Raw genomic sequence first — 72,089 nt, 5'->3', positions numbered from 1 at the left:
CAAATTAATAAGAATTCTCTCTCTACTTTTCTCTGCAATACTCTTCTTCTTCTTTTATTATTTTATAACACTTTATCAGCATGAGACCCTAACCAAATGAGTAGAGGGTGATTGTTTTAATTTGTAAATATATTATTAATTAGTTGTCTAATGTTTGAGAAATTAAACTACCCGTGGAGAGAAGATATAAGAATTTACGTGAGGCTCTTGCGTAAATGCATTGGTATTCTATAGTAGGCATCTGCTTTGGTCACCGGGCTTTGGGATATGTGCATGGTGCTCAACTTGTACATAATATTGAGTATAATGACTATCAATTGTTCTGTGAACTTTCTTCAAGAATAAATTCTAGATTTAAGGTAAGTATTTTACCTTATTTTTCTCTTTTAAATTCTTGAAATTCTATGATTTGATTTTAAATACAACCAAAGACAATAAATTTTGATTATAACTCTGATAGAGTTTGTATGAAATTATAACCACATGAAGTGGTAAACTTTTATGTCTTGCCATGATCAAATTCATGTATGATTGTGAGCACAAGAAGCGAAAACTCGTCCCATTGAATTTTCTTCATTCTCGTTCCCTTAAGAGAATGTGCAGTATATGATAAGTCTGAAAGAAGACAAAATTATTATCGTGAATGTATCCGTGGATGTGGACGTTGTAATAGACGCAGAGACGGACCTAGAATTTAGAAGTGGTGGGGGCACTACTATGTTTAATATTGAAGATTTAACCTAAATAGCAGCCACTGAATTACTTAAACTAAAAATAGCCGATAGATATATAATATTTGAGTAATCTATTTATAATATGTGTATAACCATATATAATCAGTGTATACTCTATGTATACCGGTCAAAAAATGTAAATACTGAAACAAGTCGGCTACATGCGTAAATATCCCTTTAATATTATGATGACTCATGCCGATTACTAGCTACAAAGTTTGGCGTATCACTCTCTTAAAACTTGATGGTTATAATAAGTCCTAAATTTCAATTGTTAAAGGTTGTTGGTAGGGGTGGCAAAATGGTTAAAAGAAAACAGTTAACTACCCATATTATCCACTAAACAATGGGTTGGATAATGAACTTTTAAAAAATGGGTCAAATATGGATAAGAACCATATTATCCATTTAGAAAATGGATAACTAATTGGTCTAACTTTTACATTTGTAAATCCTCAAATTGGGGGTTCCTCAAGTTAAGCAGACTAAGAATTCTCCCAAAAGTGATCATATGCAAGAAGTCATAGATAATATGGTCACCCATATTATCCGCCGGTTAATCCGTTTTATATCCGTATTAAATATGGGTCGGGTCGGATAATTTATCTATTTTTTTACCCGAACCATATCCTACCCGACCTGCCCATTTCACACTCCTAGTTGTTGGGAAAAAAAGTTTTATACAAATGTTACACTTAGTCGAACAGACGACATGGGATTTTGAGGATAAGAAATTAAATATAGGTAATAATATAAATCAAAGAAGCGATTTATTTTTTGCATAGTGCAAATTAAGTCACGCGCAAAAAGTAAATCATGTGGAGTATGATTATACAAATAGTGAAATGGGAAAATCAAATTCAGAAAAGAACAATTAACAGTGTATCATATGTCAAAACTCATATAACCGGGAGAGATAAGTAAGGGGCTTTTTGAGGGAGGGGTCTAAACAGAAGAAAATGAGTTTTGGAGGCGGAAACTAAAGAAAAGAGCCAAAAAAGAAAAAATGAGAAGAAACTAGGGGGAAAAAGCCAAAAGAAAAGATATATAATCATTAAACTAAAAGCAAATATAATATTTATATCATTGGTGGAGCTGGGAATCAAACCCAAGTCAAAAAGGACAAAAGTAACACTAAGCTACAAACGCGACAAGTGCATCCAAGTGGCGTTTAAGTACGAGGGTGCCTAGTTAAATATATATATTCATTTTTTCAGCGTATACAACCTATACATACATATATATACACAATCTTTTCCGAGCTTAGCGGATGCTGGTGACCACCCCTACCTTTCATGTAGGTCCGCCTCTGAATAGACAAAATTATAATCGTCATCATTGTAGTAACGAGATAAAAAAGGATTCTCAAAATAATCCTTCTTGTCAACGATTTGACATGAGATTTTGTAAAGCACATATAGATGATTATGGTCCATTCATGATGTGAATGTGATAACATGTGATTTATGAATACATATTCATTCTTGAAAGAATATGAACGTGGTAGTGGTTTGAGATGAAATAAAAAAATAATTTTATTATTATGGCATGAATGGTCATTGATCACGTGCCTATTGTGATTATGCCAAAATATTATGGCAATGTGAGTATTACATGGCCAAAGTAACAGAAGCAACATATCTTGCCTATAATGATTTTGACCATGACCATAATGGTATAACTTTCTCATTGAAAAAGCTATTCACCATATGGAAGTTGATGAATATATGGTAGTACACAATTAATTGAGAGCTCTAGAAGAGCCAATTATACTATTTTAGAGAAATAAAATTGATTATCTGTCACGACCCAATTCTCCCTATAGGTCGTGATGGCGTCCAACGTCGCCGTTAGGCAAGCTAACGGTGAACTATCATCTGAATTATTCATTTTATTACTTTTAAAATCATTAGATTTTATTAAATAAAGAAATTTATTCATTAAAAATCATGGGTACATACATTATTAATAAGATATAAAAATAAAAGGTGATAATATTATACAAATCCATAAGCATCTACCAGAATATTCCAAAATCCGGTGTCACAAGTACATGAGCATCTACTAGAAAGTACAACACTAATACAACATCTGCCTGGAATGTAAAATAGACATAATAATATAAATGAATATGATGGAGACTCCATGTGCTGCCGGGCGTAACAAGGGATGCAGTTCACCATAAAATCGCCTCAATAGATGTGCCCTTGCGCCCAAATGACCACCAGAAATATACATGTACAATAAGTGCAGGAGTGTAGCATGAGTACGTAAATTAACGCGTACCCAGTAAGTTTATAGCCTAACCCTGGAGAAATAATGATGAGAGGTCGACATCGACACTTACTAGTGGTCCAATAAATCAATATATTAAATTATAAATTATAAATGAATAAGAAACACAACAGCAATAATGAGGTAGGAACTGTAACTAGCAAAACTCCTCCAGAAATTTGACAATAGAAATTTCTCAAGTCTACTATGTCATCTCAACGGATGCGAAATATCAAGTGCTATCTCAGATAGATAAGGAATGCCATATAAATTCTAGGTCTTAATCAAAGGGAAATCTCGTGAATATTCGGACTCCTAACAATATTGTGCACGAGTCATCCCGAGGTCATAGGCCTGATTTGGAATAGTGTGTACACTGCCGAGGGTCGACCGACGCATACCATAGATGCATCTCAATATACTGTCGAGGCGTTTAGCTTGATCCATATGAAGAGAAGAAACTTATCGAATTACGGGCCACCTGTTTGCAACATAAGAACAAGAGCATAAAGTAAACATGACTTTTACCAACAATCAAATATCTCGCCAGACAACTCAAGGTAATGAAGTTCGACCTAACATAATCCCAAATTAATTTTCAACTATAAATTCAAGTAATTAATCTAACAAATTGAATTCAAATAATACAAATATTGCATGATAAAGTCCTAAGTCTACCCGGACATAAATATGTTGTTAGCTACGTACGGACTCTCGTCACCTCGTGCGTACCACCCACAACAAGTAGCACATAACAATTTAATACCTACGAGGTAGTTTCCGCCTCATAAAGTTAGACATGAGATTTACCTCTCTCCGAAATCCGATAACTGGCTCCAACGTCTTTCTAACACCTCAAACCGATGCAAACGATCCAAACTAATCAAACAACATGAAAAACAATCCAAATATACTCCAATACTCGTACTTTAATAATTAGAAACCATAAAATTGGAATTTTGCTGAATTCTAGATTTTCGTGTGCTAGTCCATTCCGTCTGCATAGCCCCGAGGCACAGGACCTGGACAGCCTAAAATTTTGCCGGGTCATAAAAAATGACCTAAAGAACAATAGTCACTGCCTCTCCATGACTTTTCCTCGTTTTTTCGCATTTTAGGGCCATAAAATTAAAATTTTGTTCGATTCCCAAATTTTCTTGTGCTTGGGCCACTGGATCCCGACCGCCTAAAATTTTACCGGACCATAAAAAATGACCTAAGGAACAATAGTCACTGCCTCTCCATGACCGTTCTCATTTTTTGGCGTTTTAAAGTCATAAAACTAGAATTCTGCTGGATTCCCAAATTCTCGTGTGTTATAGCCCATGCCTTCTGCATGAGCCCGGGCCATCGAAACGCCTTAAATTTTTTCGGACAATCAAAGACGACATAAAGAACAATAGTCACTGCCTTTTCATGATCGTTCCTTATTATTAGCGTTTTAGGACCGTAAACTAAAATTCTGCCCCATTCCCTAATTTTCATGTGCTATGGCCCACCCCTTTCTCCATGGGCCCGGGCCACCGGATCCTGACTGCCTAATATTTTTTTGGATCATCAAAAATTACCTAAGGAACAATAGTCACCACCTTGCCATGACCGTTCCCCCCTTTTTGGTGTTTTAGGGCCATAAAACTGTAATTTTGCCCGATTTCAAGATTTTCGTGTGCTATAGCCCACAACTTTTACATGGGCCCGGACCACCTAAAAAAAATTTGACCATCAAAAAGTACATAATGAATAATAGTCACCACCTCGCCATGACCGTTCCTCATCGTTTTGCGTTTGAGGGCAATAAAATTAGAATTTCGCCCAATTCCCAAATTTGCGTTTGCTATAACCCATGCCTTGTGCATGGGCCGAGACCACCAAACCCGGACAGCCAAAAGTTTTGCCGGGCCATCAAAAACAACCTAAGAAATAATATTCACCACATCGCCATCACCGTTCCTTATTTATTAGGGTTATAGAAAACATGAATTATGCCCGATTCCAAGACTTGTGTTTGTTATATCCCACGCCTTTCGTATGGGCCCGGACCACCTAAAATTTTTCCTTACCATCGGAAAAAACCTAAGGAATAATAGTCACCGCCTCACCCTGACCGTTCCTCATTTTTAGCATTTTGGGGCCATATATTTGGAATTTCGCCCGATTCCTGGATTTTCGGGTACTATAGCCCACGTCGTGTGCATAGGCTGGTCCACCGGACCCAGACCACCTAAAAGTTTTTCGGACAATCAAAAACGACCTAAGGATTAATAGTCACTATCTCGCCATGACCGTTTCTCATTTTTTGGCGTTTTAGGGCCATAAAACTAGAATTCTGTATAATTCCCAAATTTTCGTTTACTCTAACCCACACTTTCTGCATGGGCCCAGACACCGGACACGGACCGCCTAAAATTTTGCCGAACCATCAAGAATAACCTAAGGAATAATAGTCAATGCCTCTTCCATGACCGTTCCTTATTTTTTGGCGTTTTAGGCCATAAAACTGGATTTCTGCCAGTTTCCCAGATTTTTATGTCCTATAGCCCACAACTCCTACATGGGCCCAGTCCACTGGACCCGAACCACCTAAAATTTTGCCGGACCATCAAAAATGATCTAAAGAACAATAATCACCGCCTCGCTATGACCGTTACTCGTTTTTGGTATTTTAGGGCCATAAATTTGGAATGCTTATATTTTCATGTGCTATAGCCAACACCTTCTGATGGGCTTGGGCCACCGGAACAGATCGCCTAAAAATTTTTCAGACCATCAAAAACGACTTAAGAAACAGTTGTCATCACATCGCCATGACCATTCCTCATTGTTTGGTGTTTTAAGGACATAAAACTGGAATTTCGCCCGATTTTTAGATTTTCGTGTGCTATAACTCACGCCTTTTGCATGGGCCGGCGCCACCAGATTGGTTAAAAATTTTCCTGATCATCAAAAGTAACCTAAGGAAAAATTTACACCTCCTCGTCATGACCGTTCCTTGTTTTTTGGCGTTTTAGGGCGATACAACTAAAATTCCGCCTAATTCTCATATTTTCGTATCCTATAACCCACGCCTTATGCATGGGCCCGGGAGACCAAACCCAGACTGCCAAAACTTTTGTTGGACCATCAAAACAGACCTAAGGAACAATAGTTATTGCCTAGCCATGACCGTTCCTCATTGTTTGGCGTTTTAGGGCCATAAAACTGGAATTCTGCCCAATTTCAAATAGTCGTGTGCTAGCCCACTCCTTCTACATAAGCCCGGGCAACCGAACCTGGACCGCCTAAAAGTTTTTCCGCATCATCGAAAATGACGTAAGGAACGATAGTAACTGCCTCGCCATTACCGTTCCTCGTATTTTGGCATTTTAGGGCCATAAAACTAGAATTCCGTCTGATTGTTAAATTTTCATGTGCTATAGCACATGCCTTTTGCATGGGGCCGAGCCACTAGACCCTGGCCGCCTAAACTTTTTCCAGACCATCATAAATGACCTAAGGAACAATAATCACTGCCTCTCCATGACCGTTACTCGTTTATTGGCGTTTTAGGCCCATAAAACTCGAATTCCGTCAGATTTCCAAATTTTTGTGTGCATAGCCTACGCCTTATGCATGGGCCCGGGCAACCGAACCCGGACCGTCAAAACTTTTTCCGGATCATCAAAATAGACCTAAGGAACAATATCCATTTCCTCGCCATGACCGTTCCTCACTTTTTGGCATTTTAGGATCATAAAACTGGAATTCTGCCCAATTCCAGATATTCGTGTGCTAGCCCACTCCTTCTACATAGGCTCGGACCACCGGATCTGGACCGCATAATTTTTTTTTCGGATCATCAAAAATGACCTAAGGAACGATAGTAACTGCCTCGCCATTACCGTTCCTCGTATTTTGGAGTTTTAGGGTCATATAACTTGAATTCCGTCCAATTCCCAAATTTTCATGTGCTATAGCACGTGCCTTCTGCATGGGCCTATGCCACCGGATCCAGACCGCCTAAAAGTTTGCCAGACCATCATAAATGACCTAAGGAACAATAATCACTGCCTCGACATGACCTCTTCTCATTTTTTGGCATATTAGGGCCATAAATTTGGAATTCCGTTGTATTCCAAGTTTTCGTGTGCTATAACCCATGCCTTCTGCATGGGCTCGGGCCACTAGAACGCCTGAAATTTTTTCGGACCATCAAAGACGACCTAAAGAATAATAGTCACTGCCTCTCCATGATCGTTCCTCATTTTTGTCATTTTAGGGCTATAAAATGGAAATTCCGTCCCATTTCTCAGATTTTCGTGTGCTATAGCCCACGCCTTCTGCATGGGCCCGGACCACTGGACAACCTAAAATTATGTTGGACCAACGAAAACGAACTTGAAACCAATAGTCATCGCCTCGCCATGACCGTTGCTTGTTTTTGGCGTTTTAGGGCCATAAAACTGGAATTCCGCCCAATTCTCAAATTTTCGTGTGTTGTAGCCCACACCTTCTGCATGGGCCTGGAACGCCGAACCCAGACAAGTTTTTTCGGACCAAAAAATATTACCTAAGTAACAATAGTCACCGCCTCGCCATGACCCTTCCTTAGTTTTTAGGATTTTAGTGCCATAAAACTAAAATTCTGCCCGATTCTGAAATTTTCTTTTGCTATAGCCCACGCCTTCTACATAGGCCCGAACCACCGGACCTAGATCACCTAAAATATTACCGGCCCATAACAAATGACCAATGCAACAATAGTCACTGCCTCACCATGATCGTTCCTCATTATTTGGCGTTTTAGGGCCATAAAATTGGAATTCTGCCTGATTCCTAGATTTTCGTGTGGTATAGCCCACGCCATCTGCATGGGCCCGAACCACCAGACGTTAACCACCTAAAATTATGTCGAACCATCTAAAATGACCTAAGAATATTAGAAACCACTTCGCCATGATTGTTCCTCATTTATTGTCATATTAGGGCGATAAAATTGGAATTCCTCTCGATTCCCAAATTTTCATTTGCTATAGCCCACGCCTTCTGCATGGGCCCAGACCACTGGACCCGGATCACCTAAAATTTTTCCGGATCATCCAAAAAACCTAAGGAACAATATTCACCATCGCGCCATAACCGTTCCTCATTTTTTGGCGTTTTAGGGTTATAAAACTTGAATTCTGCCCGATTCTTAATTTTCATGTGCTATAGCCCACGCCTTCTGCATTGGCCCGTCCATCGGACCCAGACCGCCTAAACTATTTCCTGTCCATCAAAATGACCTAAGGAACTATAGTCACCACCTCGCCATGACCGTTCCTCATTTGTTGGCGTTTTTGGGCCATAAAACTTAAATTATGCCCGGTTAACTGATTTTCGTATGTTATAGGCCACGCCTTCTGCGTGGGCCCAGGCCACCGGACTTGGACCGCTTAAAATTTTTTGGGATTATTATAAACGGCCTAAGGAACAATAGTCATCGCCTCGTGATTGTTCCTTAGGTAGCTTTTGATGGTCAAAAGAACTGTTAGGCTGTTCGGGTCGGTGGCCTGGGCCCATGCAAAAGGCGTGGGCTATATAGCACATAAAAATCTGGAAATCAGGCCGAATTCCAGTTTTATGGAGAGGCGGTGACTATTGTTTCTTAGGTCATTTTTATGGCCCGGCAAAAGTTTAAGCGGTCCAGGTCCAGTGGCCCGAGCCCATGCGAATGGCGTGGGCTATAACATACAAAAATTAGGGAATCGGGCAGAAATCCAGTTTTAGGGCTGCCTTAAAATGCCAAAAAATGAGGAACAATTATGGCAAGGTGGTGACTATTGTTCCTTAGGTCATTTTTATGGTCCGAAAAAATTTTGGACGGTCCGTGTCTGGTGGCTTGGACCCATATAGAAGGTGTGGGCTATAACATACGAAAATATGGGAATCAGGTAGAATTCATTTTTTATGGTCTGACAAAATTTTAGGTGGTCCGAGTCCGGTGGTCCTTTCCCATGCAGAAGGCGTGGGCTTTAGAACACAAAAATTTGGGAATCGGGCAGAATTCTAGTTTTATGGCCCTAAAACACCAAAAGAACAAGGAATAATCATCGCATGGCGGTGACTATGATTACTTAGGTCATTTTTTATGGTCCGACAAAATTTTAGGCGGTCTGGATCCGATTCCCCGGGCCCATGCAGAAATGTGGGTTATAGCACACGAAACCCTGGGTATCGACCGGAATTCAAGTTTTATTGCCCTAAAATTCCAAACAATGATTAACCATCATGGAGAGGCGGTGACTATTGTTTCTTACGTTGTTTTCTCTAGTCGGGAAAAATTTTAGGCAATCCGGGTCCGGTGGCCGGGCTCATGCAGAAGGTGTGGGCTGTAGCACACGAAAATTTGGGAATCAGGCGGAATTCCAGTTCTATTACCCTAAAACGTCAAACACCGAGGAACGGTCATAGTGAGGTAGTGACTATTATTCCTTTGGTAATTTTTGATGTTCCGGCAAAATATTAGGCGGTCCGGGTCCAGTGGAACGGGACAATGCAAAAGGCATGAGCTATAGCACACAAAAAGCTCGAAATCGGGCAGAATTTCAATTTTATGGCCCTAAAATACCAAAAAATAAGGAATGGTCATGGAGAGGTGATAACTATGAGGAACGGACATTGTGAGATGGTAACTATTATTCCTTAGGTCATTTTTTATGGTTCGGGTCCGGTGGCCTGGGCACTTGCAGAAGGTGTGGGCTATAGCACACGAATATCTAGGAATCAAGCGTAATTCAAATTTTATGGCGCTAAAACACCAAAAAACAAGGAATGGTCATGGCGAGGTGGTGAATATTGTTCTTTAGGTTATTTTTTATCGTCCGACAAAATTTTATGTGGTACAGTTCCGGTGGCCCGGGCTCATGTAGAAGGCGTGGGCAATAGCACACAAAAATATAGGAAACGCGCAGAATTCCAATTTTATGGCTCTAAAACGCCAAAAATAAGGAAAGGTCACGGCGTGGAGGTAACTATTATTCCGTAGGTCATTTTTTATAGTCCTGAAAAATTTTATTCAGCGTTGGTTCTGTTGCCTGGGACCATGCAGAAGACGTGGGCTATAGCACACGAAGATATAGGAATCGAGCCGAATTCCAGTTTTATGGTCCTAAAATGCCAAAAAATGAGTAACCGTCATAGAGAGATGGATACTATTATTCCTTAGGTCATTTGTAATCATCCGAAAAAAATTTAGTCGGTCCGGATCCGGTGGCCCGGGCCCATGCAGAAGGCATGGGCTATGCACACGAAAATTTGGGAATTAGACGGAATTCCAGTTTTATGGCTGTAAAATGCCAAAAAATAAGAAACGCTCATGGTGAGGTGGTGACTATTGTTCCTTAGGTTATTTTTGTCATTCCGCTATAATTTTATGCAGTTCAGGTCCTATGGCACACGAAAATCTGGTAATCAGGCGAAATTCCAATTTTATGGCCCCAAAACGCAAAACAACGAAGAACGGGCATGGAGAGGAAGTGAATATTGTTCCTTAGGTAATTTTTGATGGTCCAGAAATATATTAGGCGGTCCGGGTCCAGTGGAACGGGCCAATGCAAAATACCAAAAAATGAGGAACGGTCATGGAGAGGTGATGACTATTGTTTCTTAGGTAATTTTTTATTGTTTAGAATAATTTTAGGAGGTTCAGGTCCGGTAACCCAGACCCATGCAAAAGGTGTGTGGTATAGCACACAAAAATCTGGTAATCAGACAAAATTTAAATTTTATGGCCCCAAAACGCCAAAAAATAAGGAACGGTCATGGAAAGTAAGTGAATATTATTCCTTACGTCGTTTCTGATTGTCTGGCAATATTTTAGGCGGTCCAGGTCCGGTGGTCCGGGCGCATGCGGAAGGCGTGGATTATAGCACACTAAAATCTGGGAATCGGGCGGAATTCCAGTTTTATAGCCCCAAACACCAAAAATGAGGAACGGTCATGGCGAGTTCGTGACTATTGTTCCTCAGGTCATTTTTAATGGTCCAGGAAAAATTTAGGCGGTCTGGGTCTGGTGGTCCAGGCCCATAGCACATGAAAATTTAGGAATCTGGGGAAATTATAGTTTATGGCCCTAAAACACCAAACATCGAGGAACGGTCATGTCGACATGGTGAAAATTGTTCCTTAGGCCATTTTGGATGGTCCTACAAATTTTTAGGAGGTCAGGGTCCGGTACCCCGAGCCCATGCAGAAGGCGTGGGATATACCACATGTATGGCCCTAATACGCCCAAAATTAATGAACGATCATGGAGAGGCGGTGACTATTGTTTCCTAGGTTGTTTTCCATGGTCTAGAAAAATTTTAGGCATTATGGATCAGAGCTCATGCACAAGGCGTGGGCTATACCCCACGAAAATCTGCGAATCAAGCAGAATTACATCTTGATAGCCCTAAAACACCCAAAAATGAGGAATGGTCATGGCGAAGCGGTGACTATTGTTTTTAGGGCATATTTTATCGTCCAGCAAAATTTTAGGTGGTCTGGGTCCTGTGGCCCAGGCCCATGTAGAATGTGTGGGCTATAGCACACTAATTCCAATTATGTGGCTTTAAATGGCCAGAAAACAAGCAATGGTCATGGCGTAGCGGTGACTATTGTTTCTTAGGTAATTTTTTATTGTCCGGAAAAATTTTAGGTGGTACGAATTTGGTTTCCCGGTCCCATGCAGAACATGTGGGCTATAGCACACGAAAATCTAGGAATTAAGCGGAATTCAAGTTTTATGGCCCTCAAACGCCAAAAAATGAGTAACTGTCATAGCGAGGTAGAGACTATTGTTCCTTAGGTTATTTTTGATGGTCCGACAAATTTTATTCGGTCCGGATCCGGTGGCCCAGGCCCATGCATAAGGCATGGGCTATAGCATACGAAAATTTGGGAATCGGGTGGAATTCCACTTTTTGGCCCTAACACACCGAGGAACGGTTATGGCAAGGAGGTGACTATTCTTACTTAGGTAGTTTTTGATGGTCCGGAAAAATGTTAGGTAGTCAGGGTTCAGTGGCACAGGCCCATGCAAAAGGCATGGGCTATAGCACACGAAAATCTAGGAATCGAGTAAAACTCTACTTTTATGGCCCTAAAATGCCAAAAAATGAAAAACGATCATGGCAAGGCAATGACTATTGTTCATTAGGTCATTTTTTATGGTTCGGTAAAATATTAGGTGGTTCAGGTCCGATGGCCCAAGCCCACACAGAAGGCGTGTGCTATAGCACACGAAAAGCTAGTAATCGGGCGAAATTCTAATTTTATGGCCCCAAAACGCCAAATAATGAAGGATGGTCATGGAGAGGAAGTGAATATTGTTCCTTATATTGTTTTTAATGGTCAGGAAATATTTTAGGCGGTCTGGATCCGATATTTTGCGCCCATGCAGAAGGCATGGGTAGCACAAGAAAATCTCGGAATCGGACGGAATTTAAGTTTTATTGCACTAAAATGCCAAAAATGAGGAACGGTCATGGATAGACAATGACTATTTTTCCTTGGGTAATTATTTTGGGTGCGATATAATTTTAAGTGGTTTAGGTCTGGTGTACAGGCCCACGCAGAAGGCGTGTGCTACAACAAACAAAAAAGGGTAATCAGACGAAATTCAAATTTTACGGCCCCAAAATGCCAAAAAATAAGGAATGGTCATTTAGAGGAAGTGACTATTGTTTGTTAGGTCATTTTTTATAGTTTGGCAAAATTTTAGGCGGTCCGGGCCCCATTGCTTGGGCCCATGCAGAAGGCGTGGGTTATAGCACACTAAAATCTGAGAATCGAGCGGAATTCCAGTTTTATAGCCCTAAAACGCCAAAAAATGAGGAACGGTTGTGAAGAGGCGGTGACTATTTTTCCTTAGATTATTTTTTATGGTCCAGCAAAATTTTAGGCGGTCCGTTCCCGGTTGTCCTGGCCCATGCAATAATCGTGGGCAATAACACATGAAAATCTAGGAATCGTGCGTAATTCCAGTTTTATGGCCCTAAAATACGAAAAAATGAGGAACAGTCATGTCGAGGCAGTCAAAATTGTTCCTTAGGTCATTTTCTATGGTCCTACAAAATTTTAGGAGGTTCGGGTCCGGTAGCCTGCGCTTATGCAGAAGGCGTGGACTATAGCATAATATGGAAATCGGGCAAAATTTCATTTTTATGGCCCTAATACGCCCAAAAATAAGGAACAGACATGGAGAGGCGGCGACTATTGTTTCCTAGGTTATTTTTGATGGTCCGGTAAAATTTTAGGCATTACGATTCTGGTGGCCTAGGCCCATGCAGAAAGCGTGGGCTATAGCACATGAAAATCTGGGATCATGCGGATTTCCAGTTTTATGGACCGAAAATACCAAAAAATGAGGAATGGTCATGGCGAGACAGTGACTATTGTTCTTTAGGGAATTTTTTATCATCCGGCAAAATTTTAGGTGGTCTGGGTCCGGTGGCCCGGGCCCATGTAGAATATGTGGCCTATAGCACAAGAAAATCTTAGAAACGGGAGAAATTCTAATTTTGTGGCTCTAAAACGCCAAAAAACAAACATTGGTCATGGCGTGGCGTCTACTATTATTCCTTAGGTCATTATTTATGGTCCGGCAAAATTTTAGGCGGTCCGGGTTCGTTTGCCCGGGCCCATGCAGAAGGCGTGAGCTATAGCACACGAAAATCTAGGAATCAAACGAAATTCGAGTTTTATGGCCCTAAAATGCCAAATAACGAGTAATCGTCATAGCGAGGTGGAGACTATTGTTCCCTAGGTCATTTTTTATGGTCCAGAAAAAGTTTACTCGGTCCGAATCCGGTGGCCCGGGCCCATGTAGAAGGCATGGGCTATACCACACGAAAATTTGGGAATCGGATGGAATTGCACTTTTATGGCCCTAAAACGCCAAACACCGAGGAACGGTCATGGCGAGGCAATGACTATTATTCCTTAGGTAGTTATTGATGGTCCACCAAACTTTTAGGCGGTGTGGATCCGGTGGCACGGGCCCATGCAAAAGGCGTGGGCTATAACACAAGAAAATCTGGGAATCGGATGGAATTCTAGTTTTATGGCCCTAAAATGCCAAAACATAAGAAAGAGTCATGATGAGGTGGCGACAATTGTTCCTTAAGTCATTTTTGATGGTTCGGTATAATTTTAGGTGGTTCAGGTCAGTGGCCCAGGCCCACGCAGAAGACGTGTGCTATATAGCGCACAAAAATCTGGTAATCGGGCGAAATTCTAACTTCATAGCCCCAAAACGCCAAGAAATAAAAAACGGTCATGGAGTAGAAGTGACTATTATTCCTTAGATCATTTTTGATGGCCAAAAAAATTTTTAGGCGGTCTGGGTCCGACATTCTGGGCCCATGCATAAGGAGTGCTATATCACACGAAAATCTGGAAATCGACCGAAATTCCAGTTTTATAACTTCTTTATCCAAAAACAAAAAGAGGAACGGTCATGGCGAGCTAGTGATTATTGTTCCTTAGGTCATTTTTTATGGTCCGCCATAATTTTAGGCGGTTCGGGTCTGGCGTCCTGATCTCGTCCAAGTCACACCTCTATTAAGGGTTGTGAAACGGTCGATTGTAATAATAATACCCAACAAAGAGTCAGGATCGAATCCACAGGGAGCTGAGATGGGATTAGTGGTATATATTTGGATAAAGCACATGAAGTATCTTGGTTGCACTTCCACAAATATGGTTTTGTTTTTACTTCTAAAACTACGTTAAGGATTATAATTCTAAAGATATAAAACTAGAGAATATTGTTTTTGGATGGTTTTCAAATATATAAAAAGTTCTAGGGGTATGACCTTCACCTAGGTGGTTGCCTAATGAGTTGTAAACTTTAAAGCTTATTTTGTTGGTCGGGGTGTATTATAGCAATCAACACTCAGATACCCACTCAATACCTCTCGGTGAGAGAGTGATTTTGCCCAATTTTTCTTTCTCAAGTCCAAATGGGTATTGAACAAAACAGTTGATAAAATGCTCAAGTCAGGTTTTACTATCTCTAGATTAAACCCTTTAATTGGGATTATCAATCTCTTGATTTTATCACAAATTCTAGTTAGCCAAGTTTTCCTAGACTAAGTCTCTATTTCTCAAGTAGAGACCAAGTTAAATAGGCATAAACTAATATTTGCAACCATTAATTCTACAATTAAAGGAAAGTACAAGGCTAAATAATAAGCACCCAACCATAAACAAGCCATAAATCAAACACCCATTAGGTTCACACATTAGGGTTGGGTCACAACCCTAGTTAGAAATCTAGCTACTCATAATGGGTATAGAAGAAAATAAAGAAGAAAAGATGATAAAACTCATATTGCAAGATTAAAAGATAAAAATCCAATGTTAAATCTCCAAAGTAAGCTAAAGTTTCCAAAAGAGGCCAGTAAAAACGGTTATAGGACTTTCAATATTCAAAACTTGACCAAATTTCGTGAAAGTAGTCTATTTATACAAAGGTGGAATTTTCAAACAAAATTGGCCTATCGGAGGTTTTGGTGCCGCACAATTATATGTGCAGTCCACACTTCTCTTTATATCTTGACAGGAGTTGACTCTGAGGCCACACCATTCTAGATTGCGGCCACATCTCTTTTGTTCTGCGGTCCGCACAATTTTGGGTGCGGCCGCACTGGGCTCTTCTACGCACCGCACATTTTCTGAGTGTGGTCGCATAGCTTTTTTTGCATGCGCACAATTATTGTGTTGTCCACATTTTTTCTTGAGCTTGAAATGAAACTCTTTGAACTTTGTCTCTTACGTAGCTTCTGCGGCCGCACTTTGCACTAGGGCTCTGTTGATTTTCCTTCACATTCTGTGGTCCGCACTTGAGCTTCTATGCCTGATTTTTGTCCTTGTTCAGATCACTATTCCTTGAGTTGGATTTCATCGTAGTGGCTCATTTTCCAATACTCTTGCAAGTAAGCATATTTCATCAGTTTTCGGGAATACAATTATACACTTTTGGACTAAAACGAAAGCTAAAAGGCGCTAATAAGTAGTCAAAAATCCCATTTATCAATATCCCCAAACATAAGCTTTTGCTTGTCATCAAGCAAATAAGGTAATTCCCACCTCCATAGGATAAGAGTTATTACAGCTAATCTTAGGTGAATCAAACACACATCAATTGGGACCAACAATTACCCACAACACTTATGAATTATCAACAAGGCAATGATTTGAAGTTTTAAGCACAAATAGTTCTAATGTAACACTAGAGAATCAAGAGTTGACTTTACTCATCAAGGAAGTTCGCTCTTTCATGTAGTCCATTTTGGATCCCAAACTCCTCCTATACTCTCATTTATCATATCTCACTTAAGAATGTAGCACTCACTTCAAGAATTTGTGAAAAGTTCGCTCATCTCTCCCAAAAGAATGTCACAAGTACGGCTCTAAGTACCATATGCTTGCCCCTCATGTAAATATCTACTGATGTAAGTTCACTCGGCTTGAATTCATGTAGGTCTTTTTCGGAATGTAATGAAGGCTTTTGGACTAAGGTAGGAAATGTTGGAATAGAACGGGTTTATCTTTCCTTAAGCACTCTATTTTCTCTTTTTGGCTCATGCTTTGCCGACTCTTTGAGTCATTTTCTTTTTCCTTAGGGGAACTAGAGAGAATTAATATCACTCTTTCTTGGTCATGATATTCGTTTTCTCCTTCTTTATTTTCTCCATGCTTTGCATTTTTGCTTTTCTTTGAATCTCTTCAACTCTTCAACTTATTCACTTTCTTTTTGCATTTTTTTTCTTTCTTTTGTTCTTTCTTTATTTTTCTTTGTGTTTCCTTTTCTTCATTTCTTTTCTATTTTTGTACCTTTATACCACTTTCAAATTTCTCGTCTCTCCCCCAAACTTATGTTTTAGCCAACTATTTCTCAAGAGTGTTAAGGAAAGTTCGGGTGCCAAGAGAGGATCACTACAAAACGGGTAAAGGCTTGTAACATGGTTATCAAATGAGAAAGGTTTTAGTCTCAAAAGGGTTGACTAGGGATAACAACATTGGTGGGTCATGAAAATTTTTAAAACGGGTCAAAGAGAGCCTACAATCACTTCTCAAGCCAAGCAAAACTTAGAATTTCGCCTAGAAACATATTCGGGGCAAGTTCTAGACCATTCACACGGGTACTTGCACTTGCAACAAAACATCTCACCTCTCACACAACTGGATTGTTCAAGAGGATAGAGTCGAGGGCCCACAACAACCATACTCGAGATTGAAAATCACTAATAGTTCAACTAAACCATTCGATGATTGCTTAAGTCAACACAAGAGTCAAAAGATCACTAACTAGAGCTATTTCTTTCCAAGAACTTATTTTTAATCATAAGCATGTAGTTAAGTGTGTTGGTACCAAACGAAGTATGCTTGAATCTTCTAGTTCGACTCAATTAGGTCCTCTTATTTATTATTACTATTGTTCTTACCTAAACATCAAAAAGAGACTCAATCCCTTAAGAAGGTTGTCACGCCATCCATCGTTCGGAAGAGTCACCCAGTTCACACAAAAACCACCTTTGGAAAGAACCGTGAAATTAAGAAAACCAAAGGCTTATTGATCACTTAAACATAAAAAGAAACTACTAAATTAAAAAAGAAGCCATTAGACTAAACATTGACTACTGAGAAAAGAAAATAAAAAGCTATGAAGTAAACTGCTGAAAGCATAACTGAATATACAAACTGAGAAAGGGAAAGAGAGTATGCACATCAATAGAGAGAGAACAATATGTACATAATGAAAGTACAAATAAAAAGAGAATGTTATTAGTTATTACGGGCCAATGTCAAATGTCAAATCAAAATAGACTCCACCCCCCTGAATAAAAATAAGCATTGTCCTCAATGCTTAACAAAATAAAAACAAGGAAGGGAAAGAGTAGAGAGGACTCCCTATGTGGTCTCCGTGTCCATAGCGGCATCACCTCTCCCAGGCTCCTCCAACTGGATCTCATCATCCTTTACTCGGAGAGTAGCTGGGTTGATGAACATCTGTAGCAGCGCCTCAGCAGTGTGGGCAGCGAGGTCTGGCTCCTTATACTGGCCAGTTGGTGCCACTGGTGCTGATGGTGTTGCTGGGTCTAGTGGTACTGCTGGAGCTGTCTCCATTAGTAAATCAAACAAAAGGTCTCCAGCGGCTGCTATCTTGGTCACCTCTCGTCTCAACCTGTCAACTGATTTCTTCGAAGCCTGAGATTTCCTCATCTTCTTCACTTGTTTCCCAAGCTCCTCAATTGCTCCCCCATGTGCCACCAAGGTGTCCATGATGGTCTTCTAATTCTCTAATATTTTATTTAAAGTTTCCTTCCACTGACGGAGGAATCTTGGGTGTTGGGGTAAAATTTTGAGCTACAATGCACTGGATAGGTCAGACAGCTTTACAGTAGCTGTCTGCATCCAGTTGTTGAGACTCGCTAGTGTCTGGGAGACTCGCAGCACAGATAGTGGATAAGTAGAGGAGGAAGGCACTAATATCGATGGACCTAAAGATGGAGGTGGAGGTATAGTAGTTGTATCGATGGAAGGTCCGACTACTGTGGAAGGCATGGCTATTGTAGCCATGGGCGAGCTGTATCGCTCATAGCCAGCTTTTCCAAGTATTGCACCGGCTCCACGTCCTCCAACCTTAGGTATGTGTTCGGGGTGGTTTGGTCAAACCTCACTTTCATCACTTTGGTACCCTTCTTGATGTGTGCCACATTGGCATAAAATTCCCAAACCAAGTGCTCTTTGGCATCTACTACATTTTGGGTGAACCGTGTCCACCTTTTTCTCTCTTGAAACCTTTTTGCCACATTTGGATTGTACCTATCCAAGTCTTTCAAAAGAAACTGACGCTCAAGTGTGAGTGATCTCTGAGGCCTCCACTCTCGGAACCTGTTGAATGCAATTAGGCTCACCCCCTCGACCTCTCGAAGCTGACAACTATGGTAACACCCCCTCGACCGTCATCCAACATATCAGCATCATCATCATCAACTGTGACTGGTGCGGAGAGGGCATGAGTAGATGAAGGCTCCGAAGCCTGACTGTTCCCTTCTGACCCCTCATAAGTACTCTCAGAAGAGGTAGTCTTATCTCTCAGTCGGTATTTGGCCTGGGGTAGCTGTGACTGTGATTGCACAGCAGGCTGCCTTTGCACTGAGTCGCCCTCCGATGCTTCCCTAGACAGGGCATATGAACTTGATTCGGAGGGCACCGGCTGTCTACCTCAGCCTATTGTTACCTTCTTACTGATCATGTTTTGGAGGGCGTGGGGTAAGGTGCTTTTGCCTCTGCCTCTGGAAGGTTCACCCCTCCCTTGGATGTATCACCCCGTCCCTGTGATCTAACCATTGTATACAATACATAGCAACATGAATCAGTTATAGTTCAAATACAAAGTATCATACAGTTATAGACAAACAGTATGCAGGTTGGGGGAAGTACGGCTCGCATATTGTTTGGGTGCGGTCGCAGATGGGCTTGTGCGGACCGCACAATTTTTGAAGTGCGACCACACTGATGGTTCTACGTACTGCACTATTTTAAGTGCGACCGCACAATTGAAGTGCGGTCAGCACAATTGAAGTGCAGTTGCACATTGAAACTTCAAAAATGACAACTCTTTGAAGACAGAGAATTGCTTGATCTGTGGCCGCATACACGTTTGTGCGACCGCAGTTGCATTTATGTGGACAGCACAATTTCAACTACGGTCCGCACAATCAATCTACACTAAATGCCTTAGCCTACTGATCTGCAGACCGCACAATTCCTTGTGCGGCAGCACAATTAAAAAATTCATCGGGCAAATTCTTAGGGTTTCTAATTCACGCGCAATTTAGACATGGTAGTAAAAATTTAGACATGGTAGTGATGCAAGGAAGAATCAAAGATGATGAAATGAGAGTGAGATGCTTGAATCAATTGAGTGCACTGTGCTTGCCCTAGTGTCAAATGTTCAGAGTTTGTAAACTTTGAATAGTGGTGAGGAGGAACTATTTATAGTTGGCCAGTTAGGGAAAGGACTCAAGAGCTGAGTGAGGTCGCACAATTTTGTGTGCGGTCCGAAATCCTTTACCTGTGAAAAATTACCGTTTTGATGATCTGCGGTCAGCACATTTTTGAGTGCGGACCGCACATTTCCTTGTGCGGCCGCACTTTGGCCATTTCTCTTACATGCACCACTTCAGAGAGTTTGCAATTTCTGATCTCTAGTTGTGTGGCCGCAGATCCCTTTCTGTTGTGGCCTTCAAAATTGTACGGTCCGCACTTTTTTCACACTTAGCCACTTTTCCTGAGCACAATTCCTGCAAAACACACTCATTCCTACAACACACTTCCAAACCAGTTAGCACAAAACAAGATCTATCTAAAGAAGAAGAAAAAGGAAAAGAAAAAGAAACATGGGTTTCCTCCCAAGAAACGCCTGATTTAACGTCGCAACACGACGCAGATTACCATCAATCACTTTAAATGAATCATTGCCACTACGTGGCCATCACCAACTTTTCCCAAATAGTGCTTCACCCGGTGACCATTGACTCTAAACACTTCATCATTTTTATTCTTCAAGTCCAATACACCAAAGGGTGTCACACTCACAACTTCAAACGGGCCACTCCATTTAGACTTCAACTTTCCCGGAAATATCCGTAACCGAGAATTGAACAATAACACACGATCATCTTCTTTAAACTCCTTGTTCTGAATGTACTTGTCATGGAGGTGCTTTATCTTCTCCTTGTATAAGGATGAACTTGTAGCTTTTTCAAAGCCCGCATGGCCTTGTGTTCAAGTTCCACTAGAAGGTAACAAGTTTTCCCAAACACTAACCGGTATGGAGACATCCCAATCAGTGTTTTGTAAGTCGTCCTATAAGCCCAGAAAGCATCATCAAGTTTCTTTGACCAATCCGTCCGGTTGGCATTCACTGTTTTTGACAAAATACTCTTGATCTCCTGGTTGAAGACTTCCACTTGTCTGCTTGCTTGAGGGTGATAGGGGGTCGTGACTTCGTGAGTGACACCATACTTTCTAAGCAAGGTATCAAAAGCTTTGTTGCAAAAATGTGACCCCCCATCGCTTATAATGGCCCGCGTAATACCAAACCTTGTGAAGATATTCTTTTACAAAAATGCCACCACACTTCTAGCTTCGTTGTTGGGTAGAGCAACGGCCTCAACCCATTTTGACACATAATCCACAATTACCAAAATGTAGGTGTTCCCACAAGATCTTACAAACGGTCCCATGAAATCAATACCCCACACATCAAAAATATTAATTTCCAAGATGGTGGTGAGGGGCATCTCATTTTTATTTGAAATCCTACCGGCCCTTTGACATTCATCACAATGCTTGACAAGATCACTTGCGTCCTTGTAGAGAGTAGGCCAATAGAATCCACAAATCAACACTTTGGATGTCATTCTTGCTCCACCAAGGTAACCACCATATGGTTTAGAATGACAAGCCCCAATAATTTCAACTTGTTCCTCCTCCGGCACACATCTTCTAATCATGCCATCGGTATACATACGGAAGAGGTACGGTTCATCCCAATAATAGTCTTGACAATCCCATTTGAGATTCTTTCTTTGATTTGAAGAGAACTCATCTGTGATGATACCACTCATAAGAAAATTTGCTAGATCCGCGAACCATGGCACCTCTTTCATTAAAATGGCTAAGAATTGCTCATCGGGGAAGGAGTCATTGATTTCAAGGCCATCATGCGGCCTCCCCTCCTCCTCCAAATGAGACAAGTGGTCCACCACTTGGTTTTCACTTCCTTTTCGGTCTTGGATGTCTATGTCAAACTCTTAAAACAAAATCACCCATCTCATCAATCGAGCCTTTGAATCTTTCTTGCTCATAAGATACCGAAGTGTCGCATGAGCCATGTGGACAATCACTATTGTACCCATCAAGTACGGGCAGAACTTCTCCATAGCAAAAACAATAGCAAAGAGCTCTTTTTCAGTCATAGTGTAATTGACTTGGGCATCATTCATGGTCTTACTAGCATAGAAGACCGGATGAAAGATCTTGTTGACATGTTACCCCAAAACTGCTTCGACCGCCACATCACTAGCGTCACACATGAGCTCAAAAGGCAAGCTCCAATTCGGGCGATGATAATAGGAGTAGTTGTCAATTTGAACTTAAGCAATTCAAATTCCTTCATGCAATCCTCATTGAAATAGAATTTGGCATATTTATCCAAAAGCTTACACAAGGGGTTCACCACTTTGGAAAATTCCTTGATGAAACGCTAGTAGAACCCCGCAGGACCCAAGGAAGTCCTCACTCCCTTCACGGATATTGGAGGTGGAAGTTTAGAAATCACCTCTATTTTCACCTTGTCGGCCTCAATGCCATTCTTTGAAATTTTGTGGCCAAGGACAATACCTTCCTCAACCATGAAATGACATTTCTCCCAATTAAACACCAAGTTCGTCTCTTCACATCTTGCCAAGACCTTATCCAAAATTTTCAAGCAATCATCCAAAGAATTCCTGACCACCAAAAAGTCATCCATGAAGACTTCAAGGAAATCCTCCACCATGTCCGTGAAGATAGCCATCATACACCTTTGAAAAGTCGTTGGTTCATTGCATAACCCAAATGGCATACGCGAGAATGCAAAAGTACCATAAGGACATGTGAAAGCAGTCTTCTCTTTATCCTCCGGAGCAATAAGAATTTGATTGTAGCCGGAATACCCATCAAGAAAATAATAGAAAGCACGGTCGGCCAACCTATCAAGCATTTAATCTAGGAAGGGAAGTGGGAAATGATCCTTACTTGTGACTTTGTTGAGCTTGAGATAGTCCATATACACTCTCCACCTGGTCACCGTTCTTATAGGAATCAACTCGTTCTTGTCATTGGTAACCATCGTTATGCCCCCTTTCTTTAGGACACATTTCACCGGATAGGTCCACGAACTATCAGAAATGGGGTAAACAACCCCTGCATCTAACCACTTGATGATCTCCTTTTTGACCACCTCTTGCATTGCTTCATTTAGCCTCATTTGATTTTCAATTGAGGGTTTGGAATCTTCCTCCAAATTAATCTTGTGCATGCAAAATACGGGACTTATTCCCGGAATATTCGCCAATGTCCATCCAATATCTTTCTTCCTCTGTTGTAGCATCGCAAATGTGGAGTCTACCTGCACATTAGTCAAACAAGAGGAAAGAATAACCAATAAAGTCGAACAAAGGCCAAGGAATTCATACCTGAGATGCGGAGGCAATGCCTTTAACTCCAAAGTGGGAGGCTCCTCGATTGAGGGCTTTGTTGGAGGAGTCTTCCGATTTTCAAGATCCAAGGATAATTTGCGGGGTCCATAAGTGTACGACCCCATTCCTTGCAATGAATTCACGTATTCTACATAGGCACCCATCTCCTTATCATCAAGGTTAAGCAAAACAGCCTCCAAAGTATCATCAACATTAACCGTGGCACTAGTATCATCAATAATCACATTGGTCACCAAGTCCACAAACGAACACATTTCATTGCTATTCGGTTGCCGCATAGCTTTGCACATATGGAAAACTACCTTTTCATCACCCACCCGGAAAGTGAGTTCACCGGCTTCCACATCAACAAGAGCCTTTCCCGTAGCAAGGAAGGGTCTACCAAGAATAATCGGCACCTTATAGTCCATTTCACAATCAAGAATCACAAAATCCACCGGGAAAATGAATTTATCAACACGAACCAACACATCATCAATTATACCCAATGGTCTCTTCATGGTACGATACTCCATTTGTAATCTCATAGATGTGGGTATTGGTTGCCCGATTCCCAAAGTATTGAAAACCAAATAGGACATCAAATTGATTGTGAAAGCGTCGGGATCTTCCAATTTATGAGCCATTGAATTCACAATTGCACTCATTTGATGAGTCATCTTTATAGTTTCATAATTTATCGACCGCTTCTTTGTCACCAAATCTTTCATGAACTTTGCATAACCGAGCATTTTCTCCAAAGCCTAAACCAATGGCACATTAATAGATAGACTCTTCATCATGTCAATGAACTTTTTGAATTGATTCTCGCCATTTTTCTTGGCAAGCCTTTGAGGATATGGAGGTGGAGGCCTTGGCATTGGTGCCTTAGCCTTCGGCACTACCAGTTCTGGTATGTCAACAATGTGCTCCATAGACGGGTTCACTTCCTCTTGAGTCTCCTCCACATTATCATCAATATCAATTCTTACTTCATCATTTGCTTGCACCACGTTGTTCGGGATCTCATCTTCTTGTACCACTTTCTCAACATCCACAATTTGCCTTTGACTTGTGGTGGGTGCATCCCCACCTTTTCCACTCCTTGTAGTCACGGCCATGGCATGTCCCGTGTTGTTCCCACCCTTTGGGTTCACCACCGTGTCACTTGGTAGTGCCCCCTTAGGACGAGTGTTTAAAGCTTGTGAGATTTGCCCTAGTTGAATTTCCAAATTGCGAATTGAAGTGTTGTGAGAGGCTAGTTTAACATTGGAGTCAGCATTCTTCTCTATCATTTGTTTGAACATGTTCTCAACTCGCCTTATCTCATTGTTGGAAGAGCTTGGACCCTGGGAAGGATAACAAGGCAGGTTGTTCAGTTGTTGATACATCGGGGGCCTTTGAAAGCCCGACCTCCGATTACCTTGGTTATTGTTCCATGCCCCTTGGTTTTTGCCTCCCCAATATCCTTGACTATTGCCACTCCAATTGCCTTGGTTATTTTGACCATTCCAATTTCCTTGATTATTTTGATTGTTCCAATTCCCTTGGTTGTTTTGATTGTTCCAATTCCTTTGATTACCATGAAGTCACCATTGTAGTTGATTCGGGCCTTGAGAGTTGATTCTTTTCCCTTGGAAGTTGCTCACATATTGTACTTCCTCCTCTTGGTCATTGTAAGATTCATCTTGATCAAACCCGACATCTTCTTGCACATAATGTTCCGCACGGTTTTGCACTTGAGGACCCTTTTGCCTTCTCTTGTTTACCATCATATTAACTCCCTCCATTGCATTGACTTGCTTAGGACCTTGCACTTGTTACAGTTGAATCTTGGCTAATTTATTCATTGTGGTGGTCAACTCGGCAATTGCTTGCCCATGATCATGAAATTCTTTATGTAGGTGAATCACATTTGGATCACCTTGAGGAATATTTTCTCTACTTTGCCATGCCTATGAAGTATCCACCATTTCATCTAAGATCTCACACGCTTCCGCATATAGCGTTGTCATGAAATTTCCACCGGCAAGTTGGTTGACCACGCATTGATTGGTAGTATTGATCCCCCTATAGAAAGTTTGTTGAATCATAGCCTCCGTCATGTCATTGTTTGGGCACTATTTCACCATAATTCGGTACCTCTCCCATATTTCATGAAATGGATCATTGGGTTCTTGTTTGAATGCTAGAATCTCGTCTCGAAGAGTATCCATATACCTGGGAGAAAAGAACTTGGAAATAAATTTCTCCGCCAATTCATCCTATGTATGGATGGAATGGTTTGGCAACCTTTATAACCAATCCAAGGCTTTCCCCCATAGAGAGAAAGGAAATAGCCTCAACCTTAAAGCATCCTTGGAGACGTTTGTCTGTTTACTCCCCCAGCAAGTGTCCACAAACCCTTTCAAGTGTTTGTACGCATTTTGATTCGGAGCCCCGGTAAAGAATCCTTGTTGCTCTAGCAATGTGAGTATAACATTTGTAATTTGAAAGTTTCCTGCCCTAATGCATGGTGGGACTATGGCACTTGCATACCCTTAATTCGGCAACACCCGGTGTAAAGCCGCTCTTGGTGGAATAGGGTATGGAACTGGAACGTTGTCTTGAGGTGGTCGGCCTCGTCTATTTGCTTGAGGTTCAAGAGGAACCTATTCAACTTGGTCATCTTCCACGTCTACATCCCCCAAAGGCATGTTTTCGAGAGGATCATTGTTGTTAAGAGCCATTGTTTCACCTACAATTGTTTCACCAAAATGATTAATAATACGGAAGAAAAAGAAGACAATTCACACACAAAATCAAATATACAGCTAAATCTGTAACATCACCAAAAATTGATCTCGTCCAAGTCACACCTCTATTCGGGGTTGTGAAATGATCGATTGCAATAATAATACCCAACAAAGAGTCGGGATCGAATCCACAGGGAGCTGAGATGGGAATAGTGGTATATATTTGGATAAAGCACGTGAAGTATCTTGGTTGCACTTTCACAAATATGGTTTTGTTTTTACTTCTAAAATTATGTTAAGGATTACAATTCTAAAGATATAAAATTAGAGAATATTGTTTTTGGATAGTTTTCAAATATATAAAAAGTCCTAGGGGTATGACCTTTACCTAGGTGTTTGCCTAACGGGTTGTAAACTTTAAAGCTTGTTTTGTTGGTCGGGGTATATTATAGCAATCAACACTCAGATACCCTCTCAATACCTCTCGGTGAGAGAATGATTTTACCCAATTTGGCTTTCTCAAGTCCAAATGGGTATTGAACCAAACAGTTAATAAAATGCCCAAGTCAAGTTTTACTAGCTCTAGGTTCAATCCTTTAATTGGGATTATCAATCTTTTGATTTTATCCCAACTTCTTGCTAGCCAAGTTTTCCTAGACGAAGTCTCTATTTCTCAAGTAGAGACCAAGTCAAATAGGCATAAACTATTATTTGCAACCATTAATTCTACAATTAAAGGTGAAAACAAGGCTAAATAATAAAGACCCAACCATAAATCAAACACCCATTAGGTTCACACACTAGGGTTGGGTCACAACCCTAGTTAGAAATCTGGCTACTCATAATGGGTGTAGAAGAAAATAAAGAAGAAAAGATGATAAAACTCATATTGCAAGATTAAAAGATAAAAATACAATGTTAAATCACCAAAGTAAGCTAAAGTTGCCTAAAGAGACTAGTAAAAATGGCTACATGACTTTCAATATTCAAAACTTGACCTAATTTCGTGAAAGTAGTCTATTTATACAAAGCTGGAATTTTCAAAAAAATTTGCCCTTTCAAAGGTTCTGCGGCCGCACAATTATATGTGAGGTCAATACTTCTCTTCATATCTTGACAGGAGTTGACTCTGCGGCCACACAATTCTAGATTGCGGCCGCATCTCTCATGTTCCTCGTCGGCACAATTCTGGGTGCGATCGTACTAGGCTCTTCTGCGGACCAAACATTTCCTGAGTGCGGTCGCATAGCTATTTCTGCGGTCGCACAATTATTATGCGGCCCGCATTTCTTCTTGAGCTTGAAGTGAAACTCTCTGAACTTTGGCTCTTACATAGCTTCTGCGGCTGCACAATAATTGTGGGGTCTGCACTTTGCACTGGGGTTCTGTTGATTTTCCTTCACATTCTGCGACCGCAGATCCACACATGACCTTCTGTGCCTGATTTTTGTCCTTTTTCAGATCACTCCTCCTTGAGTTGGATTTCATCGTAGTGGCTCATTTTCCAATACTCCAGCATGTAAGCATATTTCATCAGTTTTTGGGAATACAATTAGACATTTTTGGACTAAAACGAAAGCTAAAAGGCACTAATAAGTAGTCAAAATTCTTACTTATCACCGCCCCGGACCACGCAGAAGGCGTGTGCTATAACACACAAAAATCTGGTAATCGGGCAAAATTCTAATATTATGGCCCCAAAATGCCAAAAGATGTGTAACGGTCATGGCGAGAAAGTGACTATTGTTCCTTAGGTCATTTTTTATAGTCTGGCAAAATTTTTAAGATGTCCCGGTCCGGTGGCCTGGGGCCATGTGGAAGGCTTGGGTTTATAGCACACTAAAATTTGGGAATCGGGCTGAATTCTAGTTTTATAGACGTAAAATGCCAAAAAATGAGTAACGGTCATGGCGAGGCGGAGACTTTTGTTCCTTAGGACATTTTGATGGTCCAGCAAAATTTTAGGCGGTCCGGTGGTCTGCGCCCATGCAAAAGTCGTGAGCTATAGCACATTAAAATGTGGGAATCGGGCGAAATTCCAGTTTTATGGCCCTAAAATGCCAAACAATGAGGAACGGTCATGTCAAGGCGGATACAACTCCTCCATAGGTCATATTGATAGTCATACAAAGTTTTAGAAGGTCCGGGTCCGGCTTTCCGAGCCCATGCAGATGGCATGGACTATAGCACACAAAAATCTAGAAATCGCGTAGAATTCTAGTTTTATAGCCCTAAAATGCCAAAAAATGAGGAACGGTTATGGTGAGGCGGTAATTATTGTTCCTTAGGTCATTTTGTAGGGTCTGGCAAAATTATAGGCAGTCCAGGTGCGGTGGATAACGCCCATGAAGAAGGCGTGTGCTATAGCACACAAAAAATTATAAATCGGGCAAAATTCTAGTTTGATGGTCCCAAAACGCCAAAAACTGAGTAACAGTCATGGCGAGGCATTGGAACCTGAATGGTCCTGGGCCACTGGAACGCCATAAATTATGCCATTTTAGGGCCCCAAAACTAGAATTCCATCGGGTTCCCAGATTTTCATGTGTTATAGCCCATATCTTCTGCATGGGCCCGGGCCACTAGAACGCCTTAAATTTTGCCGGACCATCAAAGATGACCTAAAGAACAATAGTCAGCGCTTCTCCATGATCGTTCCTCGTTTTTAGCATTTTAGAGCTATAAAACTGAAATTTCGCCCCATACCAAGATTTTCGTGTGCTATAGCCCACACCTTCTACATGGGCCTAGACCACTATATTCGGACAGCCTGAAATTTTCCAGATCATCAAAATTTACCTAATGAACCATAGTCACCTCCTTGCTATGATCGTTCCTTGTTTTTTGGCATTTTATGGTCTTAAAACTGGAATTTCGCCTAATTCAAAGATTTTCATGTCCTATAGCACACACCTTCTGCATAGGCCCGGATGGCCTAAAAGTTTTCTGGACCATCACAAACAAACTAAGAAATAATAGTCACTGCCTCGCCATGACCGTTCCTCTTTTGCTGGCATTTTGGGGCCATAAAACTGAAATTCTACCCAATTCCCAAATGTTTGTGTGCTATAGCCTAACATTCTGCATGGGCTAGGGCCACCAGACCCGAATCGCCGAAAAAAATTTCGGACTATCAATAAAGACCTAAGGAACAATAGTCACCGCATTTCCATGACCGTTCCTCGTTGTTTAGGGTTTTAGTGCCATAAAATTGGAATTCTGCCCGATTCCAAGATTTTCGTTTGCCATAGCCCACGCCTTCTACAATGGCCCGGACCACCGGACCTGGACCCCCTAAAATATTGTCGTCCCATAAAAAATGACCAATGGAATAATATTCACCGCCTCACCATGACAGTTCCTCATATTTTGGCATTTTAGGGCTATAAAATGGGTATTCCACCCGATTCCAAGATTTTCATGTGTTATAGCCTAAGCCTTCTGCATGGGCCCATACCACCGGACCCAGACCGCCTAAAATTTTTCCAAACCATAAAAAATGACCTAAGGAACAATAGTCACCGCCTCGCCTTGATCGTTCCTCATATTTTGGCGTTTTAGGGACATAAAACTGAAATCGTGCCCGATTAACAAATTTTCGTGTGCCACGCTTTATGCAAGGACCCTGGCCATCAGAGGCGGACCGCCTAAAACTTTTCCTAACCATCAAAAATGACCTAAAGAACAATAGTCACCACCCTCACCTTGACTGTTCTTCATGTTTTGGTATTTTAAGGCCATAAAACTGAAATTCTACCCGATTAACAGATTTTTCGTGTGCTATAGGCCACGTTTTCTGCAAGGGCCCTGGCCACCGGACTCAGACCATTTAAAATTATTTTGGATTATCAAAAACGACCTAAGGAACAATAGTCACCGCCTCGCGATAGTTCCTTAGGTAGTTTTTTATGGTCCAAATAATTATTAGGCGGTCCAAGTTGGCGGCTCAGGCCCATGCAGAAGGCGTGGGCTATAGCACACGAAAATCTAAAAATCAGGCTGAATTCTAGATTTATGGCCCTAATACTCCAAAACCTGAGGAATGGTCATGACAAAGCAGTGACTATTGTTCCTTAGGTCATATTTATGATCCGACAAAATTTTAGGCGATCCAGGTCCGGTGGCCCGACCCATGCAAAAGGCGTGGGCTATAGCATACGAAAATTTGGGAATCGGGCAGAATTCTAGTTTTATGGACTTAAAAACGCCAAAAAATGAGGAATGGTCATGGAGAGGAGATGATTATTGTTCCTTAGGTCATTGTGATGGTACGAAAATGTTTTGGGTGGTCCTTGTCTGGTGGCCCGGACCCATGCAAAAGGTGTGGGCTATAGCACATGAAAATATGGGAATCAGGTAGAATTCCAGTTTTATGGTCCGATAACGCCAAAAAATGAGGAACGGTCATTGCGAGGCGGGGACTATATTTCTTTAGGTCGTGTTTGATGGTCCGACAAATTTTTATGCGGTCCGGGTTTGTGGTCCCTAGCCCATGCAGAAGGCATGGGCTATTGATATTCGGCTTAAAGTATGCATATTTATATGTATATTTCCTTACATTGTGCTCATGTCTCGTAGATTTCGGATGTATAATATAATGATTTGTGCTAATTTGTGGTATTTCTATGTGCAAGAATCATTCGGATGCAATTTGGGACGAAAGTGCGCGAATTGGAGCGAAAATGGGAAAAAGGCAAAAGTGCACATTTGAGTGCCATAGGCAGTGTGGGGCGCTACCTGTGACGCACAAAACAAAATGTTAAAAAGCCTAGTATTAGGACTAGCACCCATGCTACCCTGGGCGTTTGTGACGTGAAATTGTCCCATTTCGACCGGACTCGGTTATTTCGACCCCAATATGCCCCCAACTCATATAAAGGCCAACCTAAACCTATTTTGGTGGGGAGGAGGCGACTTTAAGAGAGTATCAAAAGTACGGAACACTCGGGAGCGCAGATTTGATCAATTCTTCCATTCTTCTTCAAGTATTCATAGATTTTATGTTTGAATTTTTTTTTTATATTGTATGAACATGAGTGACTAAGAACTCTCTTATTCTGGGGTCATGTGTGCTACATGAATGTTGACGTTTGAAGTTTAAATTGATGGGTTTGATTTTATCATATTGGGTTGTTTATTTAATTATGTTCTTAATTATTTTGCTGAGTAGTTAACAATGAAATACTACTTTAGAATCTAGAGTTGAACTCGAAAGTGAGAATTATAGATTGCATATAGGATTAAATAGAGCAAGTTCTTGACCCCGGGAATCGGGAACCGGATTCGCAATTAGGATAGAAATATACCTAATATTCTTTCTTGGTTGAAATACAGGAAATGTAAATGCATTATTGTTAGTCTTAATGCCATAGACACATATGTATTAAGTTATCTTGAATAGGCGAGTAAGAACTGGATAGATTCTTACGAGTAATATTAACCCTATCTATCAACAATCCAGATAAATCAATTAGTCAGTTTAAGCCAAGAACGCAACAAGATTGTTATCTAGCCTATGACTCTGGAATATCCTCTCCTACTGAGTTTTATCTGAAATTTCCTAAGTGTTGTGGTTGATCTCTAGTTATTCCATTGCTTGATAGTTTCTTAGGTAGTAAATTAACCACTTACACATTTTGTGAGAAATCTCTTGAATCGATAAGTTGTTTAAGTTTGAATCAGTCAAAAGTTAATCATAGTCTCCGTTGGAACGATACTCTACTCACTACTCTATTACTTGACGACCATGTATACTTGTGTGAGTGTGTTTAGTCGCAACTAGTTTTTGGCGCCATTGCCGGGGACTTAGAAATTAGCTACTTGGTTGAGTTAAGCTTTTATTAGTTATTTATTCAAGTTTTAATTTTTAGTTTGCCTTGATTATGTAAACGCATGCTCTTCTCTTGAAACACAGACATGGTTGAAAGATTTGTAGAAGTGTTCAAGGATGACGTTTCTGTGTTTGGGTATTCTTTTGATAATTGTTTAATGAACCTTAATAAAGTTCTTGTCGGGTGTGAAGAGACAAACTTGGTGCTTAATTGGGAGAAGTGACATTTCATGGTACGAGAAGGTATAGTCTTGGGGCACAAGGTATCCAAAAATGGTTCACAGGTGGACAAAGCAAAGGTGGAGGTGATTGAAACATTTCCCCCACCGACATTCGTCAAGGGTATTCGCAGTTTCTTGGGCCATGCAGGTTTTTATCCTCGTTTCATTAAAGATTTTTCAAAAATTTCTTCTCATTTGTGCAGGCTTCTTGAGAAAGATATCCCCTTCAATTTTGATGATGCATGTCTAAAAGAATTTGAGGAACTGAAGGGAAGATTGGTGACTACGCCAATTATCATTGCCCCGGATTGGGTACAGCCCTTTGAGTTGATGTGCGATGCGAGTGACATAGTAATCGGAGTTATTTTTGGGCAAATGAGGGATAAAATTTTCATTGTATTTATTACGCGAGAAAAACTTTGAATCCAGCCCAGATGAACTATATTGTTACTAAAAAAGAGTTGCTTGTAGTGGTGTGGGCGTTTGACAAGTTCAGATCCTATCTGGAGGGAACCAAAGTTATCGTCTACACAGATCACTCAGTTATAAGGTATTTGTTTGAAAAGAGAGACACCAAGCCGAGGCTATTTCGATGGGTCCTCCTCTTGCAAAGGAAAAGAGAATCAAGTAGCTCATCACCTGTCCAGATTAGAAAATCGGAACCATATAGCTGGGGGGTCGATCAAAGAAACCTTTCTAGATGAGCAGTTATTGGTTGTTACCTCGAGCGTAGCCCCGTGGTATATAGACTATGTGAATTTTATTACAAGTAGGGTGATGCCACCAGAATTGACACCTAATAATAAAAGAATATTTATACATGATGTGAGGCTCTACGTGTGGGATGATCCATTCTTATATAAGAAGTGCGCAGATCAGTTGGTACGAAGATGTGTTCCTGAGGAAGAGATGAGTGCAATATTGCATGACTGTCGCGCTTCTCCATATGGAGGTCATTACAGTGAATCGCCCAAAAAGTGTTGCAATCAGGTTTCTATTGGCCAAAATTGTTTAAGGATGCACACACCTTTGTTAAACAATGTGACAGGAGCCAAAGAACCGGAATAATCACAAAGAAGCACGAGATGACTTTGCAAAATATTCTGGCAATAGAGATCTGTGATTTTTGGGGGATTGATTTCATGGGACCTTTCCCATACTCTAATGGTCACAGGTACATCTTGTTGGCGGTCGACTATGTGTCTAAGTGGGTGGAGGTCATTGCTCTTCATGCTAATGATGCAAAGGTAGTAGTAAACTTTGTAGAAAAGTACATTTTCACACGCTTTGGGACTCTAAGGGTGCTGATAAGTGACGGAGGAACTCACTTCTGTAACAATTGTTGAATAACGTTCTATCAAAGTATGGAGTTTAGCACAAGGTTTCCACCACCTATCACCTCCAAATGAGTGGTCAACTGAAAGTGTCAAACAGAGAGGTGAAAACGGTAAGTGGAAATAGGAAGGACTGGGCCGGAAAGCTTGACGACGCATTATGGGCATATCGAACTGCATACAAGACCCCATAGGTACGTCTTGGTATAAGTTTGTTTATGGGAAGGCATGCCACTTGCCCGTCGAGCTTGAACACAAAGCCTATTGGGTGATTCAAAAGCTAAATATTGATATGGACTTAGCCGGCGAGAAGAGGTTGTTACAACTCAAGGAGCTTGATTAGTTTTGATTACACGCGTAAGAAAATGCCAAATTGTATAAAGAAAAGACCAAGAGGTGGCATGATAAGCACATCCAACATCAGAGTTTGAGCCAGGTCAAGAAGTTCTCTTGTTAATTCGAAGTTTAAGCTTTTCACCGGAAAGTTTAAGTCTCAATGTGCAAGTCCTTTTGTGGTGGTAAGTGTGAGGCCTCATGCAACGGTGGAATTGTGTGATACGAGCTCAAGTGGTACCTTTTTGGTAAATGGGCAAAGAGTAAATAATTATTGGAGTGGTGACATTGCACGCCACAAGACCTCGGTGGACTTGGCCGATGCTTGAAATATGTGTTGAGTCGTGTCGTGACGTTAAATCAGGCGCTTGTTGGGAGGTAACCCAATTTCTTTATGCTTTCGTAGCTTAGCTTTTTCTTTTTAGTTAGAGTAGACTAGTTTTTTTAGTTTTCTTCGTAGTTATAGAAATCATAAGAGGGAATGGTGTGGGGGTGTGTATAATGTATGTATTAAGTGCTCGGGTAAGAGGGAATTTTATTTATTTATTTTTAAACTTTCGCTGAACCAGTGCCCAACGCTGCCTGGGGCACAGTTTACAGAATTGTCACAGGCCCAGCGCCAAGCCTAGTGTGGGGCGCTAGGCTGGGGGTTAGGAAAGTTATTTTTTTTTTGTTTTTTAGTATTCTTTATTTTAAAAAACCCCTAACCCATATAAACCGACCCAACTACCCTTATACACACACATACTAACACATACCCCGATAACCCAACCCAATCCCCCATATAAATTAAAATGCTTCTAACACCAAAACCCCACTCTTTCTCTTTTCCCGTAACTCTCAAACACACCCCTCAACTCTCTTTCTCCCCGCTCATGTCTCTCCTTCTCTCTCAAGTTCTCCAATATTTGTTGTTCACTTTCATCTCAAGACTCAAAGGTATGTTCTTGTTATATTTGTTCTTGTAATTTGTAATTTCTTAGTGTATTTCTAGTCCTCATTCTCAAACGACCCACTTTGACATGTCATGCTGCTATGGTGGTCCTAATGTGCATGAATTTGGTTGCAAATATTGGTTGTGAAGTTGTATTTGAAGTAGTAAACTACAATTTCCTCTACTTCATTTAAATTTGGGAGGGCCACCTTGTTCCACTATTATTGAAATAAGAGAAGAAAAATTGATGTCCACAACGTATTTGCTAAAATGCCTAAAAGAGTGAATTAAACACCAGTGAATTCTGAGTAGCCGCGTGTAGATGTATATGATGTTGGGCAAAGTGTGGGGCATTTGGGGTAATGTATCTTGTAGTAAACTCCTGTAAGAAGTAGTTAGTGTACTAGACTAGTTGTAGTTATTTGGACTCTAGCAATGCTTGCTTGCACTACGGCTAGGTTATGGCCATGTTTGACTACTTGAATTGTGTGACAAATTTCTTGGAATCCAGGCCTTTCAATATCGGGAGTTCTCTTGGAATTTGATCAACCTTAGAGTTATAGGTATCCGCTTTTCTGTCATTGGCTTTGATCTTCTTTTTCCTCGATTCCATCCGCTTTGTCAGTTCCTCAAGCATCTTTATTATTTCGGGGTCGGTCCCGGGTTCAACTTCACCGGCCTTTCTATGGTTGGTTCATTTCTTCGGGTGTTTTCCCGGGATGATTCGGGCTCAACTCTGCTGGGGGCACGACTTTGGTTCTGTAGTTGGGCTATCGCCGCCTGTTGAGCTTGTAATATTTCAAAGATCGCCAGCAAATTGATCTCATTGCCTTCACCGTCGTGCGTACCCCGGGCTATTGATCGGGCTCCTCCACGAACACTGTTCTCGGGGTCAGTAGGAAAGTTAGCTTCGACGGCCACATGCGAGTTGGCATCGATTGTGTCCCGATGGCCAAAACCAATGATAAGAGTGATCCCGATCTCGATTAATGGCTTAACGAGGAACCTGCCTTCAGTTCCGAGCTTGCACTTATGAAGAACTTATGAACAAAAATAAGAACTTTGAATAACTTTTAGAAACAGACAGAATAGAAGTAAATTTCCTTGGTATGCGTGTTACGATGTGTCTAATGAATAATAAGCTTTCCTTTTATATAGTAGGAAAGTTTTACCCTAAGTATAATCCTAAGAAAGGTAAAAATCTTTCTTTTCGTCAGTCACTGATTTTCTGCCGATACGGGCTGAGATTCACGCCGTGATATCCGGTTGGGCACGGACATTACGGTCCTTTATTAGTCGTGTGCGGTTGTTTGGTAATGCTCTCCGAAGTCTTGGGACTCGAACCGGACCTGGAGGACGTGGTCCCGATGCCTCCGAGGCAGGTGTTTTGCTCGAGCCCCGATACGAGAGGCTCCTCGCTCCGATTCCTTACGGTCACGTCCCTGCTCCGTTTGCCTCACCGGGAAACCGGGGTGCTCAGTGGGCTCGGTTTTACCTGTATATAGCTATAATAAACTTTGAATGAGAAATTGATGTGGACAATATTGAAGTAATAATTGAATTGGTGTTTGGGTCTTTTCCACAAGTCTTCACTCCACTGCTCATGATTTCATATATTTGACTAATAAAGCCAAGTGATCACAGAAAAAAGAGTGAAAAGAACCATAAATTTATATTAAACATTTACACTCAGAGAAGAGAAATGGCTTATGCTGCTACTTATTCACTTATGCATACACTGGAGCAACTCTTGCAGTGTAAATTACTTTTAATTTATAGAAGTTGTATACAACAACATCTTGAATCTGCTTTTCAAAGTCTTTCTTCTCTTCAAGTTTTTCTTGAGTATACTTCAAAGGAAATCAAAGATATTGAAACTTTGAAGACTATAGAAAAACGGATCAGAGATATAGTCTACAAAGCAGAAGAGAGAGTTGATTCAGCCCTTAGAAGAATAATCATTCTAGTAGATCAACAGAAACGAGAACGGGCTTGTAAATCCTTCAATGAGGAATTGCAAAAAGTGGAAAAAGAAGTTGATTCTCTAAGGAAAGAACTGATGGAGATCGAGTTTATCAAGCATGGAACCAAATCTGCAGAAGCAAGTACTTCTACCTCATCAAAAAGATATGCGACCGAGCAACATACTGTTGTTGGGATGAAAGATGACTTCAACACCATACTAGATCGTCTCACTGCCCAAACAGATCAGCTAACTGTCATACCAGTTGTTGGTATGGGCGGTATAGGTAAGACAACTCTTGCTAGAAAAGTTTATGATGATTCAACAATCCGTTATAGATTTGATAAACATGCATGGGTAACTATCTCTCAAGTTTATAACGAGAGACAAATTCTTCTTGAACTTGTCTCTTCTATTAGCCAGGATAAGACTGATGAAAGTAATCAAAAAATGAGCAATGATCAACTAGCGGAGATTGTGTATAGAGGTGTGATTGGTAGGAGATTTTTAATTGTCATAGATGATCTTTGGAGTACTGAGGCTTGGGATCAAATACAAAGAATATTCCCAAATGAGAACAATAGAAGTCGAATCCTATTAACTACTCGCCTCAGTTATGTGGCTGATTATGCAAGCCCTGATTTTCCTCATCATAATATGTCTTTTCTAAGTTTTGATGAGAGTTGGATTCTATTTACCGAAAGACTTCTTAGAGAAGACATATGTCCTCCTCACCTAGATGAAATTGGGAAGCATATCATACAGCAATGCCGAGGATTACCTCTCTCGATTGTTGTCGTTGCTGGACTTCTTGGAAAGATAGATCCGACCCGTGACAATTGGAAGAAAGTTGAGGAAAATTTGAACTCATTCTTTGGTACGGTATCTGAACGGTGTCAATCAATTCTTTCATTGAGCTACAGTTACTTGCCCCAATATTTGAAGGCTTGTTTTCTCTATGTTGGAGGTTTTCCTGAAGATATGGAGATTGGTGTTTCAAAGTTGATTAAACTATGGATTGCTGAGCTATTTGTAAGAGCAAGAAGCAATAAAAAGTTAGAAATGGTGGCAGAGGAGTATCTAGAAGAGCTAATTGACAGAAGTCTAATTTTGGCTGGTACACGAAGGGCTAATGGAAAGATGAAAACTTGCAAAATTCATGATTTTCTTCGGCAGCTCTGCATAAGAGAAGCTCAAATTGAGAATTGTGTGCATGTCCTGAGTGATAGTGACCACATTTCCTCAGAAAGCATAAAGTATCAACGGCGAGCGATGCTTTCACTTGGCAATCATTGGAATCATTTATATGTTCCAAGGCATTGGAGTGGTCTTACGAGTACAACCAGCAGCTTGGTTTTTACGGGCTATTCTTTTCAAGTTTATCTAATGCCTCAATTTGTTTCACAGTTCAAGCTGCTTAAGGTGTTGGATGTATCTTCAATCAATTATAATTTCTCTTGGGTAATATCTAAACTTGCACATTTGAGATATGTTGCTGCATACATCAACGAAGCGCCTTCACTAGCCAAATTGTGGAATCTACAAACCATAATTCTTCGTAATTTTACAAGGGGGGACTTTCATCTCCCACTAGAGATCTGGACAATGTCAGAGATAAGACATCTAGATATTGTTAGTGATATTTGATACAGGTATACATATGCCTAATCCTCTTGAGGCAGAAAGTCTCTGCATTGGAGAACAACCTTTATTTCTCAATAACTTGCAAAAACTTGCTCTCCCTTCCTCTCCTTTTTTGGCGGAAATCCTAAGAAGAACTCCCAATCTAAAAAAGCTACAGATTGTAGATATGAAGCATGCCGACTGGCCTGCTATTCTTGATTCTCTCATTCTTCTACAGAAGCTGGAGACATTAGCCATAAAAGCAGAACGAAACATTGACCCGATCAATCTCCCTAGGGATATTTTCTTGCATAATCTCAAGCAATTGAGATTAAGTAGGACTTATTTTCCAGGGGAAGATATGGTTGCGCTGGCTAATTTACCTAATCTTGAGGTGCTCAAAACACGATATGCATTCTGGGGAACAGATTGGAGACTAAATGAAGATGTTGTGTTTCACAAACTAAAATATCTACTACTTGAGTCCACATATAATCTGGAAAGGTGGGAAACAGCTAGTGATAATTTTCCGATGCTTGAGCAGCTACTCCTGTTTGGGCTCCAAAACTTGGAAGAGATTCCCCATAGTATTGGAGAAATAATGACACTAAAGTTCATCCAAATACAATGGTGTAGTTCTGCAGCCGCCGCTAGTGCAAAGAAAATTCAAGAAGAGCAAAAAAGCTGTGGAAATGATAGCCTTGAAGTTCGAATTATCTTCAACAGTAGTACGTAAAATTCCATCTCTTAGTATTATTAGCCAATTCTTAATCAATATATCCATCAAGCAGTGGAAACAGTCTCTTTTAGAAATGCAGAATAAGGTTGTGTATAATATACCTATGTGGTTCGACCCTTCCCCGACCCAACGCATAACGGGAGGCTGCGCTCATTAACTTTTTACCTGCTTATCACATATGAAGGCTTGTAAACTGTGAGATCTGTTATTACAGTTAGAATCTAATTGATATAGAAGAGTAGTGTAGAAAATTGAGTCATAGTGGAATGACGTGCTAACAGAATTCTTTATATGGTTTTAATGCAGGAAGAACAGGAATGAAGTACTAACAGAATTCATGTTGAATTTTTGAAGTACTGTTCTAGGGACTTTATGAAGCGGAGCCTTGGAGTAACGGTAAAGTTATCTCTGTATGACCTATTGGTCGCGGGTTCGATCCGTAGAATCAGTCACTAATGCTTGCATTAGGATAGGCTGCCTACATCACACCCCATTTGGGATGCAATCCTTCCCCGGGCCCTGCGTGAATGCGAGATGCTTTATGCAGTGAGCTGGCCTTTTTCTAGAGATTTTATGAAGGGAAGCCTTGGAGCAACGGTAAAGTTATTTCCATGTGACGTATAGGTCACGGGTTCGAGCCATAGACTCAGCCACTAATGTTTGCATTAGGGTAGGCTACCTACATCATATACCCTTAGGGTGCAGCCTTCCCCGACCCTGCGTGAACGCAAGATATTTTGTGTACTAAGCTGTCCTTTTTCTAGACTTTATGTTTTCTTTTTCTTCTTTCTAGTCAAATCTATATTCAAGCTTATACTAGTTAGATCCCTGAATGTTTGAATATTTGTGATAAATGATTGGCTTGAGTGCATTACCTATAAGGAAGTTGAAACCTTATGTTTAGTTGCAAACTTGAAATCCAATTGTCTTCTCTTTTTTCGTTTTTTTTTTTTTTTTCCTGATCATTTATTTGTCCTTTTAATTTAGCTTTAATGTGGTTGAGAAAAATGTTTAAGGTAAAATTACAATACAGTTCATCCTTTTGAATTATTATGACTACAAGGATATACTTGTCATCCTGTAATTATGTGACACAATTTGGGAAAATGTGTGATAATAAGAAAAGATAAAAAAATTAAAAAAGAAATGGATAAATGAAAACAAGAAGAATTGAAGTATAAGATTTTCACCAATAAAAACAAACTATCCATACAACACTCTGAAAAGTAGCAAAACCATCAATCCTTGATTTAATCCTTAACCATATTCACATCATTTAGCCGTATTTCTACCTTCTGAGTAAAAGTTGATTTTCCAACTGTTATTATTTTTCTTAATAAACTTTCAAAAGAAATTATTGATTAGAATGTCAAAAAAAGACATAAAAGCAGTTGAAGAAGGGAATTGCTCAGGTTATAAACAACATGCCAATGAAGAAGATTCAAGCCTCTGCACCTCACCTGAGGTTGTCATTATCATTCAAAAGGTTTGCAAATTCCTAACAAAAATTTCTCAAGGATATACAAATTTTTGTGATTACAATTTTCGTTTTTTTTTTTTTTTTGGATTTTATTAGGTGATAGCAGAGGCGATCGGAACGTACTTTTTGATATTTGTAGGATGTGGTGCAGTAGCAGTAAATAAAACATATGGTTCAGTAACATTTCCAGGAATATGTGTAGCATGGGGTTTAATTGTTATGGTCATGGTCTATGCTGTTGGTCATATTTCTGGTGCACATTTCAACCCTGCAGTTACCATTGCCTTTGCCATCTTTAGGCATTTCCCCTTCAAACAGGTTCATTCATTCATTCATATTTGCCTTTCCTTTTATACCCAATATTACTAAGAGAATGTAAAATCATCATGCATTACAATTTTGTACCGCGTGTATTGGATTGTGACGTGTCAAATGGACCATAATGTATACTAATGATTCATAGAATAGACTCCAGCTCACTCGAGACTGAGGCATAGATGATTACAATTTCGTGCCTAGTATATTGGAACCTGACGTGTCAAATAGACCATAATGTATACTAATGATTCATATAACAGACCCCAGGTGACTCGAGACTAAGGCATAGATGATTATGATGCCGCGCGTATTGGAATGTGACGTGTCAAATGGAATATAATGTATACTAATGATTCATATAGCAAACCCCAGCTCATTAAGGCATAGATGATTACAATTTAGTAATGTGTGTATTGGAATGTGACGTGGCAAATGGAACATAATGTATACTAATGATTCATATAGCACCTCAGTTAACTCGAGACTAAGACATAGATGATTAAAATTTCGTATCGCGTGTATGGAATGTGATGTGTCAAATAGAAACATAATGTATATTAATGATTCATATAGCAGACCCCAGCTGACTCGAGGCTAAGGCATAGATAGTTACGATTTCATAGTGTGTGTATTGGAATGTGACGTGCCAAATAGAACATAATGTATACTAATGATTCATATGGTAGACCCCAGCTGACTCGAGACTAAGGCATAGATGTTATTGTTATCGTACTTGAATGTCTGTACTTTGTTGTCGAAATTAAATTTGGTTTGTTGTGTCTATTGAAGGTGCCATTATACATATTGGCACAGTTGGTTGGGGCAATTCTTGGAAGTGGAACTTTGTATCTGCTGCTTGATTTGAAATCTGAGGCATTTTTTGGAACAGCTCCAGTGGGATCAAATGTTCAATCTTTGGTTCTTGAATTCATCATCTCTTACCTCTTAATGTTTGTCATTTCTGGTGTTGCCACTGACAACAGATCAGTGAGTGATTTTTGAGTTACTTCTTTTTTTCAAATTTATATATTTTGCCTCAATTAATTAAAATTGAGAATACATTTTCTTTTTTGACATTTTATAAACAGATTGGAGAGCTTGCAGGAATTGCTATTGGAATGACAATACTCCTAAATGTTCTGGTTGCAGGGTAATTTCACTTATTTATTTTTCCTTGCATTTCTCTTTCTTTCACTATAGAAAAAGTAAAGCAGGGAAAGTAATAGATTATTCATTTATTTGAAAGCAGCAAAGTTGACCAATAAACATTTTCAACTTATAATTTGAGGAAAGAAAAGTATCTCAAGTATAACTACAGTTGTGTACGATTAAATGTATCATCCATTTTAACCTTACCAAAACGTTCATTTATCATTTATCATTTATCATGTATAAGTCCTACCAAGGCATGAAACAAGAGTAAGCCAACAAGCAATAATTACTAAAGAATATGGTGGAATAATTACTATACATATGACGATTATTTTTTTTCGGTTGATGACTATTTAGGTAAATCTTTCTTTCTCAAATTTTTTACACAAATAGCCGGTTAAATTCGTTACTTTTCTTAGCCGGTATACATGAATTTATACACTAATTATATATGGTTTTACACATGATATACATGGATAATACATATATTATATATCTGCCGGCCACTTTAAATATTAACGGTTGAGTGAACGGCTATTTTGATTAATTCTTCTTTCTCATTATTAAGGCATTCTAAAGGACCAATTTTAAAAAATCACAGGCCAGTATCAGGAGCATCAATGAACCCAGCAAGGAGTATTGGGCCAGCAATTGTGATGCATGAGTATAAAGGGCTTTGGATTTACATAGTTGGGCCAATATTGGGTACTATAGTTGGTGCTTTCACTTATAACCTAATTAGGTTTACAGATAAACCACTCAAAGAACTCACAAAAAGTTCAACATTTCTCAAGAGCATGTCCAGAAGCCATGCTTAATTTCCATTTTTCTTAACTATTCTTTTTTTTTTTTTTTCCTTTGAGCCCTGTGGTTTAACATAACATAGAGCCACTAGTGGCTTGTTAAGAGAAATTTATTAGTAAAAGTAAATAGAATTACAGAAAAGTGAAGTAGTAACAAGTTTCCTAAGTCATATATTATCTTTATATAGTTGTTTTTTTCTTTTAACTTTTTTTTATGGGGTATATGAAACCCGTATAGTTTTTAACATGCAAGGTAGTAATCAACCACTGAATTATCATTTTATTGTAGTTCATTGATTGTTGGTGTTGTGTTCTTTTTAATATTTTTTCTTTCTTTGTGAAGACCGGTAAGGTTTATCGTGTTATTGCTCTTAATTTACATACAATTACATTGATTTTAGTAAAAAGATGCTTTAAATGGACGTGTTTTAAGTTAGCGCCAGATAAACGGATTTCGATTATAGTTTTCGTTGCCCAAAGCTTACCCGTATAACCATGTGTCACCCCGCGGGCTTCGTCATACCCTGCCCTCTACGTATTGCCCATTCGCCATCCTTGGTGAGTCTGTTTTTCTGTGCTACGTTATTCTTAGATCTAGTAAAATCGTAGGACGAGTTAGTACTTGTGTTATTTCGCCATGAGACACGTTTTATTTGGAAGTCTTTTGCAATATCATAAATATGATTTATTTATTTTTTCTTATTGTTCTATGTTTTAGGAAAAGTTAATTCAAATACCTTTGATCTTTCAGATAAAGAACAAACATTTCAAAAAACATTTAAAGAATTTTATCTTTTTAATTTGTTGCAACATGGAAATTGAATCTAAATGCTTTTTGACATAATAAAGAAGGTCTATATATATAGTTTATAAATAAATTATTTGTAAACTGTAAATCACAACAAATGCTCCTATGACCTAACGATCACTTCTCTTTCAAGAGAAATAAAGTAAAAACGATTTTCTCAAAAATTAAAGAGAGTCACATGCACCTTAAGAAAAAGAATCTTAAACAAGAAATAATAAACATATTCTAGGAAGGATCTCACTACCATAACAAAGAAAGTTTGAGGTGCCTTTTAAATTTTTTTATTGAGTCTCACAGGGTGTTTGTGCATCTTTGTGCTCATTGAAAGAATCAGTAATTTTTATTTTACTTTCTTTCTAGGAAAGATCTCACTACCTAAATTTATACTTGTAACATTTTCACTTTAATGAATTAAGGGAAAGTTTCATAGTATACTCATTTGCCCTGTGACTCATTTTCGTGGCATACCTTAGTTTTGAAATTACATCAAATATTATAAAAGTATTATACTCTATACCTCTAAATCTTCCCATATATTCTGAAACATACTGTAACATTAATTTGGAATACAATCCAAACCAAATATACCATAATATTTTAATTTGGAATACAATATTTAAACTAAACATATCATAATATTTTAATTTGAAATACATTATCAAACCAAATATATCATATTATTCTAATGAAGAATACAATATTCAAACCAAATATATCATAATATTCTAATTTAGAATACAGTATTCAAACCAAACATACTACGGTATTCTAATTTGGAATACAATATTCAAACAAAATATATTACAATATTCTAATTTGAAATATATTATTCAAATTAAGTATATCATAATTTTTTAATTTGGAATACAATATTCAAACCAAACATTCCATAATTTTCTAATTTGGAATACAATATTCAAATCAAACATACAATAATATTCTAATTTACAATGCAGTATTCAAACCAAACATGCTACTGTATTCTAATTTAGAATCCAGTATCCAAATTAAACATGCCACAATATTTTAATTTAAAATACATAATATTTTATTTTGGAATATTATACGTATATATGATAAATAAATTTATAAAGTAAATATAGAAGTAAAAATAATATTTTAATTGTATATGGTGCTAGCTGGTGTTTTCCGTGGGTTGCCACATAAATTTGAGGTACTATCACTTTTAGCCCGCGCCAGAAACTATTTATATCTGGTAGTCGAAAATTTGTATAATTTTTGTATATAACATGCATAATGTGTGTGTGTATATATATATATATATATATATATATATATATATATATATACACACACACAAATGTACAAATTTTATATATTTTTTATTATTATTTTTAAAGCGGATATACAGTGCATTTTCCTATAAAATTTCAGGGGCGGAGCTACAGTAGTGAGTGCGGGTTCGGGCGAACCCAGTGACTTTTTTCGAAACTCTGTATTTGTATTGAAATATTTACTAAATCTATATAAATATATATTGTCGAACCCAATAACAAAAGGGGTCTTGGTTCAATGGTAAATGTTGTGGGTTTGTTAGGAAAGATGGTTCCATTATGAATTGAATCCCAAAACAAAAAGCCCAGAAGCCAAGGTCATAATATATATATATTATATTCACCGAAGTCAATAAAACTAAATTTCACCCCTAAGGGTATTTAATTATAAAAGTTATTTAATCCCATGCTAAACAAAAAGAAGAAGAAAGACTTAAGTAAATAGTTTTGTAGCTTTTTGTATCTGAATCTCATGTGCTGTGAAAGTTCATGGATATTTCAGATAATTATAAATAAAATAAAATAAAAGTGATCAAACGCATGGAGTCACATGATATTTTGTAGCTTTCACATGACCTACATTTTCACACCGTCATTTAAAATGGCTTCTAAACTCTATCTACTTTACCTTTCACTAGCATGTCCAAAATCTTCACCTAAAGACTTCAAAGAAACATGAATGTATAATTTTATATCAGTGGTATTTGGTTCAGTTAGTTTGAGCGTATCTTGATTATTTACAAAATATTATATCTTGTTGACACAACAAACATCAGTTACCAACTTAATTACTAAAGTTAGAGTAAACCAAGTATTGCTATTGCAATTTGATTAATTAGCCTTAGGATCCCATGAAAAAAAAACCTATATATAAGTTAAATATACTAGTTCTTATACAAGCATTAAATTTCGAATGCGCTCTTAAATAATTTTAGTGAAATTTCCAACTTTGGGACTTTATCAAATGTTTAAAATGGACCATATATGAACCAAAGTAAAGTGATCATGTTACTATATCCATGCAGTTTCCACCGACCTGAAAAGTCCACTTATATTTCATTTTTATTTGAAATATTGGCAGCTGACATGAGTTTTCTTAGCTTTTTGTGTTTCCATTTTTTATTTTTTGGGTTCTTTTTTATTTTTCAATAGGAAAATGATGTAGTCTTTTCACTAAAAATGTGGATGAGATCTCGGATCCTAGTTTAGGCGGCTCACATGGGGTATGGGCTAATTTCCTAAACCTTTTTATTTTATTTAAATGTCTTGTATGGTAGTATAATATAATATCATAATCATTGCTCCTTTTTCTTTTTATTTCCTTATTTGTTTATTATCTCTTCAATTTTCAGTCATTTCAAAACCTTATCTTTGGTTTAGAAGAACAAATGTTCTCCTAGAGTGGACAATAGGTCAATACAAATTCTGAAGGTTGGAGTTCCAATGCAGAGAATTACTAATAAGATGATTATGATATTGCCTTTTCATGGTATGTTGGTCCTTTTTACAGCAAAACAACATTTGGGAATTAATATAGACCAATTCAAGTGTTTATTTTATTACTAACTTAGGGAATTCAATTCTTGGAAATAGTAACTCCTTACATATTTTTAAAAAATTGGATTTTTACGCAATTATTGAGAGACAAATGTACTCCCTCCATTCACTTTAATTAATTTTTTTGGATATTTTTATAAATATTAAGTAATTTAATTTTTAACACCAATTAACAATAAAATTGACCATATTAATCTTAATATATTCATTGAAAATATAACAAATACTCTTAGACTCTTTAATTCGAGAGCAACTTTAAAAAAAAAGTTAATTCCTTCTTGATATCTGAAAAAATCAAATATTATGTACCATAAAAAAATACCAAAAATCAATTAAAGTGGACAAGGTAGTAACATTTTCTAAAAGAGAATTTATTGTTTATAATTCTTCGAAATTAATTATTAATAAACGGCATCCTTTGCATTTCCTAAATTTATCCAACATAAGATAAAAAAAAAAATTGCAAGGAAGAAAAAAGAAGAAAAACAGAAATCAGACAAAAAATATACAATTCCTTCCGTTTCAAATTAGATGAACTACTTTACTTTTTAGTCTTTTTCAAAATAAATGACACATTTCTAAATTTGGAAATAATTCAACTTTAAACTTTTCATTTTACTCATTTTGCCCTTAATGAGAAACTTTTAGAACCACACAAATGTCATGACCCCGCAAAGTTTTTACCCCTTAAGTTTTTAAAATCACAAATTTTAAAAGTCTTTTTTTTTTCTTAAATTATGTGGCGAGTCAAAATACTTTATCTAAATTGAAACGGAGAGAGTATCCATGTTTAGTCAAAAAGAATATTTCATTACTCTGAATGTTTAAAAAATTAGGAGACAACTATGCCAGCTATACCTCTAGTTATGCCACTCAATGGTTTCATTTCTTATCCATAAAATGAATAAGCCGTTAATATTGACCCCTTTTGTTTCTTATTCACTTTTAAGCTTTTTTATTTATTTTGGTATATAATCATTTTTCAGATTTCTAGCTTAAGGACAACAAACAAATGGAGAGATATCTACATCTACCAGCTTTAACAATAATTGATTTTAAAGAAGGTTTTATCTTAACTTTCACTCGACATAATATGGGCCAAATTATGCTATATGAATGAGGAGGACTTTTAGGTTATTTTCTTTTTGAGAATTAATTACTCTTAATTTAATAGAGTCGATTAAAAATTCTCAATTCTGTCACGCTCCAAAATCGAGGAGCGCGATCGGTGCTCAACTGAGTGAATCTGACCGAACAAGCTTGTTAGATTTTATTCTACCCAAACTCATCCATGAATAGAAATAATACATATTATCATTAATTGGACAAAAATGTGTTCATGTCTACAATACCAATTCATTTCCAATAGTTTCATCATTTTTAAAGTCTCAAATGGACACGTAATACATCCACAACATAACATAGTTTGTCTGTCCCTACCACCAATACGCAACCCACACTATGTCTACGGAGCCTCTATAGATAAAGAAGAGTACAATGATAATGCCGGCAACAAGGCCCCGGCTATACCTCAAACTGAATACACAAAGTACAAAAGATACATGACCTCGGGATGAAATGGGGCTCACCAAGTCAGCTGGGAAGAAAGTGCACTGCTATCACTGATCAATATCTCCTGTTGTGGAACCACCTGCATCCATTGAAAGATGCAGCGCCCCCGGCAAAAGGGACGTTAGTACCGTCGAATAGCACTAGTATGTATAACTAAACATCCTCTCAATAGAATGACAAATAATACAAACAAGATTATCATAATATCAATGAAAGCCTTAATCAACATCAAACCTCAATTTAGGATCAAGACAGTATTCAAATTAATTTTCATATCTCACATTGAGAGATTTTTAGTATCGATATACCATTGTCCACAATACCAGTACCATTATTTACCATACCAATACCACTATTCACAAAACCAGTACCACCATACTCTTAGCACGGAGTCCGATCACGACGCGATCGGCTAGGCTATCTCAGTAGAGACATCAACCATAATTTCTCTCAATATCAATACCACCGTCTTTAATACGGAGTCCGATCACGACCCGATCGACTAGGCTATCCATTAGGGACATCGACCATAATCACAATTTTAATTACAATTTTCAGCACAATCACCACCCTGTGTGCGGCATGGTGTCCGATCACGACCCGACCGGTTAGGTTATCTTATTTGAGACATCAATCTTTTTATATCAATTATCGCCTTTCATATTACTTATGCATCTTTTCATTTCATTGGCACTGATGGCCATAATTATAAGATCATTCTTGGCACGTTGGCCATATTCAGTATTTTATGCTCACCTTAACAATTTCAAATATCATTATCATCATCAGCAACAAATACAACTCAAATCAAGGTGTGTAGTACATATGTGAGCAATTTAGAGTCTAAGGCACATAGAGATATTTCACAGATTTTGGCATAATAGCCTTCATTTGAACTTGACTTAAAGTCGAAACATTATTAATGCACAACCCGTATTTTAACACATCTTCAATTGGTAACATAACATGAATAAAGCATTTATGATGCTTGTTGAATATATATCTTTCAACCCAATCTGACTCGGAATGGCCAGTCTCATAATGAATCACTTGGGACTTACCTAATTTACATGAATATCGTGGGATTCAATTCTAAGATAAGAGTTTAGCCAACATACCTCACTTGAGCTTCCTTATACTTTAAATATTCCGAAATTCTTAGCAACTTCAATCATTTGAGCTCATTTGAGCATTTTATCAAACACTAAGTGTACATTAAGGTTCCAAGGTCCTTTTATGGAGAATTTCATTATCCCACAACCTAATCTTTACCATTTTTAGCTCAACAATCTTCCTACACCCTTTCATAACACATGCATGTAAAATAAACAACTCTCATGCCCAAAAATTATCTTGTTAGCTACCTATTTTCAGAAAATTTCGAAATTAGGGTTTAGGGTGTGAAATCTTACCTCTAGGATGAAGATCTAGTGAGCTTCCCTTCTTAATCTTCCAAAACTTGAGCAAGAATTGAAAAATAATTATTGAAGAACACCTTCTCATTCTAGAGCACTTTCTCTCACTCTTAAATATCAAATTATGTCTCAAAATTGGCCCAAAGTGTGTATTTAACGAAATAGGATCAGGTTTTAAAAACCCAAAAATGGAGCTCCGGAACAAGGTATGCGATCGCATTACCGATATGCGGACCACATATCGGTCGTATAATTGGTTATAAAACAGCCAAAAGAATTGTCTGTGTATGCGGTCACTATGCGGTCCGCATAATTATTATGCGGTTGCATAATGCACCGCATAACTGTTATGCGATCGCATAATGCACCGCATAATCGCATAATTGGTTATAAAACAATCAAAAGAATTGTTTGTGTATGCGGTCAGCATAACTGTTATGCAGTCGCATAATGCACCGCATAACAGTTATGCGGTCGCATAGTCGACCGCATAGTTGCTTCCAACTGACCCAATTAACTGTCTCACTCTGCGGCCATCATGTGGTCTGCAGAGTGGTTCTGCGGTCGCATAATGGACCGCAAAAATGCACTTTTCAGCCAAAAATTTTTCTTTACTTTCCAGTGCATTGTTCAACCCAAAAAGTCCGAGCGAATAATTTCTACAATCCTCAAACACATAAGCCTAGTCTGACACCATGAAATATTATTTTCTTTGCTAATTTTATCGGGCTTAAGTACTTCAAAATTTTTGTTGGTGTTACAAATTCAAAATCCAAATTCAGCGCCACAATTAGTGCTTTTGGACCACAACCTAGTGGATTAGCTAGACCTTGTAATTTGAGCTTTAATGCAGGATGTCAATAATTTAGATTTTAACAACTTCACGATTAGCATTCTTTTCTTTTTAATTTGCTAAATTGGAAAAGGTAAGATTTATTGACGAACCAAAAGAAACAGCTAACCGATGACGAGGGCATAGTAATTTATGTGAAGTTATGTTCGTGTTCTTTTTTGTTTTTCTATTTTTGTCGCATTTTCGAAAAGCGATTTATAAGTCACATTTGCAAAATGTGATTATAGGCCGCAATTAAGACATGCGACTTACAAGTCGCATTCTAACTATGTCGACATTTAAGTTTCATTAAAATACAATTTATAAGTCGCATTCTATCAAAGCTATTCATATATTAGATAAATGTGATTTATAAGTCACATTTTCTTCGCATTTACAGGTCTTACATTCCTCAAGTAATTTTTGATGACTTCAAAGTACGTAAAAATTATCACAACGAATATTCACAAAATTCATGAAAGTGAACTTGAAAGAAAAAAAAAAGAGTTACATTATAAGGTGCCTCATTTTGACTATGTTGTATGGAGATGAGTGTCGGCCCGTTAAGAGCTCACATATCCAAAAGATAAAGGTAGCTGAAATGAGGATGTTGAGATGGATATGCAGGCATACCATGATTGGTAAAATTAGGAATGAAGTTATTCGGGATAAGGTGAGAGTAGCCTTGTGGAGGACAAGATGCGGGAATCCAGACTTAGATGATTCGAACATGTGAAGAGGAGGGACATAGTGTTTACCCTTAAAATGGATAACAATTGAATTTATACGTGTTTTTAAGAATATGTGGATAGTTTTAACACAAGTAATCAAGAACATTAGATAAATGAGCTAAGTTATTATGAATAATCAAACCAGTCGAAATGGTATGGCCTACCTTGAACCTGGATTGAGCAATAGTTTTTGCCCTCGGTTGAGTCTTGGGCTCAAGGTCAATTAAGAACAAAGAAAAAAAATAAAGTAGAGATTTTTAATAGCTGAAGAGAAGAGAAGTAAGTTTTTATTGCCTTGATAAGCATGCCACAATGTATATCTTGAATAAAAAAAAACTACCTCTTTATATAGTAGGAGAGTTTAATCCCTAATACAATTCTAAAAAAGGTAAAAATCCTTTTTCTCGTCAATTACTAATCCACGGTCAATGTTGGCCAAGATCTGCTCCATGATACCCAATGAAGTGCGGATATCGCGACCCTCTGTTAGTCGTGTGCAACCGTTGTCGTGTTTTCCGAGGTATCGGAGCTCATTCCGGGTTCAGGGAAGCATTGTCTTATCGGGCACTCCGTTCGGACCTTAGTATGAGAGGTCTCCAGCTCCAAATCCGATCCTATGTAGCTACATCCTGGCTTCGTTTGACCCACCGAGAAATCGGGGTATATGTTACCCCCAGTCTCACTCGTATACAGATAGTCCCATCGTTTCCCTGAGAATAGGTTTCCCGAAATAGTGGGAGACGATAGATTAACCTCGGTTCCTTCCTTCACACGTCACAACCGAGATGACAGATAAGCCGAAACGTCCCATTAGTCGCGTTGTTCTGACTTCAAACACGTGTCGTCTATCGTCTGGCTCTCTTCGAATGTGAAACGTCGCGTATTTCCCCTATAAAATCTACCCTTTGTACCTTTTCTACTTTCCGATCCAAGCTTCCACCTTGAATTTTCGAGCGACTACCAACTCTTTCAAATCTTCATATATTCATTTTTTATCTTCAAATCTTCATAATTGTTCTTAGGTTCCTACCCACATCTTCATCCTACCTTCAAATTTTCATACTCTTTTCTTCAACCTTCATACTTGTTCCTTCAAACCTTTATATGTTTTCTCTAAATTTTCAAATTTTCTGAGAAAGTAATGGCTAGAACTCCCAAATCAATTCCTCAGCAGGCTGCCTCTTCATCTTCCCACCCGGCCATAGATGTCGAGGTGGCTATTTTCGAGGTGGTTACCCCCGAGGCAGCCTCCGAGCCACCCATGAAAAGATTTATATTCAGGGGTTGTTCAATCGCAGACGACTTCAAAGTCGAGAAGGCCTGTCCAAACAGGACCGGAGTGAAGGAGCATAGAGATACACATACTCCATCACCGAGGATACCTTTCCCAAAGTCCGAGAGGACTGTAAATGGGAAGGCAAAGACGTAGTTATCCCCGGGCTTGAGGACAATATTACCACTCATGTGGATGGGTATTTAAGTGTCTACACTTACCCCTTCACGCTGGGTCCGATAGACTGTCACGCCCCAAACCTGAAGGGGCGTGGCCGGCACCCGGTACCATACTCGGCCCGAGCGTACCACTCTGTAACTGTGAACTCTAGAGGAATAATCCTCAACTTAGGCCGATGAGGCCATATTCTGAATCATCTGAAAATATCATTTGTCTCATCTAAAGGGTAAACATACCCAAAAACTCATATAGTATTATACAAACTATAGGACTTGTCTACAAGCCTCTAGAGATAGTTGAACTGTATCATGGTCGGGACAGGGCCTCGACCTACCCATCAAACCTGTATATATATAAAACGGACTCCAAGGTCTAGACCTAGTAACTCCGGGGAAGTGGAGCTTACCAACCAACCTGATATTTGGCTCTGTCTACTGGGAAGGTCTATCCAGCTGTCTATCAGGACCTGCAGGCATGAAATGCAGCGCCCCCAGCAAAGGGACGTCAGTACAAATAATGTACTAAGTATGTAAGGCAACATAACAACTGAAAGCTGAAACTGAACTGATGATATAATAACAGAATATAACTGGGAGTCAAAAATAATCTAAAGATATGCTTACCTGTTGATACGGACTCAACTCTCCATATAGTATGTAAAATAGTTGTCCGGCCCTATAAGGCTCGGTATGTGTAACTGTCCTGCCATAGTAGGCTCGCTCGTAGGCACTCAGCCATACTAGGCGCTGTATCTCGTCCATTCTGGGCTTGCTCATAGGCGCTCAGCCACAGTAGGCTCGGTATATAACTTACCATCTGATCAGAGGTTGCCCAATAGGGGCCTGCCCACCGATTATAGCTCGATGGTGGTAAAAATTACTGTAACACTGTATATATATACTCTCTGCTCTCTTAGCTGAAATAAGACAATATTAAACTGAATATGAAGTCCCAATAAGGGAGAATACTGTAACTTCTGAGACTAGGATAATGTGAATAAATTCAAGAATACGAACTTCTCTTTATGCCTCGTTATCAAACTCATATAGTTACGAGATCATGCCAAAATGAAGAAAGGTTTAGCCTTAACATACCTTATCACAATCTTTCCAATCACCAACTTGATCTCTCCTCTTCTCACCTTAATCTACAACAACGATAATAATACTATCATTAAGTTACGAAAGGTACAACTAACGCACAACGAACGACAAGCTTATTTTGTATTAAAACGGACAGCATCTCCCCTATAATCCTTACTTCCTCCAAATTCAAGATAACACCACAACACCAAAAACAACAATAACAACATATATACATTAGTTTCCAACCTTATGCACACCACACAATACTACAAAATAGCCCAACACACCCCAATCTCTTCATACACAAAACGACCACCGTAGTAGTGTCAACAACCCGAAATTGTTACGATGAACAACAAGCCCAACATCCTGCATTTATGTGGTGTTTCTCCACACCCTTCCTCCTCCAAAACTCCACAAAACAGTAGTAAAACACGCTTCCCAGCAGCACCACAAAATAGTCCATAAAACAGTCCACAAAACAGTCCGCTACAAGTGAATAACTCAAACTCACGGCTTCCGATCACCGTCCCGTGAGTTCTTACAAATATAGAACGACTTACTATGCATATACAGCAGAAAAAATGGATGAAAGAGAGCAGTAAACTTACCTTATTTGTTGGATAACTCAGCTCCTATCTTGGTTCTTCAAACTCTAGGCTTTACCTCCAATTAGAACTTGAAAGGGAGAGAAAATCAATTGGGGTTTGGGGGAAATTTTTGGGAGGAGTTTTGCAGAGATTAAGTCTGGTTATTTTTCCCTATTATCAGCCTAATATATGAAGGGGATAGGCTTTTAAAAAGGCCTCTTTGAACGACCCGAATTGGCCCATTTATGGACGACCCGAACAGGCCCAGTTTTTGGATTTTCGTTTAAGCAAGTAGGTGATAGTCTGCGCAGTCTCTTAAAAACTCCCATATCTCTCTACTCCGATGTCGTATTGACAAACGGTTTTATGCGTTGGAAAATAGACTCATAGATCTTTAATTTTATTGGTTGAACACCCAATAACTCTATGTATATTGGGAGAAAATGTCAGTTACATTGGACCCAAAGTTTCAGTAAAATGTATGAACATAACTTGTGATGACTTTCATCGACTTTTGTTCCACCACTCGCTTGACTTCAAAATATAACACACGACTATCATACGACTAAAATAACTCATAACTCATAACATAACCTCCTTATCATGTTAAACACCCTGGTCTCACTCCAAAAGTACATGCTATAATATTCCCCATTTTGTCGATTTTCGACGAAACATTATTTTTTTCAATTCCTTTAGCTTTTGAATCTTCCAACCATCTTTGTACTTGTTGTTCATGATCTTTAATATTTGTAACCTCCGAGGTAATATGATTAACTTACTTTGTAAACTTTTCAAATATGATTTCATTTCTGAGCTTACATCAATTGACTTATGACGTACTCGTACGTACGAAAACATGGGTTGTAACATCATATCCCCCTTTGGAACATTCGTCCTCGAATGTTGACTGGTGCACATATCAGTCTCATAACCTATAGCTCTCATAAATACTTTATTGCTGGCCTTTCCATCTAGGCAATTGTTCTATGAATAAATCCATAGGCCCGGGCATTCCCCCCTTTAGACCTCTTTCTGACACCACGACTTATGGTCTGAATCCTTCCAACCTCGTAATTATTGCAACCTTCTGTCATGCATCCTGTACGACTTTGTCCTTGTATGTGTGCCTATGCGACTCTTCTGTTCCTTTTCCTCCAACCTTTAGCCAATCTCTAGGCCTCACTTTGGGAACATATATAGAACTATGACAAGTTGTTCCTCCTGGTGTATATAGGTGTAGTGAAGTTCTTCACTTGGTAATTTGTCAAACTTACGACTGTTGCGATATCTTGTTTCGTAGCCTTGTAAATATATCCTTATGGATTTACTACATCTAGGTAGGTCATACTAAACTATCACACTTGCTTCAGTTTATTATTGTCGAGGTTTGCTACCCAACTCCATGTTACCTCTCGCTTCTTATCCTATATGTATAAATCTAAGTCCTTTAGTTCTTCCTCATTACTGTTCATCTTAAAAATGAAGGCCTGATATCATCTCATACTTTGGAACTTTTATCTGCCTATTGTTGATTCACCTTAATGTGGATCTATAATCTACCATTGATAACTTGAAACCTCTTACGTAATACATTGTCCTTAGGGATCACGTCTCATCAGGAAATATCTTAAGTTATTTTCTTGATCCATCTAGGAATGATACTATACTTCAATAACTGTATTTCATCGCATCCCAACGTGATTCCTCTTATGAGGGGTATACTAAGCTCATGCAATTCATGAGATCCCTTCTCTTTGAATCATTAACCAATCAATGGCCGTAACGTTATCCTCTTATATATCACAATTACACCATTTTTCTACTACGAGGGCAACATTTTATCTCTTTAAATTACTCATAGTCTTAGACTCTTCTGAGTTCATTCAGGCTGTACTGAATTTTCTTTTTATAACTTATGGAAACCATCAGCTCTCTTATTTTTATGGGCTTAATTTTGAGGCGTTACCTATTCTCGTCACCTTCTCAATAATCTTGTTGCTCTACCATACTTTAGCTTGCGACCTACATATATCTATTTATAGTACTCATAACCTTCCATTAACTTTCTAGCACCATACATTTCCTTATGTTATTTAGGAACTTCAAGCGGGACATCACATTATCTCTAACTCTTCTTTACTCTCTTAACTAGACCTCTTGGTACTTGGAAATTATACGCTAGAAGATATGTCCCTGACAACACCACTATCATTTGTGGGTACTAAATCATGGCGCTTCTAGCCCGCTATCTGATGTATGGACTATTCACAACCTTCTACATTTGAGTATTTCGTACCTTCTTAACCTTTACCTTACTTAGCTTTTAATCTCGCATTGTATCTTCTGTCTCTTTCATAAACTCCCTTCCACATAAGTAGAATTCACTTCCACCTCTTGAAGCTCTACTATAAACTTGCACCTCTAGTGCGTACACAATCCGGTGGGAGCTTCATACTTACTCCTTATGAGACTGGTACTTTTTTTTTTCTAGCCTTATTGTAGAGCCGTTATAGAATATGGCTGTTGTACTATCTTTCTTGTACCTCTAATGTTAAGAGTGATTTTACAATGTTCAGACTCCTAATTCACTTACCTGATGTAACTCGTTAGTTTCCTCTTCTCTCCCAGCCTTTAAGTAGGCTTAAGTTATCTTTCGATCTGCTGCTCAGGGAATTATTACTTTCTCCTTTGGTGGACACCATGGAACATCCATAATATAATCTTCTAACAATTCAAGCCTTTGTCTGTGAGGTGGACTCAATTCTTTTTGTTTTAACTTTATACCGGCGTCTCTTATAGCTGTAGTAATGTCAACATATATGCTGCATGGATAATACTCTGAAATGTTAAGTGTGGTCATAACATAACTAACTCTGGTTCATTGATTTAATAATTCCTTTCATGCCTTCTCAGTTTTTTTTTTGTTTTTTTGTTTTTATTTTAAAAGTGCACAATTACTTTTCCTGGTCGTTCTGCCACTTATTGCATGAATACTTGGCTTATCCTAGTGCCAACACCTATTGGAATTTCGTGCAACTCATATGATCTCAAATATTTCTTTTGATTTTTACTTCCCGTTCATTAGCCACGATAGGTGACACTTTCTTATGGAGTGTATACAATATTGTAGTGAGACTGTTGTTACAAGATCATTTCTTCTTTAGGTCACTGTGCTTATGTTGAAGTCTTCTTCCTTATTTTATCAGCTAGTCTTTCATTGTAGCACTTAGGGAAGACCCTCTGACTCTTATAGAGTTGGGAGCTTTTTACATCGTATACCCGACGAAAGATTTGATGTACTGACTCGCCAATAATTATCCTTAGTTACTTATCTCTGCGCCCTTATGCTCATACGGTTACTTCTGCACTCGAATTTTTATTATCTCATCAGTGGCACTCTCTCTCTTTTATTTCCATAACACTTATATGGTACCTTTTACTGCCCAACTCCTATCAGAATATTCCTCAAGGATTACGATGTCGTATCTACGAGACCGAATTTCCTATGCTGGGTTTCACTTCATTTATCTTTCATGGTCTACTGATTTATCTGAGACATCTTGTCTAGCCATGACTAGGCTCTTCCTGCATTCCTGAATGAACTACTAACTACTTGTCAGTCCATGCTCATATGTACATTCTGGGTAACCTCTCTTGGATTATGTCTTCTGTCTTAACTTAACTTTTGCATTGTCTCCTAATGTATCAAGTGTTCATTCACACTTATTTATCAATAACATCTGGTATGGGAACCCTTGCTGCCTCTCCCCGACGTCGTGCTTGCATAATGTTCTGGACTCGTATCATGTCTGTAGGATCTGAATAAATGCAATATCATTCCTTTTACCATTTACTGCATTCTTCTTTTACTATTCCATAGTTACCTGAAGCACTTAACTCTGACTTAATACCATATTACACCATCTTCCCCCATTTAGGGGAGTATTAACATGTAATGCTATGAAGACTTACTTATAAATATTTTACCTCTTCATCTTCGACGTCTTTTTACGTCTTTATTGACTCTTACTTGCCTTGCAGTAACCCTTATGTATCAAGGATAATTGAATATCTTACACACGACGGTATCGGATACCTAGTGTAACTGGAACACTTAGTCCCTTAAGATTAACTTTGCTCAAAGTTCTTGCTTTAGGGAAGTGTCTTCTTGAGTGACCTTTAAAGATTATTCTTCTGTTGTTGATTGTATTATTGTTGGAATGCGATATTGGAAATTCTCTTGATGTCAACTATCATCACCTCATTTGATCCCTAATTGATGTTCAGTTTATCTTATTCACTAGCCCATGCTAATTTCTATTACTCTGGGGGTCTAAATTGTTTTGTCTTTGTAATCACGTTGGACGCACCAACTCATTTCTCGAAATGAGAATATGACTTTTGGCCTATACTCTTTTATTGTCTCAAGACCTGTCACCTCTTTTTTTTTTCCACTTGACTATAGACTCTGTCATCATATCATATTTTGATTTACCTTTATCACCCATTTATCACATCTTACTCATAATACTTCATTTCTGTCTTCTTATTCTCCTGCTAATACTTCTGTTTATCGCATTATTCTAAAAACTTCAACAAAATATTATTTCACTTTTAGCTCCCCTGGCTCAATCCACCATTTCAGATTACTCTAAACCAAGCTGGATCTTGATATCCCATCCTTCTCTTAAACTATATATGTTAGCTCCCACAGGGCATAACTTAGATGGGTGTGGCCAATTGTACATACCTCTATTTCTGTTGAAGGTAACTTAGAATCCTTTTATTTCTCTGCCTTATGTGGAAATTCGGACAGTCTTCATTAACTAAGTACCTCGTACCCTTCTTCACCTTGCTTCTGTTACATGTTGAAACTTATACTTTTACCTTCTGATACTCCCATGGCCTGCTATTCACGGGGTATGTTAGATATTCCCGTCTTAGGGTAAATGGGAAATTCGCACATATGGTAAGCACAATCTAATAAGGTCTCAAACAGGGCCACGTAGTCAAGAATTCTCTCTCTACTAATGCTTTTACCTACTATTGTATTATACCTTTAGCTAGCTATAATTTTTCTAATTGAAAGCATCGCTATATCATTGGCAAACATAAGCTTTGACTCGAACTCTTATGACTCAGCTCTATAACACGATTTGGATTTGAATGAAGGGCAACAAACTCCTAAATGCCTTGTAGCCTCCTGCTTATAAGTGTGGTGCACCACACACCCATAAACAAGACTCTACTAGACACGGCTTATAGACTCCCTAGGATAGAACTGCTATGATACCAAGTTTGTCACGCCCCAAACCTGAAGGGGCGTGGCCGGCACCCGGTACCATACTCGGCCCAAGCGTACCACTCTATAACTGTGAACTCTAGAGGAATAATCCTCAACTTAGGCCGATGAGGCCATATTCTGAATCATCTGAAAATATCATTTGTCTCATCTAAAGGGTAAACATACCCAAAAACTCATATAGTATTATACAAACTATACAGGACTTCTCTACAAGCCTCTAGAGATAGTTGAACTATATCATGGTCGGGACAGGGCCTCGACCTACCCATCAAACCTGTATATATATAAAACGGACTCCAAGGTCTAGACCTAGTAACTCCGGGGAAGTGGAGCTTACCAACCAAGCTGATATTTGGCTCTGTCTACTGGGAAGGTCTATCCAGCTGTCTATCAGGACCTGCAGGCATGAAATGCAGCGTCCCCAGCAAAGGGACGTCAGTACAAATAATGTACTGAGTATGTAAGGCAACATAACAACTGAAAGCTGAAACTGAACTGATGATATAATAACAGAATATAACTGGGAGTCAAAAATAATCTGAAGATATGCTTACCTGTTGATACGGACTCAACTCTCCATATAGTATGTAAAATAGTTGTCCGGCCCTATAAGGCTCGGTATGTGTAACTGTCCTGCCATAGTAGGCTCGCTCGTAGGCACTCAGCCATACTAGGCTTTGTATCTCGTCCATTCTGGGCTCGCTCATAGGCGCTCGGTCACAGTAGGCTCGGTATATAACTTACCATCTGATCAGAGGTTGCCCAATAGGGGCCTGCCCACCGATTATAGCTCGATGGTGGTAAAAATTACAGTAACACTGTATATATATACTCTCTGCTCTCTTAGCTGAAATAAGACAATATTAAACTGAATATGAAGTCCCAATAAGGGAGAATACTGTAACTTCTGAGACTAGGATAATGTGAATAAATTCAAGAATACGAACTTCTCTTTATGCCTCGTTATCAAACTCATATAGTTACGAGATCATGCCAAAATGAAGAAAGGTTTAGCCTTAACATACCTTATCACAATCTTTACAATCACCAACTTGATCTCTCCTATTCTCACCTTAATCTACAACAACGATAATAATACTATCATTAAGTTACGAAAGGTACAACTAACGCACAACGAACGACAAGCTTATTTTGTATTAAAACGGACAACATCTCCCCTATAATCCTTACTTCCTCCAAATTCAAGATAACACCACAACACCAAAAACCACAATAATAACATATATACATTAGTTTCCAACCTTATGCACACCACACAATATTACAAAATAGCCCAACACACCCCAATCTCTTCATACACAAAACGACCACCGTAGTAGTGTCAACAACCCGAAATTGTTACGATGAACAACCAGCCCAACATCCTGCATTTATGTGGTGTTTCTCCACACCCTTCCTCCTCCAAAACTCCACAAAATAGTAGTAAAACACGCTTCCCAGCAGCACCACAAAACAGTCCATAAAACAGTCCACAAAACAGTCCGCTACAAGTGAATAACTCAAACTCACGGCTTCCGATCACCGTCCCGTGAGTTCTTACAAATATAGAACGACTTACTATGCATATACAGCAGAAAAAATGGATGAAAGAGAGCAGTAAACTTACCTTATTTGTTGGATAACTCAGCTCCTATCTTGGTTCTTCAAACTCTAGGCTTTACCTCCAATTAGAACTTGAAAGGGAGAGAAAATCAATTGGGGTTTGTGGAAAATTTTTGGGAGGATTTTTGCAGTGATTAAGTCTGGTTATTTTTCCCTATTATCAGCCTAATATATGAAGGGGATAGGCTTTTAAAAAGGCCTCTTTGAACGACCCGAATTGGCCCATTTATGGACGACCCGAACAGGCCCAGTTTTTGGATTTTCGTTTAAGCAAGTAGGTGACAGTCTGCGCAGTCTCGGAAAAACTCCCATATCTCTCTACTCCGATGTCGTATTGACAAACGGTTTTATGAGTTGGAAAATAGACTCATAGATCTTTAATTTTATTGGTTGAACACCCAATAACTCTATGTATATCGGGAGAAAATGTCAGTTACATTGGACCCAAAGTTTCAGTAAAACGTATGAACGTAACTTGTGATGACTTTCATCGACTTTTGTTCCACCACTCGCTTGACTTCAAAATATAACACATGACTATCATACGACTAAAATAACTCATAACATAACCTCCTTATCATGTTAAACACCCTGGTCTCACTCCAAAAGTACATGCTATAATATTCCTCATTTTGTCAATTTTCGACGAAACATTATTTTTTTCAATTCCTTTAACTTTTGAATCTTCCAACCATCTTTGTACTTGTTGTTCATGATCTTTAATATTTGTAACCTCCGAGGTAATATGATTAACTTACTTTGTAAACTTTTCAAATATGATTTCATTTCTGAGCTTACATCAATTGACTTACAACGTACTCGTACGTACGAAAACATGGGTTGTAACATAGACCCAATAGTTTTAGCCTTCTCCAAGAGATATGAGGTGTGCCTCTGGCAAATCCACCCGCCTCTTTAGAGGATCGCGATCCTCCTACGTCATTTTGTGAACAACACTGAGTGCCCTCGGTTCACCCTCGACCATCTACTCTGTCTGTACAGTCCTCAGAATTCTTAGAGGGACTAATTAAGCTTACTCGCCGAGCTAGAAAGGCCCCCTTTTCGAGCATTGACGAGGATCGAGATTGAGGTGGCAGGGGTGTTTTGTTCAAGTGAAAATCGAAGATTTAATCCCTCCCGAATTCCTACTATTTCCCGAGAAGTGGAATGCATCTCGCAAGTGTAGCCTTCTCTTAAATGTCAAGTTCCTTTTGTTTCTTTTCTCACTATAAGTATTTGTGGTCGTGCAACTGTTGCTGGTTTCCAATGCGGTTCTCTGGACAAAGGAGTGGATCGAAGGCATCTTCCAGTAGATGTTGTATTTTGAGTGCTGGTGACGCAAGCTTTCAAAAGGCCGGTGGGAGGCCCGTTCTCACGGTAAGGTTCTCTTTTGAATAGTTATTACTATGCCCAACATACATAACAATGACCTTTCCTCTTTTCTTCGCAGGTTTGTCTAAGACCATTAAACTTAGGCTGCTGGAAGGGAACAAGGATGTGTCCTTGTCCGTTGATCCCTCTGTTTCACGAAAGCCTTGGGTTATTGCGGAGGAGAATAAGAGAAAAAGGAAATCCTCGGGCTCAAAGTGTCCCGAGGTGAATATAAAAAAGAGGACATCCACACGGGCCCACAAGTCCAAGAAGAATTTCGAGTCCTGGGCACCAGACTCTGACTTGCTTTACCGGCTCAGGGACGAGCCTGAAGAAGACGATATTTTTGTCTCTCACAGATCGACCCATGCCGAGGAGCAGGTGGCAGTCGAGGAAAAAGGCCATGAAACCGATGTCCTCCCGACTCGGGAAGCCAGGATGCAAATGGAGGCTGAGACCTTCAAGAAGTTATTTCAATTCTAAAAGAGGCGACTAGTGTAATAGACATCGTCGAGACGCCCTCATACACCGAGTCCATGCTTGAGGAGGCCCGAGCAAGAAAGGAAAAGTCAAGTGAAGGAGTTCACGACACAGACGACCCTCTTCACTCCTTCTTCGATATCGTTGACATGTCCACTTTGAAAGATGTTTTCGGGTTGGGGGGACCTGGAGGTCCCGAAGAAGGATGTGCCTTCGGAAGCTGGCGGGCCGAGTTCGAGCCCAAACTGGTGAAACAGTTTCCTGCTCTGAGTGTGGACCCCGGCCACAAGAGAAAAATCATTCTTATGGTCCTGGAGGATGCTCAAGTTTTATATGCTCCCATAGGCATAACCATCTACCTCCAATGCTTGGTGACCAAGGAGGACCAGGCAAAGATGAACGAGGTGGGCGCGTCGTGTGTCTTCAACGAGGCACAGCAGGCGCTGAACCAGGTAAGGCATCAATATTCCCTCTTGAATTTAACTTAGGTTTTGATATCTCTCACTATCTTTGTTGTTTCACATGCCTCAATGTTTCACCATGAGAGCTTCCTCCGGTACCGCTTCGAAATCAGCCAACTCGAGTTCGAGCTTAAGGAGCAGGCCCGGAAAAAGGACATGTTCAAGCTACTCAGTAAGCAACAAGACAGGGCTATCAAGAACCTTTGGGCCGATCTGGACAGGGCTCATAAGGAAACTTCGATGCTGAGTTGCGAACATGTCGACCCGGTTGAAAAGGTAAATATCTTTGAAGCTAAAACGAGGAGCTAGTCATTGTGACTAACAACACAACCTTGCAAGTCAATCTGAAGATCGACCAACTCCGAGCCGAGATGAACGAGGTCCAAGCCATAGCTGATGGGTGGAAAAGCAAAATGGACCTGCTAGCTTCGGAGAAGGAAATCGCCAAGGCGAAGCTGGCGGTGTAGGTCTAACTCCGGGTGGCAAAGGAGAAAGCTAAAAAGTGGTCATAGCTGAATGACAATCTCCGAGCATAGCTGAGCTTCACTGTCACATAGCGGGAGGCCCTAGGTAGACAATACGAGCAATGAAGTCTAAGTTAGATACAACCTCCGTTGATGCCGAAGAAATGGTGGCCAATACAAGGCCGATGTGGAGGTAGCCCAGGCTCGCTTGAAGGAAAAGGCCAAATATATGAAGTGGCTATCCCGAAGAGAGACCCTCGAGGAGATCCACGCCCGAGGTTTTGACCTATTTGCTGAAATCGATGAAGCCAAAACATTTGAGGCCGAGGTGAAGAAGCTTTTTGAGACTGAAGGTGCCGAAGTCTTTGCAGGTTCCGAGGGCTCAGAGACTTCCGACGGCTCTCGCGACTAGTCGGGCCCTGGTGAAGATTAGGCATAGATGCCTTAGTAGTATTTTAGTTTTTGTCTTATGTATATTTGTTGTTTATTTGAGGCCGTTTTTATTGGGCCTTTGCAAGTATATTCCAGAATATACATAAAATTTTCTCTTCCTCGGAATTTTGAGTCTTTAATTTTTCAGCATCTTTTCATAATTTCTATCATTGCAATATTTCTAATGTCTTAGCATAAAATCAGATGCAGTTATAGGGCTTTCATGTTTTAGAGGTTCGAACAGAGCCTAACTTCGATACAACTTTGTTTGCTCGAGGCTTTGAAAATATGGTGCGACCGGAAGTTCTTTCAACATGCTTAAGTGATTTTAGACTATGCTTTTGACGAGGGTAACCTTTTAGCAGGTTTCAAATTTTTATAAATGTATTACTTTCTGATTACGAGCTTCGGACGTCTCTAAGCTATTTTTAGGGCGGTCGTAGACTTTTTTATTTAGGCACCGCCTAATAGGTTTGGTAACTCTGGGATTTAGTAGCCCGAGTTGTCCGAACTTTTTTCGGATGACATCCCCGAGTGGGGGCAGCCCTTGGGCTCGATAGTCCCCGAATAGGGGGTATCCCGTGGGCTCTTAGGATCCGAAATTTAAGAGGCAAGAAAATGTGTTATATCAAGGCCAAACTTTCTTTCATTTATGTATGTAAAGTGCATGATCGAAAACGTGTAAAAGATTGTGTCATGGCTAAAGTGGACTATGTGGGAACAATTCACATGACCATTTGGCCCTTACAATGAATCCTAACCACCGAGCCTTGGCTTCTAGCATACAAGATTTTCTTTTTTCCTTGCTAAATTTTCCCTTGCTGAAAATCTTAATCTGAGCGTAATGGCCCCCAGTATTCGAGGTCGAACTTGAGAGGGCTTGGATACTATTGATGCTAAATGAACGCCCATGGATTCTGGTTTGAGACCGGCCTTCGAATCTAAGTTAGCATATTTTACTATTGCCTCATCAAAAACCTTGCCAAAAAATCCATTTTGGGATAAAAACTAGTTCAAGAGAAAAAGAGTGCAACGCGTACTTTCAGACCTAATAGCCACATCCATCTTTGGTCGTTTCCTGCAAGTGTTAGTCCGATTCATAATATGATTAAAGAATATTTAAGATCATAACTTGCAGTAGTACCGCTTTAAGTGCGTTACATTTCGGTTATTCGATAGTTGCATACTATTTCCCGCTTCGAGTTTGTATGAGCCTTTACCGGTAATTTCGATGACTCGGTATGGTCCTTCCCAATTCGGTCCCAGCTTCCCCTCGTTCGGGTTCCGGGTTTGTAATATTACTTTCCTCAACACCAAGTCCCCGAGAAGTTGGCTCTTCAGTTGTAGTATCTTTCTATCTGCTGATTCAAGAGGTTGACTCTTCGGTTGCATATTGGAATTTGAGGCTCAGTTATCCCACTTCGACTGGTATGAGGGATTTGGCACTGTAGACCAATGATAATGGGGCGGCCCCGGTACTAGACTTCGAGGTCGTACGGTATGTCCACAGGACTTCAGGGAAGATTTCCTTCCATTTCCCTTTGGCATTGGTCAACCTCTTTTTCAGGTTTTGGAGTATGGTTTTGTTCGTAGATTCTTCCTATCCATTTCCACTTGGGTGTTAAGGTGTTGATATTATCTTCTTAATCGTGTGTTCTTCGAAGAACTTATTTACCTTGCTGCCGATGAATTGTTTCCTATTGTCGCAAATGATTTCGGACGGTATGCCGAATCGTCATATTATATGGTCCCAGATGAAATCAATGACTTCTTTTTCCCGGACTTCTCGAACGCTTGAGCTTAAACCCATTTAGAAAAATAATCTGTCATGAATAATATGAACTGAGCCTTTATCAGGTTCCCACGGCAGGGGACCGACGATGTTCATTCCCCATTTCATAAATTGCCATGGGGATAAGACTGAATGGAGTAGCTCCCCCGGTTGATGGATCATCGGTGTGTATCTCCGGTAGCCGTCACATTTTCGTACAAAGTATTTCACGTCTTTTTTCATTTCGGTCCAGTAATAGTCGGCCCTAATTAATTTCCTAACCAAAGATTCCGCACCTGAATGGTTCCCGCAAGTGCCTTTGTGAACTTCTCTCAAGTCATATTCGGTATCTCCCAGCCCCACGCATACAGCTAGCGGGCCGTCAAACTTTCTTCTGAACAAAGTCCTTTCGACGAAGCTAAATTTGGCAGCCTTGGTACGTAGAGCTCTCGATTCTTTGGGATTCGAGGGCAATTTTCCAATTTGCAAGTAATCTATGTACTTGTTCCTCCAATCCCAAGTTAAACTTGTTGAGTTTACTTTGGCATGGCCTTCTTCTATCACCGATTTCATGAGTTGTACTACTGTTCCCGAGCTGAGCTCGTCGATATCGATCGACGGCCCTAAAATAGCCAGAGCATCGGCCTCACTATTCTGATCTTGGGGCACGTGTTGTAGGGTCCATTCCCTGAATTGATGCAGCATTACCTGTAATTTGTCCAAGTACTTCTGTATCCGTTCTTCCTTCACTTCGAATGTTCCATTAACTTGATTTACTATGAGGAGAGAGTCGCATTTGGCTTCGATCACCTCGGCCCCGAGGCTTTTTGCTAATTCGAAACCTGCAATTATGGCTTCATACTCGGCCTCATTGTTAGTCTATTTTACAGTTCTAATAGATTGCCTAATTATACTTCCCGTAGGTGGTTTCAATATGATGCCGAGTACGGAACCCTTTGCGTTTGAGGCATCATCCGTAAAAAGGTTCCAAATTCCCGAGTAAATCCCCAAGGTTAACAATAATTCCCTTTTGACTTCAGGTATTAAGGCCAGCATAAAGTCGGCCACGAAGTCTGCCAAAATTTATGATTTGATGGCAGTTCGGGATCGAAACTCGATATCATACCCGCTAAATTCGATGGCCCATTTGGTCAACCGGCCTGAGATCTCTGGTTTATGCATGATGTTCCTCAATGGGTAAGATGTTACGATACATATGGGGTGACATTGAAAGTACAGTTTTAACTTTCTGGAGGCGCTTCGCAAAGCGAGCGCCAATTTTTCCAGGTGAGGATAGCTTGTTTTGGCCTCGCCTAGAGTTCTACTGACATAGTAAAAAGAAAATTTCATACCTTCTTCTTTTCGGACCAAGACTCCACTTATCGCCACCTCGAAAACCGTCAAGGAAAGGTACATCTGTTCATCCGCCTTTGGGGTGTGGAGCAATGGCGGATATGAAAGTTACCGTTTGAGTTCTTCCAAAGCTTGTTGACATTCTAGAGTCCAGGAGAAGTTATTCTTCTTCTTCAACAGCAAGAAGAACCGGTGGCTTTTATCCGAAGATCTCGATATGAACTGGCCCAGGGAAACTATGCGCCCGATCATCCTCTGAACGGTCTTAACATTGTCCACCATGGTAATGTCTTCTATGGCTTTGATTTTGTGGGATTGATCTCGATTCCCCTATTGGATACCATGAGTCCAAGGAATTTTCTCGATCCAACATCAAATGCGCACTTCTCAGGGTTCAGCTTCATATTGTATTTCTTCAATATGTCGAAGGTCTTTTGTAAATGTTTCAAATGGTCCTCTGCTGGCAGGGATTTGACTAACATAACGTTAATATAAACTTCCATTGATTTTTATATTTGTTCTTCGAACATCCAATTTACTAGGCATTGATAGGTGGCACCGATGTTCTTTAATACGAATGGAATTACATTATAACCATAAGTACCGAATTTAATGATAAAAGAAGCCTTTTCCTAATCGTCCGGGTCTATCCGAATTTGGTTGTACCCGGAATAGGCATCGAGAAAGTTGAGTATCCCGTGCCCGGCCGTCGCATCGATCATGCGATCAATGTTAGACAAAGGAAAAGAGTCCTTAGGACACGCCTTGTTCAAGTCTTTATAGTCTACACACATTCTTAGCTTATTTCCTTTTTTAGGTACTACCACTACGTTAGCTAACCAGTCCGGGTATTTAACTTCCCAAATAAACCCTATTTTAAGGAGTTTAGATACCTCGTTCTTGATGAATGCATGCTTGACCTCGGACTGGGTTCTCCTCTTCTGTTCAACCGGCATGTTAGGCAAAGGGAAGGAGACCTTAGGGCACGCCTTATTCAAGTCTTTGTAGTCTACACACATTCTTAGCTTATTTTCTTTTTAGGCACTACCACTACGTTAACTAACCAGTCCGGGTATTAAACTTCCTGAATGAACCCTATTTTAAGGAGTTTAGATACCTCATCCTTGATGAATGCATGCTTGACCTCGGATTGAGGTCTTCTCTTCTGTTTAACCGAGTGGAACTTCGGGTCCAAACTCAACTTATAAGTGGTTACCTCCAGTGGAATTCCTGTCATGTTAAGATGGGACCAAGCGAAATAATATACGCCACCTTTAAGAAAATTAATGATTTTTTTCCTGAGCTCGGGGGCTAACCCCGTACCCAGGTATACCTTTCGATCCGGTAGGTGCTCAATCAATGTGAGTTGCTCCAATTTTTCAATCGTCAATTTGGTGGCGTCGGTATCATAAAGAGCTATGAATGATCTCAAAACTCTGTAATCATTTTCCCCGTCAACTTCTCGTTCCTCCGATCTGATCGGGACCGACATTGATGATTGCTATTTAACCTTGGCCTTTCTGGTCGGCTCCGTGCTCTTTAATGTTGAAACAACGGATACTAGAGTACTTAAGACACGCCTTGTTCAAGTCTTTATAGTCTACACACATTCTTAGCTTATTTCCTTTTTTAGGTACTACCACTACGTTAGCTAACCAGTCCGGGTATTTAACTTCCCGAATAAACCCTATTTTAAGGAGTTTAGATACCTCGTTCTTGATGAATGCATGCTTGACCTCGGACTGGGTTCTCCTCTTCTGTTCAACCGGCATGTTAGGCAAAGGGAAGGAGACCTTAGGGCACGCCTTATTCAAGTCTTTGTAGTCTACATACATTCTTAGCTTATTTTCTTTTTTAGGCACGACCACTACGTTAACTAACCAGTCCGGGTATTAAACTTCCTGAATGAACCCTATTTTAAGGAGTTTAGATACCTCGTCCTTGATGAATGCATGCTTGACCTCGGATTGAGGTCTTCTCTTCTGTTTAACAGAGTGGAACTTCGGGTCCAAACTCAACTTATAAGTGGTTACCTCCAGTGGAATTCCTGTCATGTCAAGATGGGACCAAGCGAAATAATATACGCCAGCTTTAAGAAAATTAATGATTTTTTTCCTGAGCTCGGGAGCTAACCCCGTACCCAGGTATACCTTTCGATCCGGCAGGTTCTCAATTAATGTGAGTTGCTCCAATTTTTCAATCGTCAATTTGGTGGCGTCGGTATCATAAAGAGCTATGAATGATCTCAAAACTTTGTAATCATTTTCCCCGTCAACTTCTCGTTACTTCGATCTGATCGGGACCGACATCGATGATTGCTATTTAACCTTGGCCTTTCTGGTCGGCTCCGTGCTCTTTAATGTTGAAACAACGGATACTGGAGTACTTAGGACACACCTTGTTCAAGTCTTTATAGTCTACACACATTCTTATCTTATTTCCTTTTTTAGGTACTACCACTACGTTAGCTAACCAGTCCGGGTATTTAACTTCCCGAATAAACCCTATTTTAAGGAGTTTAGATACCTCGTTCTTGATGAATGCATGCTTGACCTCGGACTGGGTTCTCCTCTTCTGTTCAACCGGCATGTTAGGCAAAGGGAAGGAGACCTTAGGGCACGCCTTATTCAAGTCTTTACCATACTTTAGTGCGTTTTATCATTGGCCCTTGAGGTACATCGACCCCTCCATTAATCATGTTGATGATGTTTTGAGGTTCCTTCTGTTCGGTCTGTTTGCCGGCGTCCCTGTTTCTGAAGGGGTTCTTGGCTCGATCACGTAGAAATTCTCGTAGGTGCCCATTATTAAATAATTGGGCAACTTCTTCTCTCAATTGCCGTCAATCCTCTGTCTTGTGGCCAGAAATGCCATGATATTTACATATCACGTTAGGTCTTTCTGGGTAGGGTCAGACTGCAATGGTCGAGGCCACTTGGTATTCTTGATGCGCCCGATGGCCGATACAATACTGGTAGCATCGACATTGAAGTTATATTCTGACAATCTTGGTGCCTCCCTTGCCTCGAGTGGCCTGTCTAAACCATTTTTTCTCATCAGACCTCGGCTACTAGGCCCTCGATCGCTTCTTTTTCCCTTCATTGTAGGGTGATGTCTGGACCCGTTTCTTCTTCAATCACCATTGTATGGTTGATACCGGTCTCGAATCGATTTTGGTTCCTGATCGATGACTCTCTAGGACCTGTCGTCGGCTCTAATAGGATAAACGGACCCAGAAGGGGATCAGAGTTGGTCGTACTCGACTCTGATTTTCCATTGGTATCTATTGTGGACGTCGTCCCAAGTTACCGCCGGATACTCCACCAAAATTTATTTTAGTTGCTGCGAAGCCAATGAGCTTTGAGGGTTAAGTCCTTGAGTGAATGCTTGAATGGCCCAATCATCAGCAACTGGGGATACATCCATTCGTTCCATCTGAAACCTCGACACGAATTTCCTGAGCATTTCGTTATCTCTTTGTTTAACTTTGAAAAGTTCTAATTTCCTGGTCTCGACCTTGATGGCCCCAGTGTGAGCCTTCACAAAGGCATCCACAAGTATAGCAAATGAATCAATAGAATTTGGGGGTAAGTTATGATACCATATCATTGCTCCTTTTGATAGAGTTTCCCCGAACTTATTTAGCAACACTAACTTAATTTCGTCATCTTCCAAGTCGTTCCCCTGATGGCACAAGTATAGGAGATCACATGCTCGTTTTGATCCGTAGTTCCATTGTACTTTGGAATATCAGGCATACGAAACCTCTTTGGGATCGGCTACAGTGCAACGCTCGGAGGGAAAGGCTTTTGGATAAACTTTTTGGAATCTGGTCCCTTTAATATCGAGGGTGCTCCTGGGATTTGATCGACCCTGGAGTTATATATCTCCACCTTTTTGTCATTGGCCTCAATTTTATTCTCACCTAATTTCACTCGCTCCATCAATGCCTCAACCATTTTCATTATTTCGAGGTTGGCCTCGGGCTCAGCTTCACCTGACCTCTCAGTGGTCTGCTCGTTTCTTCGGGTGTTCTCCCGAGACCGCTTGGGCTCTATCCTACCAAAAGGGTGGCCTCAATTTTGTAGTTGTGCTATCGCCGCTTGCTGAGCCTGCAACATTTTGAATATTCGTCGTAGGTTTATCTCATCGCCTTCGCCTTCGGGCGTTTCTCGAGCCATTGGTCGAGGGCCTCCACGAAAGCTGTTTTCGGGGTCAGTTGGCAGATGGGTGTCGATAGAAACCTGTGAATTGGCGCTGATTGGATCGTCAGCTGGGACTCCATTGGGATCAGCATAGGGCACCTCATTGCTAGGCATCAAGCTATCATTTTTGCCATAATAGCCAGACTCAGCCTCAACGTTCAAGTGAGCAGACTGAAGGTTTGACATTTTTAACCTGGCCTAGAATTAAAACCTTAAAGAAAAAGAGTAAAATAGAGTATGTTATGAAAATCTGTATCAAACCACCACTATTATCCTTAGCTCCACGGTGGGCGCCCAACTGTTTACCCTTAAAATGGATAACAATTGAATTTATACGTGTTTTTAAGGATATTTAGTTTTAACACATGTAATCAAGAACGTTAGATAAACGAGCTAAAGGTATTATGAACAATCAAACCAGTCGAAACTTTATGGCATAACTTGAACCTAGATTGGGCAATAGTTTCTGCGTTCGATTGAGTCTTGGGCTCGAGTCCAATTAAGAACAAAGAACAAAAATAAAGTAGAGATTTTGCAATAGCTAAAGAGTAGAGA

General features: G+C 39.6%; 4 protein-coding genes across 6 annotated transcripts; 3 read left to right on the top strand and 1 right to left on the bottom strand.

Moving 5' to 3' along the window:
• Positions 1–36,209: 36,209 nt before the first annotated feature.
• Positions 36,210–39,922, top strand: LOC117272954 (putative late blight resistance protein homolog R1B-16). Of its 3 annotated transcripts, XM_033653481.2 has the most exons (3): positions 36,210–36,902; positions 37,596–38,967; positions 39,285–39,922. In XM_033653481.2, the coding sequence occupies exons 1-2, from the start codon at positions 36,356–36,358 to the stop codon at positions 38,261–38,263; spliced, it is 1,215 nt and encodes a 404-aa protein (XP_033509372.1). In that variant the 5' UTR covers positions 36,210–36,355; the 3' UTR covers positions 38,264–38,967; positions 39,285–39,922. The 3 variants fall into 3 exon arrangements, with proteins under 3 accessions (XP_033509372.1, XP_033509369.1, XP_033509370.1); XM_033653478.2 differs by having other exon boundaries at positions 36,214–38,967; XM_033653479.2 differs by having other exon boundaries at positions 36,214–39,173.
• LOC117274242 (putative late blight resistance protein homolog R1A-4) lies at positions 38,277–38,975 on the top strand. The gene has a single exon (XM_033653483.2). It carries the CDS (start codon positions 38,277–38,279, stop codon positions 38,973–38,975), a length of 699 nt encoding a protein of 232 aa, XP_033509374.2.
• Positions 39,923–40,106: 184 nt separating the features above from the next.
• LOC104086492 (probable aquaporin NIP-type) lies at positions 40,107–42,873 on the top strand. The gene is made up of 5 exons (XM_033653482.2): positions 40,107–40,464; positions 40,555–40,776; positions 41,566–41,763; positions 41,865–41,926; positions 42,530–42,873. Exons 1-5 carry the CDS (start codon positions 40,345–40,347, stop codon positions 42,744–42,746), a joined length of 819 nt encoding a protein of 272 aa, XP_033509373.1. The 5' UTR covers positions 40,107–40,344; the 3' UTR covers positions 42,747–42,873.
• Positions 42,874–70,659: 27,786 nt separating this feature from the next.
• Positions 70,660–71,288, bottom strand: LOC138900443 (uncharacterized). The gene is made up of 2 exons (XM_070187187.1): positions 71,223–71,288; positions 70,660–71,013 (listed from the first exon to the last, which is right to left on the bottom strand). Exons 1-2 carry the CDS (start codon positions 71,286–71,288, stop codon positions 70,660–70,662), a joined length of 420 nt encoding a protein of 139 aa, XP_070043288.1.
• Between the last annotated feature and the right edge of the window lie 801 nt (positions 71,289–72,089).

This window comes from Nicotiana tomentosiformis, chromosome 10, assembly GCF_000390325.3.
Source record: "Nicotiana tomentosiformis chromosome 10, ASM39032v3, whole genome shotgun sequence".
NCBI classification, from domain to species: domain Eukaryota; kingdom Viridiplantae; phylum Streptophyta; class Magnoliopsida; order Solanales; family Solanaceae; genus Nicotiana; species Nicotiana tomentosiformis.
Note: the sequence above shows the minus strand (reverse complement) of the source record. Positions and strands in the feature narration are given on the sequence as shown.

Coding starts and splice junctions, on each gene's coding strand:
- LOC117272954 (XM_033653478.2), top strand. CDS start 36,356: ATGGCTTATGCTGCTACTTATTCACTTATGCATACACTGGAGCAACTC.
- LOC117274242 (XM_033653483.2), top strand. CDS start 38,277: ATGCCTAATCCTCTTGAGGCAGAAAGTCTCTGCATTGGAGAACAACCT.
- LOC104086492 (XM_033653482.2), top strand. CDS start 40,345: ATGTCAAAAAAAGACATAAAAGCAGTTGAAGAAGGGAATTGCTCAGGT. Junction 40,777..41,565: donor GGCATTTCCCCTTCAAACAG/GTTCATTCATTC, acceptor TGTCTATTGAAG/GTGCCATTATACATATTGGC. Junction 41,927..42,529: donor CTAAATGTTCTGGTTGCAGG/GTAATTTCACTT, acceptor AAAAAATCACAG/GCCAGTATCAGGAGCATCAA.
- LOC138900443 (XM_070187187.1), bottom strand. CDS start 71,288: ATGGTTGAGGCATTGATGGAGCGAGTGAAATTAGGTGAGAATAAAATT. Junction 71,014..71,222: donor TTGAGGCCAATGACAAAAAG/GTGGAGATATAT, acceptor TTGTGCCATCAG/GGGAACGACTTGGAAGATGA.